This window comes from Nycticebus coucang, chromosome 10 (assembly GCF_027406575.1).
Source record: "Nycticebus coucang isolate mNycCou1 chromosome 10, mNycCou1.pri, whole genome shotgun sequence".
Taxonomy (NCBI): Eukaryota; Metazoa; Chordata; class Mammalia; order Primates; family Lorisidae; genus Nycticebus; species Nycticebus coucang.
In genome coordinates, this window is record NC_069789.1 from 50,410,810 (window position 1) to 50,482,898 (window position 72,089).

The 72,089-nt window shown below is 43.5% G+C and overlaps 1 protein-coding gene and 1 pseudogene across 1 annotated transcript; both read left to right on the plus strand.

Moving 5' to 3' along the window:
• The first annotated feature begins 34,760 nt into the window (after window positions 1-34,760).
• On the plus strand, window positions 34,761-34,902 carry LOC128598033 (uncharacterized; annotated as a pseudogene).
• Window positions 34,903-36,614: 1,712 nt separating this feature from the next.
• Window positions 36,615-44,473, plus strand: SLC30A1 (solute carrier family 30 member 1). The gene is made up of 2 exons (XM_053607314.1): window positions 36,615-37,791; window positions 39,701-44,473. The coding sequence occupies exons 1-2, from the start codon at window positions 37,173-37,175 to the stop codon at window positions 40,603-40,605; spliced, it is 1,524 nt and encodes a 507-aa protein (XP_053463289.1). The 5' UTR covers window positions 36,615-37,172; the 3' UTR covers window positions 40,606-44,473.
• The last annotated feature ends 27,616 nt before the right edge of the window (window positions 44,474-72,089 follow it).

Here is a 72,089-nt window from a genome sequence, read left to right on the forward strand (position 1 = left end):
GCAGAAGAACAGAATCCCTGCTGGGCTCACATAGTGTGGAAGGATCATCCTGGAGTTTGATGTGCCTTGGTACCAAAACAAACGTTTAGCCAAGTGGGTCCCTGGGGGCTCAGCTCAACCCCGCCGACCACACATGGCAGAGGTGAAGAACTCAGCCTCCGGAGTCACAGATTAGGGTTCAATTCCTGGGTCTACAACTCACTGTGCTGTGGGACCTTGGACAAGTCACTTTATCATTATGAGCCTCAGTTTTTTCATCTGTAAAATGAGTGTAATACTATTTACTTCACAGAGGTGTTGTGAGTAGTCCATGTTTGGAAGAATCTGACAGTAGTCCATGTTTGGAAGTCACAACTTGTGAGAACTGTGGCAGGGAGGCCAGGGCGGGCAGGCACTGATACTTTTGTCTCTGAGAGGCTCTGACACTGGGCAGCTGAATTCCCCTTCTTCTTTCCATGACCCACCCCAAACACACTGGCCTGGGGTATCTAAGCTGGAAGGACCTCAGAGACCTCGGAGTGAGAGAGCGAGTGTGTGAGAATGTGAGAGAGGTGTCAGCCAGCTCCTCGGAGGTAGGTCTGAGTTAGAGTCCTGCCCTCCTCACTTATTCTGGCAAATTCTATAGGGGTTAATAGCATAACTTCTGGAGTCCCTCAGATCTGGATTCAAATCCCAGCTCTACCATCAGTCACTTCACCTCGCTAATCCTGTTCTCTTGTCCCTAAAATGAGAATAATACTAGGCCACACCTTGGAGTTATGCTGATCAATGTGGTACTACTAGCCGTGTGTGGCTATTTAAATTTAATTAAAATTAAAATTAAAATTAAGTAAAATTAAAAATTCACTTTCTCAGATGAACTAGCCATGTTTCAGATGCTCAATAGCCACATGTGGCCAGTGGCTACTGTTTTGATAGTACAGACATAGATTGTTTCCATCATTCTAGGAAGTTCTACGTATGAGTGTTATCTCAGAGAGTGGTTGTGAAGACAAAACATAATGATATAGATCAAGTGCTAAACTCAGAGCCCAGCTGTAAATAAACAATGCCACTGTCACTGTTGTCATCACAACCTCACGGGTGGTCCTCATCCTAGCCAAGGGTGGCCTGAAGGCCGGGGCATTCCTTGGGAACATGGCCATGACTGCTGCCTGAAGGCACCACAGTGACACATCTTATTGAGCCACACTCTAAGGCTGGGAACTAATTGTTCAAGCTCTGTACTTTCCCCATGAGGAAATTGGGGCCCAGGGAAGCACAGTGACTTTCCCAAAGTAATCAGACAGAACCAGAGCTAGAGTCTGTTTCCTAACTTCTCATCCAGCGCTCCATTCTGTCTCTCCCATCCGCAGGCACTCAGAGCAGGCCACATCAGGACTGCCTGGTGGCTTCTTAAAAGCCCAGATTTTTAGGACCCACCCCAGATGCAGTGAGGCAGAATTCACAGGCTCAAGAGCTCCAGGCTTGGCACTGTAGTTCAGTGGTTAGGGCGCCAGCCATATACACTGGGGCTGGTGGGTTCAAACCCGGCTAAGGCCTGCTAACAACAATGACAACTACAACAAAAAAATAGACGGGCATTGTGGCGGCTGCCTGTAGTCCCAGCTACTTGGGAGGCTGAAGCAAGAGAATCACTTAAGCCTAAGAGTTTGAGGTTGCCATCAGCTGTGACGCCACAGCACTCTACCGAGGGCGACATAATAGACTCTGTCTCAAAAGAAAAAAAAAAGAAGAGCTCCAGATGCTTTTGATCATTGGCCAGTCTGGGGGCACTAGGCCAGGAGCCCAGGAGCCCAGGGTCTGACCAGCTCAGAACCCTGGTGGAGCAAACAGGGAGGCTCAGGAAGCAGAGGCCTTGCCTACTCCTCAGGGCCCTCTCCTGGTTTCCCCACTGTGCCACTCTTCCACCTTGCTGACCCACATCAGAAATTCTCAGGATGCCTTGGGAAAGGCGAACAAGCTAGGACCTCAGCCTGTCCCTGCTCCAGCTACATGTGATGAGGCAGCTGTTCTTACCAACATGGGCCAGGCTGGGGCCGAGGGGGGCCAAGAAAGCGCTTAGGCTGTAGCATAGTGCTCCCTGAGGGACTGTTTTTTGGCTCAGACACCTTGACTTTGCCTCAAGCAGGTTGGCCCACAATGAGAGAGCCAGTCATTCCAGCCCCGGCTGCCAAGAGCGGCCTGGACAAGATGGCTGCTGGCCAGCCTTCCGCGTTGTTTGGCTCAGGAGGACTGCTCACTCCGACAGGAAGTCTTTAATCTCCACAGCAGTGGTAATCACGAGTTCATAGAGTCTAGCTTCCCACTCCAGGGAGCTCAGTGGGATTGGCCATCCAGTCCTTTATAAGGACAGCCCATTCCGTGTGAGCACACCAAGTGTCTTGTTATCCATGGGACCTGGGAGCAGAGACAACATTGCCAGCGCCTGCCCCTGTGTACATGCAGCTTAGCTGTTGCTCTGGGAACTGATGAACCAGTGGGGCTGGGTGTGGGGTAGGGCTAGGGGAGGGCAGCTGAATGGCCCCCAAACACCATCCAGAAAGTTTTCCTATTCTACACAACTGGCTTCAAACCCTTCCCCATTCCTGTCAGGAAACACTCAAAATGAGGATCCCCTTGGGATGGGTGGGACCTGTTTCCCTAACCTTCTACTCAGAGCTTAACAGTTCTCAACGGGGGCTCATTGCAATTACTAGCCTCCTTCTCTTCCCTCAAAAAGCAGAGCCCAAGGAGACCTCATCTGGCTGGAGCTGAGAGGGGAGCTCACATTCAGAGGACTCAGGATTCCGGCACCCCCTCCTCAGAGCAACAGACATAGGGATATCTACACATGGTTAAATGGCCCTTTGGGCGCATTCACCCTTCACTCATTCACCAAATACAACTCAACCGAGGACGTCTTCTGTGTTCTAGCCTCTGGGGAACCACAGCAAATAGGAGATACAGTCCTCATCCTCGTGGAGCTTACATTCTTGCAGGGGGGCAGGAAGATAGAAAATGAACAAAAAGCAGGTTAATATGTAATTCAATGTGAGTTAGAGAAAAGTGCTATGAGAAAATGAAAGCGAGTAAAGACAGGGAGGGGAAGGGCTATTGTTGATAGTGAACTTGGAGGAAACAGTCTCAAGACTCACCCACCTTTCCCTGGTGTGAAAACATCCTGGACTTCCATTGTCCCGTCCACAGGCAGTGTCATAGAAATCAGAAGGTAGGCTGGCACGGTAGCTCAGCCACTCTAGGAGGCCAAAGTGGGAGGATCAATTAAGGCCAGGCATTCCAGATTAGCCTGAGCAACATAGCTGGATCCTGTCTCTACGGAACGTATAGTTCCAGCTACTCTGGAGGTTAAAGCAGGAAGATCACTTGAGCCCAGGAGTTTGAGGTTTCTGTGAGCTATGATGACACCAAAGCACTCTAGCTGGGCAACAGAGGGAGACCCTGTTTCAAAGAAAGAAAGAAATCAGAGGCTAAAATATCCACTGGAAACCTCTTGTTTGTCCCTTCACTAACTCCTCACACTATGTTCCTGAGAATCAAATATTTCATATCTAAATTTGTCAACCATGAACCGTAGACCTTTTGTGAAATGATAGAAATTAGCAAATAGATAGATGGTCTGTCACCTTTAAGGCCACTTTTAGTCACAACCCACAGCTGAAAGTAAGCTGTGTGCATATTTGGCCATGGGCTTGATCTTGGGGCAGTATCTGTCCCCTGTGGGCCACTCATTTAACTTTTGCTCTCCTGACCTAGGAATCCCATCTGGTGGCCTCAGGTCTACTCAGGCCAGTCTGTCAGTTCTGACAAGCAGCCCTTGGCGGTACAGGGATGGGACCCTCTTCCCTGAGACCAGCTTAGCTAATGAAGAGAAAGTAAGAGAGGGCAAGTGGGAGGAAGGGCCTTCCGGTGTCTTTGCTGCTTTATATTTTGCCTTCAGAATCGGAACTTACAACACTGGTAAAGTACCAGCCTGCCAGATCACCACTCAAAGGAGGTTGCTAGAAAGTGCAGCCTCACAGCTTCCACTCCCCCTGCACAGAGAGGGCTCTTTTTCCCTGGGTTCCCCATGAGCCTTTCCATCTGCTGACTCATCCTCATGCAGCTCCAGCCCAGGAAAGCTTAGTGCTATTAATAGCCTTTTCCTGGGACACTCATCCTGCCTTTTCTAACAGTTTGAGTACCAGCTTGACACCTTGTCCTGCATTCCCACTCCCATGCCACGGGCATTCTCCTCACAGAGCTCCAGGAGTAACAGTGCTGGGCAGGGCTCCAGAGCTTCCATTCCATCACTTCTAGATTTGTCAGCATTGCAAGATGGTAGCCTGTTAATGTTGGCCAGAGAGTAAGGCAGAGGTGATCTTCCTATAGTGTTCCCACAGGGGTCCCTAGGGCCTTACCCAGCCACTGCATAGGAAGCTGTAGTGGTGAAGAGGAGGCTGCAGAACAAGCTCTTGAAAATCTCCCCAGGCCCAGCAGAAACCCAGGTGCCCAGGCTGGAGGCAGGATGCACCAGCATAAGCAAAGTGTGGCTGGGTTTGCACCGGAACAGGCTCTGTAGGCCCTGGGCTTCTGCCCACTGCAGGGCACCAGCAGAGACCAGCTTTGCAAACAGGCTGCAGAAAACAGACAGCACCTGACTGTGTGTGGTTGGGAAGGCATGGTCCCCTCCCACCCAGAATGACCAACTTTGGGAACATCATCTATTTCCACAGTGACAATTCTTGAAGGCTTGAAGAGCTAAGAAGTAGTCCTGGTCCTTGATGACTGCACTGGAGGAATGGCTCGTGCATTCTCTGTGGGGGCCTTTTGCAAGGGTCGATGAAAGAGAGGCAGCTTCGTGTGGTATAAATCACACCAGTATTTCATCTCAGCTTTATCATTAGCTATGTGACCTTGGCCAAAACACACCCCCTCTCTAGGCCTCAGTTAACTCAAGTATTAAAAGATAATGTTGGACAAGGTGAGTTCTAAGGCCCTTCCAGACCTGCCCTGCCTAGTTAACATCACCTGCCTGTTCAGGAAATGATCTGCTCAGGAGATGACAGGAGAGCAGCTGAGAGGTCAGTAGATACGGCAAGAGGTGGCGGCAAAGCAGGGGAAGAAGGAGTAGGGGTTCTCTCTCTCTCCCTCTCCCACGGTGCTGGCACTGCTGCCCAGGAAAGCAGAGTCCATGGCATGGCTTTTCCAGGCCTGAGGCATGCCTTCTGCTGTTAGGCGCTGTCAGCTGAATCTCTGCTTCCTCTTCCACCCCACACCCCACACCCCCAGCTCCTTTATGGTCAGGTCAGGATTCAGAAGGCTCCCAGGGGGTCAGGAGAGTGAGGTGAAGGGAGTCTGGATGCCAAACAGAAAGCTTGGCCTGCAGGGACAAGTGTGTTGGGAAGAGAGGCAGAGAGAGAAACCTTGGAGCTGGGAGAGACCTTGCCAGAGAAGGTAACCTCAATGGTCTGCCCGATAACCACCAAGACCTGTGTGATCCTAAATAAGCCATCTGCCTTCACCTTTCCATCTGTGAAGTGGGCACACCTGCCCTTTCTGCCTCAGAAGAAGGTTGACTAGGAGCCTCTACGGCCCCATCTGACTTGCTACTTTACCAGCCCTGGCAAAGGGCTAGGGGGAGCCTAGCACAGCTGCCTCTGGCACGAGGTGTCACTGGGGACCTGGGAAATTCATGGTTTAACTGCTGGGCTGGGAGAAGCCCAGCCTTCAACTCCAGGATACCTCAACCCCAATGGAGGGGTTGGCACCTCTCCCCTCCTCCTGCACTTGGCATGAAAGAAGATGGGAGCAGCTGAAATGATTTGTTGGCTGGCGCTGCAGCCTGCATGTCTGTCTAGCAATTGCTCATGCCCGCAGAAGCCACCTTGCACGCGGCTCCTGGATCCAGATTTCTGCAAGGCAGTGCCAAGAAAACATGGGAGGGAGGCGGGGCATGTGGCTGATGAGCTTGCTTTGAGCCAAGGAGGAGTATTTCATTCGAAAATGGATTGTCTTTTATTCTGTTGCTATTTCTCTGGCATTAGTTTGCTGACTGTGATAGAGAGGCTTTCAGCCAAAAAGTGTTCATAGAACGAATCGGCCAGTGAGAAAGAGAGAGGGTAGCTTTCCTTTTCAGCTCAGTATTGGTAAGAACAATCAATATGAAAGATCAAGGTGCTAAGAGCACAGATTCTGAGATCAAACTGGCTGGGTTCAAATCACAGCCCTCTGACTAACTGTGACGTGGCCTCAACTTCCTCATCTGGAAGGTGAGGTGACATAGGTGAAACTTACAATGAGGTGTTTTGGGTTTTTTCTTTTCTTTCTGGTAAAGCAGAACTGTACCTGGTATACAGTAAGTGCTCAGTAACCAGTACTTACTGTTGTTATTTTCTTATAGACATTTAGTGCCATTGTTAAGGACACGATCTAGTTGAAGAGATAAGTAACAAAAATGAAAATTTAGGTGATGAACAATATATATTTTTTACCAGCTACATTCACCAGTGGTTTTAGTTAGATGAACAATATTTTAAGTAGCTCAGCAGAGCTGCATATAAGCAGGTGCATGATTGACTGCCGAGTGGGAGGGACGGTGTCCTGAAAGGCCAGGTGGCCTTGCCAAGCCCACAGTCTGCTCATAGGTTGCCAGGCCTCCCCTCCCTTAACCTATACAGAAAGGGGCAGCCCAAAGGAGACTCGACAGCCCATCATCTCTCCACAGGTCTTTGGACCAGGGGCAAACCCTTGACTCAGTATCAGGACAGCCACAGGCTTGGCAGGGACCTGGCAGGGCCTAGTGTAAAAAGATGAGTTGTTCCAATGAGACTGTTCCTAGGAAGTCCGGGTTGGACCCAGAAAGAAAGTGAGGCAATAAACTGGGGAGGAGGAGTTGGAAAGACACCCCACGATAGAGGTGGAGCTGTGGGGGTGGGGGGTGGGGGGCGGGAACCATGTGGAAGAGACATTGACAGGAAACAGCAGTAACCATGACCAAGAACTTGCCTGTCTGCAGAGCTGGGGCCAGAGAAGAGATAACAGAAGACAGCATGGGAAGGCGTCCAAGAGGCTTTGATCAAAGACAGGAAGACGCCATCGGGAGCTGTCTTAGTTCCTGCCTGCTGGCCTTCTGAAGGAACCTGAGTGAGTCTTTGATGCCAGCGACCAAGGAAGCTGGACGTGATGCAGAGAAGGAAGGGGCCCTGGAGAGCTGTAGCCACCCAGGGAGGCTGCACCAGAAAGAGGGAGGGGCTCCTGCCTGGGAGTCTAGGAGGACACGACAGCCAGAGGGGCTCAAGGAAGGAGCAGAAGAGGAGGACGACCATGTGATGGAAAAGTATGCAGAGGACATCAGGAAACGTGTGAAGACTAGTTCGGTTGGGGCCAAGGCTTGGAAGATCAGAATTCAGAAATCTTCAGAAAATACATTGTTGCATGAATTCAGTTTCAGGTAACAGAAAACCAAACCAAACTCAGGCCACCTCTAACAGGAGTGGGCTGGTTTACACATAGGAGAAGTCAGGATGAGTGGCAGGCTTAGTCAAGGCAATCTAAAGTTCAAAGCCACACCAAAGAGGTTGTATATATGCCTTTCCACTCTCCTGAAGAAGGCTTCATCCTAACAGTTAGGACCTAACTCTACTTCCCTGGCTCTGCCAAATAACCAATTTACCAAAAACATGATTTAAGGAATATTTCTTTTCAAAATAGTCAGTGAATGTGCTTATATTTTTAATTTGATTCAGAAATTGGCTTTCAGTGAATTGCTTTCAGTAAATTGTTTTTAGGCAAATTGCCCCACTTCTAGCTATTCTTGAGAACCAAGATGGTTGGCAGCAGCACCTCGGACTATAAGTTTCTTGGCACATGTCCAGGAGAATAAAGGTCGTTTGTGCCCAGTGTTACAAGCAGAAACCCTGAGATTCACTCTGGCGGTTGAGCTGCGCTCACATGCTGTCCCCCGAGCCAGTGACAGCAGCCTAGAGAATGTGCTGGCTGGCTTACACCTAGCTCAGAGCCTGAACTAGTCACTCGGGCTGGGGCGATGGAGCCATGCTGGTGGGCTTACACCACTCAAGCCCCACTCCAGAGGCTAGGGGATGGGTGGAATCACACCCAGGGCACTTGGCTGGCAAACTCCAGTTAGGGAAGGTCACTGAGCCACAGATATGGAGAAAGTAATTAGAAATGTCACTTATAGGTAGCAACAGTCTTACAGCCAAAGGATTTGGACTTTTTTAAATATTTATTTATTTTATTAGTATTAGATCATAGCTGTGTACAGTAATATGATCATGGGGCACCATGCACTGGTTTTATAAACAGTTCGACACTGTTTTCATCACCCTGGTTAACATAGCATTCCTGGCACTTTCTAGTTATTGTGTCAAGACAATCATATTCTGCATTCACTAAGTTTCACATGTACCCTTGCAAGATGCACCGCAGGTGTAATCCCATCAATCACCCTCCCTCCACCCAACCTCCCCCCTCCCTCCCCTCCCTCTCCCCCTTCCCCATATTCTTAGGTCATAACTGGGTTCTAGCTTTCCTATGAAAGCCATACATTAGTTTCATAGTAGGGCTGAGTACATTGGATACTTTTTCTTCCATTCTTGAGATACTTTACTAAGAAGAATATGTTCCAGCTCCATCCATGTAAACATGAAAGAGGTAAAGTCTCCATCTTTCTTTAAGGCTGCATAATATTCCATGGTGTACATATACCATGATTTATTAATCCATTCGTGGATGGTGGGCACTTGGGCTTTTTCCATGACTTAGCAATTGTGAATTGGGCTGCAATAAATATTCTAGTACAAATATCTTTGTTGTAATGTGATTTTTGGTCTTCCGAGTATATACCTAGTAGAGGAATTATAGGATTGAATGGCTGGTGGGAATGCAAATTAATACATTCCTTTTGGAAAGATGTTTGGAGGATTTGACAGCCAAGAGACACTTGAGGGTTTTAGATCTGGGAAAGAAGTTCTTCCAGGTGGCATTTTATGAAGATTAATCTGGGCAAGGGATGGATGAAAGCAGGGGAGAGGCTGGCAAACCAATGTTATTGGGGAACCCAGGAGAGAGGCAATGAGGACTGAAACTACGGAACTAGTGTGAAAAAGGCAAGGGAGGGAGGACTGAGAAGTATTTTGAAAGAAGAAGCAATAAGAGTAACTGTCTTACCACACATGGACATTAGGGAAGTGACGGGATGATAACAGAGGGAGGAGTCAGAAATGGCACCAAGCCCTCTAACCTGCGTGACATTCTGGAGTCTCTGCCCTATACCCTTAATAACTCTTTTCTCTGAGAGCGGTCCCTAACTCACAGGGAAGGGCTCTGTTCCTGTTTGCATAGTGGAAGACGTTGTTTTGGCAGCCTGGCACTCCTTTCTCTCCTTCTAGGGACTGTCCTGCCCTTTCCCCACCTCTCCATGGCTATTGTGGAGGACGCTATTGTAATACGCAACTTCTGTCTAGGGACACCTGACCCAAGCTGAATCAATCAGAACTCTTCCTCCACTCGGGACTATCAGGGAGATAGTGACATCTGTCTGTCTGTCTGTCTCTCTCTCTTTCTGGGAGGATGAAGATGTGATTGGCACAGCCAGTGACCTGCTGTTGGCCTTGTGCTTTCACATGGACCAAGGAGCAGAGGACGCCAGTCTGCAGTGTGGAGGATGAGGGAGAGGCAGGTGTGGCTTCTGAGAGAGCCTAGGAGCTGCCGGCTGGGTACCTGTGAGCTGTCAGTCTGCAGTGTGGAGAATGAGGGAGAGGCAGGGGTGGCTTCTGAGAGAGCCTAGGAGCTGCCGGCTGGGTACCTGTAAGCTGTCAGTCTGCAGTGTGGAGGATGAGGGAGAGGCAGGGGTGGCTTCTGAGAGAGCCTAGGAGCTGCCGGCTGGGTACCTGTGAGCTGTCAGTCTGCAGTGTGGAGAATGAGGGAGAGGCAGGGGTGGCTTCTGAGAGAGCCTAGGAGCTGCCGGCTGGGTACCTGTAAGCTGTCAGTCTGCAGTGTGGAGAATGAGGGAGAGGCAGGGGTGGCTTCTGAGAGAGCCTAGGAGCTGCCGGCTGGGTACCTGTAAGCTGTCAGTCTGCAGTGTGGAGAATGAGGGAGAGGCAGGGGTGGCTTCTGAGAGAGCCTAGGAGCTGCCGGCTGGGTACCTGTAAGCTGTCAGTCTGCAGTGTGGAGAATGAGGGAGAGGCAGGGGTGGCTTCTGAGAGAGCCTAGGAGCTGCCGGCTGGGTACCTGTAAGCTGTCAGTCTGCAGTGTGGAGGATGAGGGAGAGGCAGGGGTGGCTTCTGAGAGAGCCTAGGAGCTGCCAGCTGGGTACCTGTCAGCTGTCAGTCTGCAGTGTGGAGAATGAGGGAGAGGCAGGGGTGGCTTCTGAGAGAGCCTAGGAGCTGCCGGCTGGGTACCTGTAAGCTGTCAGTCTGCAGTGTGGAGGATGAGGGAGAGGCAGGGGTGGCTTCTGAGAGAGCCTAGGAGCTGCCGGCCGGGTACCTGTGAGCTGTCAGTCTGCAGTGTGGAGGATGAGGGAGAGGCAGGGGTGGCTTCTGAGAGAGCCTAGGAGCTGCCGGCCGGGTACCTGTGAGCTGTCAGTCTGCAGTGTGGAGGATGAGGGAGAGGCAGGGGTGGCTTCTGAGAGAGCCTAGGAGCTGCGGGCCGGGTACCTGTGAGCTGTCAGTCTGCAGTGTGGAGGATGAGGGAGAGGCAGGGGTGGCTTCTGAGAGAGCCTAGGAGCTGCGGGCCGGGTACCTGTAAGCTGTCAGTCTGCAGTGTGGAGGATGAGGGAGAGGCAGGGGTGGCTTCTGAGAGAGCCTAGGAGCTGCGGGCCGGGTACCTGTGAGCTGTCAGATCTCCAGATGCACTTCCTGTTCTTGCGTTCCGCAGACACCCTTGGCTTTTTCATATATACTTTAAGCAACTATTTCTAGAGATGTGAAATTAGGAGTAGCAACTGATTCTACAGAGAAACTACATCAATTTGGATTTTATCTGATTACCAGCGAGTTTACTAGAGGTAAGCCAGCTGAACCATCACTTAAAGATGCCATGAATACTTGGTGAGTACATCTTTCAATAGCAAAGGAATAGGTGAGGTCAGACAGAAAGTGGAGAGAAGTTCAGAGGAAGCTTTGGAACAATCACAATTTAGAAACTGGAAGGTGTAAGGAGACCTAGCAGAGAGATAGAAAGGGATATGACAGAGTCTTAGGGGACCTAGGATTGTAATGTCCAAGAATCCACAAGAGGAACAAATGCCAGGATCACGACCAATAAGGAAGTATGAGGTGACATAGGGCAGGCTTTGAGACTGGTTGATTCCGTGGCTTCATGATGTTACTAAGAACCCAGACGCTTTCCACCTCCACGCTCTGCTGCACTTGGCACTGGCTTCATCTGATGGTTGACTCTCTGATGGTTGAGAGATAACTGCATGTTACTGGCACAGTGGAAGAGAAGGGAAGAACACTCTCCCAACTATAGACTCGCTAAGCTTCTCTTTTCAATCTGATTGGGCCACTTCAGATCATGTGTGCACCCTTGTCCCAATAAGATTTACCAGTGAAATGCCATTTAGAGGGGATGGGGAGGGGGGTGGGGGCCTCCACCTGAACATGATCAGGATTATTCTGGGGAGGGGCAGCTGCAGAGGCAATGAACAGTTCCCCCATGCATGTTCTGCAGGCCTGCATGAGCTGGCCCTGCCTGGCCCAGCTCTCACTGTCCCTGCTTTGCAAAGTTCCTAGAACGTACCAGGCCTCTTTGTCCCTCATGGTCTTACATGCTGATCCCTCTGCCAGGAATAGCATCCATCCATTATGTGTTGCCTGTTCTTACATAGGCAGCGGTTCTCAACCTGTGGGTCACTACCCACAGGAACTGTATTAAAGGGTTGCAGCATTAGGAAGGTTGAGAACCACTGCCTTAGAGAGACCTTCTCTATCCTCCCAAACTGAATTAGGTCCCCCCTCTTGGCTTCTGTCCCTATTAAAACCCAGTTCCAGGTTGTAATTATGTTTCCATTATGTTCACTTGTGGCTCTGTGGGCTAGGGGCCATTTTTGCTCTGCTCACCCACAAATCCTCAGAGCTCAGGATACAGCCAATGTTCAAGACACATTTGGTGAATGAATTAGATATTTCACTCCTTTCTTTTTCTAATGTGTATCTATTGTCTTTTTTAAGCATCAGAGACATCTCTGGAGACATCTTTACTATAACAATTTCTTCAAAATAATAACCAATCCAAAACAATAATGACTTTATTCATTTATTTATTAGAGACAGAGTTTCACTTTATCACCCTCAGTAGAGTGTCTTGGCATCACAGCTCACAGCAACCTTCAACTCCTGGGCTTAGGCGATTCTCTTGCCTCAGCCTCCCAAGTAGCTGGGACTTGGGAGGCACCTGCCACAACATCTGGCTACAATAATGACTTTAAATAAAATAATTAATAATAAAAAATGTTTTGAAAGCTCATAAAGTTCCAGCAATGAGGTGGGGAGGTATTTTTTATCATGTCCAAGCATCTTATACTTCATGTCAGTTACTCTAATGTAGATGAAGACAAGACTAGGGCATATTGGTGAGCTAGTTCAACACCATCTTGGCTCCATCTCCTGCCTCACTAGTTAATTACATTAGCAGACCTTTATGAAAGGCTTCCTCTGCACCAGCCCTTGTGCTGTGAGATTTGGCCCTGATTTCAACTCTACTTCTAATAGGGGTCCTACCTCTTCTTCCTCCATTTGTGGCTTTCCTCAATTCAATTCCACAAATATTTATTGAACTCACAGTAGGGTGGAAGAAATGATAAATGAGTGAATCCAGGGCACTTTCTTGTGTTACAATTCACAATGATGGTTGTGAGGTGCTGCGAGATTTTGAATCATGAAAGTTTACATTAGAGTCAGTCTGTCAACTAAACAACAACTGAACTAATACACCTTAAGAACAGGTTTCTACCAGAAAGATTGAAACAAATACATTTTTCTGATTAAGCCTCAAATAATCCAGTGAGGATTCTATTATCAGAACATTCTAATCTGCTAGTTAGAGTTTCTACACAGGAGGGGATTAAGGATTGGCAATCTTTCAGGAAAGGAGGCTGAAGTTTCATCTTGAAGTCATGTTTACACAGCAAGTGTGCTGTTTCTGCTCAGATTGGAGGGCTATTTGAGATGGCTAGAGGTGACGACTGGAAATTATGGAGGAAATTAAATCTTTGCCCCCTCCTAAGCATCTCTTGGAGCTACCACTGACCTAAGTTAACTGAAGCATCATTGTATTTTGTTTATCAGAATCTCAGCTATCCCAGGCTACAAAATCCACCAAGATTTGAAAAAGAAAATTTCAAAGGGAATAAAGCAGCAGTGGTCTGCTCTAATAACTTTTATCAATTTATTTTCCAATTTCCCCATCCTCTTCTCTCAGAGGGAAACATGGGGGAGAATCGGACTCCCAAGGATGATGTCCACAACAGGCTACAAGATAGAGGATATTTGTCTTTTTTTTAAGTTGGTCAGTTTTGGGGGCCTTGAAGAGAAAAATTAAAAACAAAGAAAAACGTGAGAAAGCCAAGTGGCACTATGGAAGCATCTCTCTACCTATTTCACAGGGAGAGCATGGCATCAAAATCAGAGGAATGTGCTGCTCAAATAATATAATTTAATAGTTTCCAAATGACCTTTCTTGTTTTATTATCACTGATCCATTCCTTGCACACCGAACTAGTTTGTATTTACCTTTCTCACTTATGCTGAGTGAACAAAACATTTTGCTCAAGGAAGGCAAACCTAGACAGGTCTGATTTAATTGCACAATCGGATATTAATATAGTGTTTTGAAGATAATTGCTTTATGATCTCAGAATGAATCAGCTCTGAGGTCAAGGAGACATTCAATGCAGCAGGTGGCACACCGGCCGTCCCCTGTATGTGGTGTGGTTGGAGCACAGTGGGACTGAGCTTCAGAGTCACACCACATGTGTACCATACATACAAGCTGGATTGGCAAATGTGTGAACTTGCACTTCATTCTCTTTCTCTTCCCTAGATTCTGCTCAGGAAGTGAGGTTTTGTGATGAGGCAATCCTACTGGGGGAAAGGTCTTGATGATAATGACACTCCTCACAACAGCTAACTTTTACTGTGCACCTAATATAGGCCAGACACCAGGCTATATGCTTCTGTCTTCATTTTTGGAGCCCTCACAACACCTCTATGAGTCATGTCTTATCATCTCTTCATTTTTCTTATCTTGCATGGGAGGACTCTGAGCAGAGAGCAATTGAGTCACTTGCCCAAGAGCACACAGGAGGGATTTAAACCTAAGTGTTTCTGGCTCAAAAGGGGATTTTCTGAGAAACGCATAGTTGAGGTTTTAGAATTATTCACTTATAAGCCCCTTGCAAGGCCCTATACATAATTTTCTATTTATATATTTTTTATTTTTCTTAAAGAGGCCCTCTAAACTGTGTTAGCTGAAGTCCCCACAAAATCTGAATCCGTCTTTGGCATGACTCCAGAGCCTCTGAACCATAGTTTCTAGTCAATCATAAATAACCTTACTGCCAAGGATTGACCTATTTCCCATCTCATAGTAGGTGACTTGTTCATAGTAGGTGCTCAATAAAGGTTAAATGCAAGCACATATGACTGTATAAACAGCCAGCTTGAAAACCATGCCACGGATCGATTACCCCTATATAGTGCAGACCATGGGATGGATTAAATAATGTGAATCCCTAAAAGAAATTGGCCTTTTCCTGATATAGGGTATGAAGCAGCAGTTGAGTTTTTGTCAGGGTAAAAGAGCAGATAGGTATTGTAGATTTTTCTCTGTATTCCTTGCCACTGGTAAGTCCTGGGGAAGGCCACACTGCTGAATTTGTGGTTATGTCCTCTTTGTAGGCCCTTTCATAAGAGACACCTCATTTCACTTAGCTTCTCTAATTAACAAAAGGAGAAAACAAATTAAAAGGAAATCCCTGAGGTAGCTGAGACTCAGAGTGCCTAAGTGTAAACAGCATAATTGGAATTGCCTAACCTTATGAAAGCACCATACTCAGGGCTGGCTTTGAACAAGTTGTTCTTCTAGTTTTGCAAGGGTTTGCTAGTATCATTTCAGAGGAAAGGCCAGGAGGAAATGTATTTAAAATGCAACAAGAGTCCACGTGTGGTAGTTCATGCCTGTAATCCTAACACTTTGGGCAGTGAAGGCAGGTGATCCCTTGAGTACAAGACCAGCCTCAAAAAGAGTGAGACCCCCATCTCTACTAAAAATAGAAAACAAAATTAGCTGGATATTGTGGTGGTCACTTGTAGTCTCAGGTGCTTGGGAGGCTGAGACAGAAGGATTGCCTGAACCCAGGAGTTTGAGGTTGCTGAGAGCAAGGCTGACAGCATGGCACTCTGGCCTGAGCAACAGAGTGAGACTCTGTCTCCAAAGATTAAAACAGTAAAATAAAATAAAATAAAATAAAATGCAACAATAGAGTTTTTGGTTAGACATACAGATAGTACAGATTGAAACATATTTGCAACAAAAAAATAGGCGGGCGTTGTGGTGGGTGCCTGTAGTTCCAGCTACTCGGGAGGCTGAGGCAAGAGAATAGCCTAAACCCAGGAGTTGGAGGTTGCTGTGAGCTGTGATGCCACGGCACTCTACCGAGGCAAATAAAGTGAAACTCTGTCTCTAAAAAAAAAAAGAAAGAAAAAACCATATTTGAAGTAGCTATTGAAAGAAGTTGGTGATGTTCCCTATCTACCAAAAAACGTACTCTTGCCTCTGTGCAAGGACCCTGGGACATTCTCGAGGACCCTTCCAGGCTGGAAATTCCAGCATCCTCATGAGATGTATTTTTCCCACAATTTACACTGAACTATGTGTAAGAACGAGGAGGTTCTGAAGAAAGTGGATCACCCCTGGGAACAATTAGTGTTAGTGTCCAAGGACCACCTATGCATTTCTGATGACCTGATTCCAGGGCCCTCTGCCTACTTTTTTCATGCAGAAGTGTTCATCTGATGCAGAGGAAGTTGACTCACTTGGGTCTTGATACCTTGAGTACAAAAGAAATGATTTGATATTATACAAATCAAAGCTAAAGATGCCTGCCTTTGTCTGTAACAGTGGGACAATTAGTAAAATCACAAATTGTTGATCAGATACCGGGGCCACTCATTGTTTAGTCTGAGGTACTTACTGTCTTGGTGAGCAGTATCATGACTTAAAAATGGTAGCTTTCTACACAAATCAGTTAACAAATTTAATGCAACTCTAGTTGATATCCTAATGGGATAAAAAGGAGAAAGAGAAAGAGAAGGAGAAGCAAAAAAACAAGAAGACTAAGGTCACGAAGCAGCCAGATATAATGTTTATACAGGCCAGGCACGGTGACTCACATCTGTAATCCCAGCACTCTGGGAGGCTGAGGTGGGTGGATCGCTTGAGTTCAGGAGTTTGAGAGCATCCTGAGCAAGAGCGAGACTCCATCTCTTAAAAATAGCCTGGCGTTGTGGCGGGCGCCTGTAGTCCCAGCTACTTGGGAGGTGGAGGCAGGAGGATCGCTTGAGCCCAGGAATTGGAGGTTGCCGTGAGCTGTGATGCCACAGCACTCTACCCAGGGCAACAGCTTGAGGCTCTGTCTCAAAAAAAAAAAAAAAAAGCTCATATATATATATGTGGTAATTAAAAGTGTGACTCTGCAGTCCTGCTCCTAGGTATTTATCCCAACATCCCACAGTTGGTAGAAGAATAAATGAACTGTGGTACGGTCACACTATGGAATACTACTCAGGAATGATAATAATTTTAAAAGAACTATTGATGTGTGCAACAATTGATGGATCTTTATTTTTTTATTTTATTTATTAATATTATATTTTTTAATAGAGACAGAGTCTCACTTTATCACCCTCAGTAGAGTGACATGGCATCACACAGCTCACAGCAACCTTCAGCTCTTGGCCTTAGGTGATTCTCTTGCCTCAGCCTCCTGAATAGCTGGGACTACAGGCGCCCGCCACAACGCCCGGCTGTTTTTTTGTTGCAGTTTGGCCAGGGCCAGGTTTGAACCTGCCACCCTTGGTATATGGGGCTGGCACCCTACCCACTGACCCACAGGTGCTGCCTATTTTACTTTATTTTTGAGACAGAGTCTCACTATGTCACCCTTGGTTGAGTACTGTAGCATCACAGCTCACAGCAACCTGTAAGTCTTGGGCTTAAGCGATTCTCTTGCCTCAGCCTCCCAAATAGCTGGGATTACAGGTGCCCGCCACAATGCCCAGCTATTTTTTTGTTGTTGTAGTTGTCGTTGTTTGGCAGGCCCTGGGCCAGGTTCGAATTTGCCAGCCCTCGTGTATGTGGCCGGCACCCTAGCTGCTGAGCTGTAGGTGCCGAGCCAATTTGATGGCTCTTAAGAGTATTACGCTGAGTAAAAGAAGCCAGACTCAAAGGCTAAACATTGTAGGATTTCATTTATATAATATTCTGGGAAAGGCAAAACAACAGGAATGGAAAACAGATCAGTAGTTCTCAGGGATTAAAGGAGAGGGGAGGACAAAAGAATTGAGTGGGGAAGATGATAATATTGTTTTCTACTGTGACTACGTTGGTTACACAACTCTATGCATTTGACAAAACTCAGAACTATATACCTCAAAGAGTAAATTCTGCATGTAAGTTTGTATGTAAACTAAGAAATAAAATAAACCCATAATTCACTAGTACAAGTATAAACAGGCCAATGGACTATCATAGACAGCTAGAAATGGAATCAAATATAGTTAATTAACTTTGCTAAAGATAGCATTTCAGATCCATGGGGAAATTTCATAGGGCTGGGAAAACTGGGTCTTAGCATTAAAAACAAACAAAGAAACAAAAAACCCTACCTTATAACTTAAAGCAAAATTAATTAAATGAGAATAATACTTAAATGAAAACAAAAATAATAGTATTAGAGGAAAATATGGATTTTGGATGGGGAAGGATATATTTTAATGAACAATTTTGAAAAGTCAGAAACCATAAAGAAAAAAAAGGAAATGATTAATTTTTTTTAACTCAGTAAAACAAACAAAGAATAACCATTAATAAGTTAGCAGACAAATGGCAAACCGGAAAAAATATATGTGACACACACGATAGACAAAGATATCTGTAGTAGATGCTGGAGTGCATCACCCAGATTCCTCCCCAGAATTGAGGTGTTAATCCCCCAGCTGTCAGCCACCATCACCCAGGGGTGTGGCTGACAGCTCATAGCTTAGTTCCTCTCCTGCAACTGTCCGTGGCTGAAGAGAATCACTTTGAAGTTATATCCCTTCCCTGGGGGCGGCCCTCATCCAATGACTAGTCAATAAAGAGGGATAAAGGCCTAGCCCCCTTGCCTCAAGGCCGAACTGTGAAGGGTGATCCCAGCCCCAGGCCTCCTGTGGGGCAGTTTTATCCCTCCTTCTGCCCAGTCTTGCTTTTTTCACTTCTCTTATGTTTTGATGCCAAGAGCATACCCCAGTAAACTGTTACATGGGAATCTTTATCTCAGATTCTGTTTCTGGGGAACTCAGTCTAAGTTAATATCCTTAATATGTAAATAACTTTTACAAATCAACAATGGAAAAATGGGCAAAAGGCTTGGCGCTTGTAGCTCAAGTGGCTAAGGTGCTGGCCACATACACCAGAGCTGGCAGGTTCAAATCCAGCCTGGGCCCGCCAAACAGCAATGACAACTACAACCAAAAAATAGCTGGGTGTTGTGGCAGGCGCCTGTAGTGCCAGCTACTTGGGAGGCGGAGACAAGAGAATCACTTAAGCCCAGGAGTTGGGAGGTTGCTGTGAGCTGTGATGCCATGGCATTCTACCCAGGGCAACAGCTTGAGGCTCTGTCTCAAAAAAAAAGAAAAAGAAAAGAAAAAGAAAAATGGGCAAAAGACACACAGAAGAAGGTAGGCCATGGTTTTTTCCTGTATATGGATACTCTCTCTTGCCAGAGAGGTAGGATTTCTCTCTTCTGTTGACTCTGGCATTCTCTTTTTGGACTTCTCCATTGTCTACCAAGTCAAAAAGACTGCAACCATCACAATTTGGGTGGCCTGGAGTGAATGGTTTGGATCATCTCTGCTTCTGGGAGTGACACAGGTGACCTTTTGGCCTGGCTCCCTGCTTCTTGTACCCTCTTCTTGTTGCCTGGACTTCCTTACCACTGGACATAATCAGATATAGGATTTGGAAATGAACTTAAGAAAAAAGTCAAAGAAAGCAAGCTACCTCATGCCTAAGTCAAAAGAGCTCTGCAGGAGCTCTAGCTTAGAACAATAGGCTCCATTGGAGGTCAGGGCCAATGTCTCAGAGTTAATCGCTGTCAGCCATTGTTCTCTGAGAATGTGCTTTTCCTCAAGGACCTCATGGAGAGAGGCCATTGGCCAGAATATAAGATCTGAGCCTTCCTGGGCTCCCCGGCCAAATGCTACCTTACTTTCACCACAATTCTCCACCCACAAATGTATATGAAACCTTCTAGGGTAAGTGCACAGAATAAGAAAAGAGTTGCAGGGCGAAAGCCTTCTTAACATATCTGGCTCAGCCACATGGATCTCTCAGAAGCTGCTTTTAGAGAATTTTTGAGGTCATAGATTATATCACCAAAAAGGGGGGAAAAGCATCTTCAGCAGATTCCATTAGGATAAGGGTAACACATGAGGTCATGTCTAGTGATTATAGAATTATCTTAATTATTTATTAATATATTCAAGGCTTGAGAACACTGGCATTAGCCTTATACAGTACAAACTTTCAAAATCACATCTAAATACTACCTGGCAAACCACACAAATGAGCAATGAGCCCCAGACCACACTTGAGATTGAGTGCCCTAAGTTGCAATAAGTGATAAACGGTTGACTTTATGAAACCATCTACTGGAGAATCAGGATTCAGTGAAGAGTAAGAGAGTGGAGAATCAGGATTGCAACTTCTTCCAGTGGTTCTTCTCTTGGCAAGCACACCAGAGTTGCCTGGGGGAGATTTTGCAAACTTTGCTTGTCCAGTCTTCACCTCTGGAGACTGGGATTCAGTAGGTCTAAAGCAGAGCTCCAGCATCTGAATAACTACCGGTTAAGGCTAATCCCTAATAGCAGGTGGGGAACTGAGACCCAGAAAGAGAAAGCATTTGTCTAAGGTGACAATTACCATTTGCCAAAAAGCCAGGGCTAGCAGCCAGGTTTCCTGACTGATCCAGTGTCCTTTTTACTATACAAGTAGAAGAACAAAGAAATAATTACTCTTATCCAGCTATCCAGTCATACTCAATTACTCAAGTGTCTACCGCGGAACACAGCTCGGAGACCTGTACCACTGCCACACAAACCTGCCCCAGAGTCACAGCCCAGACATGTCTGTCCTTTACTTTCAAAGACAAGGCCACTTGTCCTGTGTATTCCACTGTAGCAGATAAGACAATGTAGGACTCACGTCTCTCTGGTTCCCATACACCCTTAATGCCCTGTGGTTTGTGGTTGTGGTTGCTTGTTTACAAAACCTGACTCTCCATTTATGCTCTAGCTTCCCAGAGGGGCCTCTCTGCTGCTATCCTTCCCTAGTCTTTTCCCCCAAGGCCACGGAGTTTGATAGTTGCATTGAATGCAGGAGACATATCCCATAACATCAATCAAGAAGTATTTATTGAGAGAGAGAGCACACAGTGTCCTTGTGTCTAATCATACTATAGTTAGAAGGCATTTCAGGGTGTTGGGGGAAAGGAGTATAAGCTACCTCAAAACTCCCTTTTGGAAAAGTAGGCCTCTTATTCACGGGACACCCCAAAAGGACACTAAAATGCATTCTCCTAGAGAAAAATATCCCTTAGCTACTCTGGAAAACTTGTGTTCAATCTATCTACACTCGGCCTGTCTTTATTAGCTAAGCTACATCCCATTATCAACCATCTTAAAAGTGCCATGTTCCTGTGGTCCCAGCTGCTTGGGAGGCTGAGGCAGGAGAATTGCGTAAGCCCAAGAGTTAGAGGTTGCTGTGAGCTGTGTGACGCCACGGCACTCTACCCGAGGGCAGTACAGTGAGACTCTGTCTCTACAAAAAAAAAAAAAAAAAAGTGCCACGTTATGTAGCAGAGATCTGGCAACAGCAAGTTGTACAGCTTCCTGGACATTTGGACTTGTCACCCATTTCAGCCACCTGTGTTTTATAGTTGAGGAAATCTAGCGATTGAGTGTTTAAAGCCCAGCCAAGGTCACTCACATGGAGTTCAGAGTACAACCATAGCAGAAAGGAAACTTGCTGGGTTTCTAGAATCAAAGGACACTATAGCTGGAATGGATTTTAGGAGGTCATTTGGTTCACTTGCTTCTCTGCAGGTGAACAATGAAACCAGCCAAGATTAACAATTGGGGGCAAAGGCTTTGTAGTGCCTCCAACCTCTTGCTTCAAGTCTCACTTCCCCATAATTCTTACTTAAGTCTAACCAAACTCACTCTTGCTGCTACCAGTGTTAATGGAGAGTCAGTGTTTTTCTACTTTGAGGCCTTTCCTGTTCTATTTAAGAGTAGTGTCCAGAAAAAAAAAAAAGAGTAGCATCCAGAGAAGTCTTTCTTTTTTAAGAGTTGGAGTCTTGCTAAGATTGCCCAGGTTGGTCTTGAACTCCTCACCTCAAGCAATCTTCCTGCCTCAGCATCCTAAGTACCTGGAATTAGGTACACAAGCCACCATGCCTGGCTCCAGAGAAGTCTCAGACAATTCACTTGGATAAGCTCTGTCGGGGCTGCAGCAGGCAAAGGCAGAATTTTCTATATTTTGGGCTCTTGTATGCTGAATGCCAAACAGTTGGTGGCATCCGCACTCTCCAGGGATTATTTTCCTTGAAGAGGAGAATGCTGAAAGACGAGTCAATGGAACACAAATACAAAAGATATTGGGCAATGGTATTTACAACCACAGTAAGCTGCAAGGAAAGGGTTTTAGGGCAGGCGGAGGGAAAGGATTTTCTTTTTTATTTGGATAGTTATTGTTTAAATGGATTCTGCTCCAGAGGGAGACCTTGTTGTCTTCTTCCCAGGAGCACTTACAGAGGAGAAAAGTTCTTGTTATAAGGATGGTCTCACTGTGATCCCCAACGAGAAAAGAAAGATGAAGAAATGGTTTTTGAAATCTTTCCAGCTTTATAGTGGCTCTTCATTTGGTCTGAAAAAGCACCAGTTCTAAGTATTTCGAAAGATCGGCATATGTGAGGAAACTAGTAAGCAAACTACAGCGAAATGAGATGCCCTTTGAATTTGGCTCTCACCCTGCATTAAACCAGCATGGACAAGCCTAAAATGAGAAGGTTTTTACGTGGCTCCTCAGGCAAAATTTTGAAAACTAACAACTGACATTTTCTTCTTGATATTTTCCCACCCTACTGCCTCCTTCAATTAGACTATGCAGTGGGAGGAGAAACAGATTTCTAAGATTATTCCCATGTACAGGATTTTATTTTGCTAAGTCTTTGGGTATAAACTATCCATTGGCATTTGCATAGATTGCTCTTGAATTGGTGCCTTCAATATGAAATGCCTCAACGGGAAGAATTTTTCTTAGCCAGTTCTCCTTAAAGGTAAAATAAGATTTTTTCAAACTCTATGCAGAAGAGCTTTAAAGAAAAAAAATATGACAAACCTATAGACTGTTTTTTGCACCAACACTCTTCAGAACATTTTGCACTGATCTCTTCCATTCTACCAACAAGAAGATCCATCAATTAGGAAGCATTTACTGAGCCCAGTCTTAAGCCAGCCAATGTGAGGTTTACCCCAAAATGTAAGGCTTAATTTCTGCCCTCCAGTAGCGTTCAGGTTAGTGAAGATAGAAGACTAAATCACAGGAAATAATCAGAGGTGAATGCAAGGAAATATACATTTAGGTTCTCAGTGGTATGGAGCAGACCTTAAATACAATAGGAATTCCTTGACTGGTGGATTAAACCAGGCAGGCAGTTTTTAGTGAAAGGTATATATATACATATATATATATATATATATATATAGCCCGAGCTATAGAAAGAAAAGATTTTGGAGAGTCAGAGTAAAAACCAAACAAGCAAAAAGAAACAAACAAAAAAGGAGGTAATAAGGGAATTATGAAAATTTAAACTGTCCTTTTAAACCTTTTTAGTATAGATCATTTCAGTCATGTAAAAAGTTTTATATAGGCCCATTTCCTCAACACTCAACTTCAACCTTTATCAACTCATGGCCAATCTTGCTCTATCTATACCCTTAGCCGCTTTCTCCCATCTCCCAGACTATTTTGAACCAAATCCTAAACATCAGGTCATTCCATCTGTAAATATCTCAGTATTTTTCTACCATTTTGATGTAAGCATGATCAAATTACAAGGGTCAGAGTGTGTTTCAAAAGGCGGTACAAAACTGAAAATTTTGGCACAATAAAAAGATCCTACAAGCCTCCTCCAATGGCACATTTATCCCCAGTTCTATTCCCAAATGTTTTTTGGGAAGAGGTTGAAAGAAAATGTATATGTCCAGAAACGCATGCTTCTTGCTATACAGCTCAGACCTTAATGGAATGTGGGAAGCATATGGACAAACACTTGTCCCTGCCCGTCTGCAGCAACTGAAGTGTGTTTCTTTATGCTATTTTCAATGTAGAGCAGAGTGGTATTTCAGGAAGACATGCCTTTCTTAAACCAGAGTCCAACAAAAGTGGCCAGTGGAATCTGAAGGTGGCTGGACAGTCTGGGGCCGGGGAAGAGAGGGAGTGGGTGAGAGTGGGAGGCAGATAGGGCACCAAGGCTCTTGAGGCTCTGGCTGGATGTGAAACTGAGTGGGAGGCAAAGAATGAAAGTAGAACATGTTAATCTTGGAATGAGGATGAGTCATGCAGAAAATGAGATGCTTTCCCACTGATGCTCTGAATAATACCCCTTGACTGGGAAAAGAAACCAAATGAATGTTGCTCTTGATGGCAGTGGAGATAGGATATGGCATATGAAGTGTGTGTTGGGGAAGATTGGCCACCCCTCCTGGCTCTCTTACTCTTCTTGGGTCACCTCCAGCAGGCCATTTATACCTCTCAGGATCTCATACTCTTCGTCCTCCACAAAAGGGCGGGGGTTGGGGGGTAGGAGTATATTTGGGCCCCTTGCGACCAAACAATATTAAACAATTGGGTTAATAGAAATGTTATGGGCTCGGCCCTTGTAGCCCTGTAGCTCAGTGAGTAGGGCGCCAGCCACATACACCGAAGCTGGTAGGTTCGAGCCCAGCCCCGGTCTGCTAAACAACAATGACAACTGCAACCAAAAATAGCTGGGTGTTGTGGTGGGCACCTCCCTACTCGGCAGACTGAGGTAAGAGAATTGCTTAAGCCCAGGAGTTTGAGATTGCTGTGAGCTGTGACACTACAGCACTCTACAGAGGATGACATAGTGAGACTCTGTCTCAAAAAAAAAAAAATGTTATGAAAGGGCAGGTAGGTATGGATGGGGGGTGACTTTCAGATGATGGCTGTTAGCAATAGGAAGCAGCAATAGAGATTGAGATGACCCACACCATGCATAAGCTATAATATGAAAAGGTTGGGGTGGGGGCTCACATCGTTGTAATCCCAGCACTCTGGAAGGCCAAGGCAGGTGGATTGCCTGAGCTCAGGAGCTCAGGAGCTCAAGACCAGCCTGAGCAAGAGCGAGACCCCATCTCTAAACAGCCAGGAATTGTGGTGGGTGCCTGTAGTCCCAGCTATTTGGGAAGCTAAGGCAAAAGGATCGCTTGTGCCAAAGAGTGTGAGGTTGCTCTCAGCTACACCATGGCACTCTACTCTACCTGGGGCGTAGAGAGAGACTCTGTCTCAGAAAACGAAAAAAGAAAAGAAAGAAAAAAGTGTAACATGGGGAAATAAAGCAATAGCACTTGCTCACATGTATTAAGTACTTATGTGTTGGTTACTCTGATGGTCATTTTACATGTATTATCTTATTTATTCCTTATCACAACCCTAAGCAGTGGGTTGTAATATTATCACACTGTTATGATGAAACTGAGGCACAGAGAGGGTAAGCAATCTACCGTAGGAACATTGCTAATAAATAAGAAAGCCAGGATTGAACTAAGATCTACCTCAGTTCCCTTAACCACTGTACTACTTGCATGCCTTTTATGCCTGTGCACATAGAATATCAACATTTTGTATTTTATCATCCAATCAAAACCCAGAAACCTTCATTATCTATCTGATATAATAGTCAGCTTAAAGGGGCTTCAGCTGGCCGAATCTGGAATAAATTCAGCATCAAACTTAAGTACAGTAATGAATTACAAACCACTGAAGAAGGAGGGATTTGTAAATCCTTACCAGTAATAGATAATTAGATGGGGAGAAAGGAGGGCTACCACTTACAGTAGAGTATCAAAAGTTGGCTAGTTTACGTGGAGGAACTGCTGGAGCCAAAAAAAAATCCTCACTTGGCAAACATCACAGTAAAGATGGGATCAGGCAGGAATCATGAATGGATGTGAAATCTAAGGGGGAGATGTTGGTGAACAAGGTATCTGCATGGTCTTAAAAGTATCTCCCCAAAGGCTGCTTATTAGTTCAAGGGAGAAAAAAAATTAATTATACAGCAGAGAAATTGGGCAGGGTGATAAAAACTTATATTACCAGAAAGGGGCGGATGAAAGTTGTGCACCTCCAGCTGTGATACCCTTAGAAAGACAGTATGTTTATTTTGCAACATTCCAGCCAAGCATGCTTATCAAAACATCAGACAAATGCAAAATAGGGGGCGGCTCCTGTGGCTCAGTGCCGGCCCCATATACCGAGGGTGGCGTTCGAACCCGACCCTGGCCAAACCGCAACAAAAAAATAGCTAGGCGTTGTGGTCGGCACCTGTAGTCCCAGCTGCTTGGGAGGCCAAGGCAAGAGAATCCCTTCGGCGCAAGAGCTGGAGGTTGCTGTGATGCCACGGCACTCTACCGAGGGTGACAAAGTAAAACTCTGTCTCTAAAAAAGGAAAATAATGCAAAATAGGAATGTTTCATCAAAAAAAAAAAAAAAAGGTGAGGGAAACTGTATTCTTAAAAAATGTTAACACCGGCTTGGTGCCTGTGGCTCAATCAGCTATGGTGCCAGCCATATACACCTGAGCTGGCGGGTTTGAATCCAGCCTGGGCCCACCAAACAACAATGATGGCTGCAACCAAAAAAAAATAGCCAGGCATTGTGGTGAGCACCTGTAGTCCCAGCTACTTGGGAGGCGGAGGCAGGAGAATCGCTTGAGCCCAGTTGGAGGTTGCTGTGAGCTGTGATGCCACAGCCCTCTACCCAGGGCGACAGCTTGAGGCTCTGCCTCAAAAAAAAAAAAAAAAAAGTTAACACCATAAAAGACAAAGAAAAGCTGTGAAATGTTCCAAATTAAAGGAGGTGAGAGGGACTGACCCCTAAATGCACGCCTGACCCAGGACTCCAAGCTCCACTGGAGAGGAGGGGTGGGCAGTGCTACAGAAGCAACAGACAACACTGGCATATGGACAGTACCAGTGTAAATTTATGAAGTTGATAAATTTACTGTGCTTATGTAAGAGAATAGTCCTATTTTTATGAAATGCATATTAAGATATTTAGAAGTGAAGGATCACAATGTATATAACATACCCTCATATATTCAAAAGAGAGTGCAAAAATGGGGTCAAAATGAGGATGGGGAGAATGACCTGAACTGAACCAAGAGAATGATAGTCATCCAGGAGAAGCTGATGGCTGAGCTGGCTCCCTGCAGGTTAGGGGTTCACCAATCAAGACAAGGAGTTACCCAACTCACAAAGAAAATGGGCTCACAGGTGAACAAATTACAGAGTAATTCCACTGTGAAAAACATCAGGAAAACCATCATCTTTGCATATGTTAGAGAAAGATTTCTAGGCATGGCCTATAACCTAATAATTCAACGTAAGTCCACCTAGCAGAAGAGTTAATCCTGTTCAAGCTCACCTTCCATTTGCTATATATATTTGAAATATACAGGGTGGCCATAAAGTTTGTGTGCAATTTAAAATAGTGTGCAATGAACTTTATGGCTACTTTGTATTATGACTAGAAGTTTTATGAGCAATGGGAAAGGCAGTTGACAAGAAGCAAACTGTTATCATTGACAAGGATACAATACATGTGAGGGCTACAGAATTTAAAACAAATTAGTGGACTTTTTACAACAGGATTCTTATTGTTGCCATGGACTTCAGTCACTACTTAGGCTAGGCCCTGGGGATACTGAAAGTTAAAGGAAACGATCCCAGTCCTCAGGAAGCGGTGGGGAGAGGGAGGGAGACACACACTGGGGATACATTACTGGGCAGTAAGTGAAAAGGGCCAAGTGTGAGTGTTCTTGTCACCATATGTTAGGGTTTATGCAATAGGATAATCAGGAAAAGCTATTGTAGGTGTGTGGCAGCAAGGCAAGTGGTAGGAGCCGGCTTTTCATTCATTCATTCACCCTTCCATTTATTCAATCACTCATTGATTCCATGTTTTTAAAATGCAGGGTGTTATGCAGACACTTATGAGACAAAATATGCTAAGGGGAAAAGAAAAGTATATTTGGGATTCGCTAATAATGACTAAAATTTAGCTATTATTTATTAGCTATAAAACTGCATTAGTTTCTTGTGCCTTCTGTAACAAATTACCACAAACTTGATGGCTTAAAACAACCAAAATTTATTGTCTCATGGTCCTGGGTACTAGAGGTCTAACTAAAATCAAGGTGTTGGCTGGGCTGGGCTCCCTCCAGAGGCCTGCAAGAAAATCCTCTCCCTCTCTCTTTCAACTTCTGGTGGCTGTTTCACTTCAGTTCTCTGCTCTCATCTTCACATGGTCTTCTCTTCTGTCCATCTCACCCCTTTGTATCTCTTATAAGGACACATGTCACTGGATTTAGGGTCCACCTAGATAATCCAGGATAAGCCCTTCATCTCGAGATCCTTCATAACATCTGCAAAAGGTCCTTTTCCCAAATGAGGTAACATTCACAGGTTCCAGAAGTTAGGACATGGACACATCTTTTTGGAGGCCATCATTTAATTCACTTTAGGCCCTTTCCACGTTCCAAGCATTGTCCTAGGCATCTTATATGTATTAACTCATCTGATTCACAACCACCCAATGAGATAGGTTATTATTTTGGTCTCCACTGAGAAAATGGAGACACAGAGCCATTAACTAACTTGGAACCATCACTTTGAATAATTTAACTTGAATAGAGCGCTTGTATTAAGGAGTCATTAGGATAAGTTTGGGTAGACAAGTAAAGATGACATGCAGGATACTTTAAATACCTGGATAAATGTTTTTTATTCTGTGGGTAATGGGCAGCCTCTGGGTGTTTTTGAGCAACAGCAGCATGTGAGTATCGAGGCATGGGAATACTAACCAGAAAGCACTGTGTAAAATAGATTGGAGAAACCTTAATAGGAAATGCTCATGTAATTGCTAAGAATGATGATGTAAGCCTGGACCAGAGGTCTGGCTATAGAAATAGAAAGGAATACATCATAGCTGATACTTCTTTTCATCCCAACATGTGGAGTCAGATTCTTTTTTCCATTAGACTTAGCTCTTCATCTTCCTAAATTGCATAGCAGTCGGCAATTTAGAGATAATCCTCCCATGGCTCCAGGTTAACAAACATTGGGTTTTCCATTAAAAATTGCACTCAAAATTTGGAGGCACTTGCATGAGCAGCACCTACAAACACAGTTCCCCATGGCTCTAACTTCTAAGGCACTTTAGAGACTAAGCAATGTCTCATGTGAGATTAAGAGATGGTCAACTCTGACAATAAGATGGAATCAACTTTGAAGCCAGTGCAAAGCATAAAGTCAGTGTCAAGAGCTCAGGGGAATGGTCTGTAGAGGTAGATATCATGAAGTTAGACATTTGCTCTCCTCCTGGAGAACCAGCAGACACAAGTGTCTATTTGCTCATTTCCCACCTACTCTTCTTAGTGTCTACTATGGTTGCTGTTCCTGGTGAAACCTGAATACTAGGGTGGTGCCTGTGGCTCAGTGAGTAGGGCACCAGCCCCATATACCGAGGGTGGCGGGTTCAAGCCCAGCCCTAGCCAAACTGCAACAAAGAAATAGTCAGGTGTTGCGGCAGGCGCCTGTAGTCCCAGCTGCTCTGGAGGCTGAGACAAGAGAATCGCCTAAGCCCAAGAGCTGGAGGTTGCTGTTAGTCCTGTGACATCATGGCACTCTACCAAGGGTGGTAAAGTGAGACTCTGTCTCTACAAATAATAATAATAATAATAAAAGAAACCTGAATACTAAACACCCTTCATTTATTTGAAGTCTTTTAGGCTACATGTGAGGATTTGCCTGATGGGAAAGACATATCTTGTTGGATAGTGGAAGGTTTGAGTGCAAGTGATCTCCAGTGATACTGTGAGTCCTTAGCCCAGCCTGTTAGGCTTCAGGGGCCATTAATGCTTGTCAGAGTAACAAAATGTTTCCAAAGTCATTATATTTCTCTGACATAGCATAAGCAAAAACTGAAATGCTTATTTGCAACTGGAGTTTAATTTTAAAGAGTACTTTCCCACAAGGTTAAGAAATTTGATTTCATTTAGAAATGTAATATAGAAGTGATACCTGTTCATTTTAAAATCAAATTCAAATACGACAGATGAATATAAAATTAAAAGTAAAATTAATGAATTTGTAAAAGTGAGTATTTTTTTTCTGGGGATATATGTGTGTGTGTATATATATATATATATATATTTTTTTTTTTTTTTTTGAGAGAGAGAGAGAGAGAGTTTCACTCTGTCACCCTGGGTAGAGTGCTGTGGCACTGGGGCTCACAGCAACCTCACACTCTTGGGCTTAAGCAATCCTCTTGCCTCAGCCTCCTGAGTAGCTGGGACAATAGGTGGCCCACCACAATGCCTGGCCAACTTTTCTTTTTTTTTTCTTTTAGTAGAGATGGAGTCTTACTTTTGCTCAGGCTGGTCTCAAATTCCTGAGCTTGGGCAATCCACCTGCCTCGGCCTCCCAGAGCACTATTTTCTGGGAATATCTTACTCCATGTACAATCCTCTTTCCATAGTTAAAAGTGGAATCTTGTAATGTCTGGGAATTAGTGCTGTCTGGGGACCATCCACATTATCATCACCCTGGAGTTTGTTGTAAATGCAGAATTTCAGGTCCCGCTGCAGACCTACTGAATCAGAATCTGCATTTCAACAAGTTTCCTGGGTGATTTGTGTGGATATTAAAATATGAGAGGCAGTGGACTAAGAGACCGAGGGGACACTATTTTCACTAACATTAGCTCTTTGGAGGATATTCAGGTTGTTAAGGAAATTGAAAGTAAGAAATGGATAAAAGGCAGAAAAATTCACAAATTCCTCCAACAGAATTATGTGTGACTAGGACCCAATTTTGGAATAGATCACTAGAGAATCAGAACTTGGAGTGACCTGTTAAAGAAGTGTCATTCACAAGTAGGTCGCCTCCCCTTAGTCCTTGTAGTAATTACAGATTAATAAGAAAATTACAGAACCAGAAACTTCTGGAATTGAGATGAACTACAGAATTTGTAGTAGTTAGTGCATATAGGTCTCAAACCTCAGACTAGGTTTGTTCTCCCCACATTTGGGTGTGGATAAAAATACATATATATTCCCCAGAAAAAAAATCCTCACTCTTACAAATTCATTGATTTTACTTTTTATTTTATATTTACCTGTCATATTTGAATTTGATTTGAAAATGAACAGGTTTCAATTCTATATTACATTTTTAAATGAAATCATGGACAAATGTTGCTAGGACCTCACACTCACAAACCGTGGGATCTTGAGAAAATTTCTTAACTTTTTGGAGTCTCAGTTCATCATCTATAGAAGCTGCCCTGCAAACTTCCTAGGGTCATCATGAAGCTCAAAGAAGAATTCTTAAACTGTATGAGAACCTAGAATGTTATCATGGCAGATTTCAAGGGTGGGTCCCACCCAGTTTCATATAATTAATTTCATCACAACAGAAGGGTGGTAGCCTGCTTAAAGTGAAGAAAAAGGTGAGCTAATTAATAGGAATGTGTCATGATGTTTTCTATACATCCAGTGTAGACAGGACTGTGGGTGTTCAATAAGGATCTGTGGAATGAATGCATGAAATACTGATTTGAGGAAAGAACATTTATCAGCATTCATGTGTTCAACAAATGTTTACTGAGTATACCCCTGCAATGTGCCAAGCTGGCTAGCGATACAGGTGAGCAAAAGCACATACTTGCCCTTGTACCCATGAAGCTTCCAATCTAATCAAATACTCTGTTTAATGTGAAATTGCATTTTTGCTAAGTGCCACAAAAGAGAATGAACCAAGAGAACATGTTTTGGAGTGAACTGGTCAGAGAGATCAGGGAAGACTCCCTGAGGCACTGATCCTTGATCCAAGAGCTGCAGAATGAGCAGGAATCAATATGGGGAAGTGGGAAGGGAAAAGTGTCCTAGGAGCAGGAACAGTGCATAGGCCTTTTGGCAGGAGGGAACATGCAGATTCATGGGGGTCAGAAAGGCCGGTCCTGTTAGGCAGAGTGACATCATGAGGCTGGAGAGGGTGGTGGGGGCCACACTGGGTCTGCCCTAGCCTTGGGCACCCAGGTGGTTCTCTTGTTGAGTACTGGGAGGCCACTGAAGGATCTCAGTTGCAGTGGTGGTAGAGGTGGGATGTGCACTTTGCAATGATCAGAACTAGGTTTTGAAAAGATCATTTTGGTGGTAAAATAGAGTATAATTTAGGAGCTGGAGGGCAGAATAGATGCAGAGACAGGCAGGATATTCTTATAGTCTAGAAGAGAGACTAGAAATGCTCCCCTCCATGGAAGTTCCAGCTCCTGTGGTCTGGTTCTGGCCTTCCCATGAAGCCTTCCTCCTGAGAGGCCCTGCCTCACGAGACAGAGGGAGGGTCTGCATAATGAGCTTACCCCTCAATCCAGTGAAAGTGACCAAACTGGGGATCTGACTGGCAAATGAGCCTTTTTAAGTCTACGTGAATGAGTTTCTCTCAGGTGAAATAATAAAAAAGTAGTTTCTGATGAATTTGCAAGTGGAGAACTCAGCCCTGAATTCACGATGACCCCAAGTACAGGTGGCCTGAAAAGCCCTACCACTAGGCAGCTCTACCTTCTTTTTTCACCTCTTAACTCCAGTTAAGAAGCCATTGAATACAACTCCTCACTGAAGAGATGTGTATAAAGTGATGCCCAGAAAGGTTTAAGAACTTACCCGAAATCACAGAGTAACTTTCCCTGAAATTTCTATCATCTTTATTAGGTGAGTGATTTTTGCAAAATGCTCTACTGGCCAGTATCATCTTTATAGACACATTGTGGATAGAGTGATAAAAACACAGTTTTAAATTAAATTTCACTTTTTAAATACTTTTATACCACCTTTACTAGTTGGAGAATTTCATTCTTTTAAAAACTTCTATACTTTGTACTTGAATTATGATTCTAGCCCCAAGAGTAGAAGGGAATAGACATTCAGCCTAAACCTTAATGTGGAATACCTATAACACTGCGCCCACAAAATTCACAAATGTTTTTAATGAACCTTTCTGTTTAGGTGACAGGCCTTTTATTTCTATTTAATTTCTAGGTATGACTAGATAAAGTTTTTTGTCTCTAAGAAACATTAGTTTCCTTTTGCTGCTAGCTCTCATTTGTCATTCTTTTTTTTTTTTTTTTTTGTAGAGACAGAGTCTCACTTTATGGCCCTCGGGTAGAGTGCTGTGGCCTCACACAGCTCACAGCAACCTCCAACTCCTGGGCTTAAGCGATTCTCTTGCCTCAGCCTCCCGAGTAGCTGGGACTACAGGCGCCCGCCACAACGCCCGGCTATTTTTATTTTTTGTTGCAGTTTGGCCGGGGCTGGGTTTGAACCCGCCACCCTCGGCATATGGGGCCGGCGCCTTACCGACTGAGCCACAGGCGCCGCCCATCATTTGCCATTCTTTAGCTTAAATAACAAATATAAAGAGCTTGGTGACTCCTGGGTCTCTCACTGTACAAGTCTACTCTCCACACTATTCTTGTTTCCCCTTTGCTTCCACGTGCGTTTCCTGCTCTATTTCTTTCATGTGGTTTCCCTTATACCTCTGAGATCTTTTGTGCTATTTCTAGGCTTTATTACTGCATTGTTACTTGTTTATTCTTTCTTCTACTGCCTGTTCCTTTGGGGGCAGCTAAAAAATCAAACCGTGGCCCTCATGTTGCCAGAGATCTCAGTTCATATTTGTAATAATTATTCAAGTATGTTCCAGAAGACAAATATAAAACCACTAAAACCTAACTGCCTCATCATTTTTGCTTTAAGATTGAACATTGGAAGGGATTTACTGTCAACCAAAGTCAAATATAATTTGTTTTTCACATGGTTTGGTTTCTCTGTCTTTCCAAGTAAGATACAGCTTTATATAGTCATTTTCAGGTATGTTTGTCTTTAGCAGTTGCTGCAAGAATCCTACAAGATTCTTTTAAACTTTCACTGAGAGCAAGGCAAGGTCCAAGGGGCTTTGAGATTGCACAGTTTGTGTTTATGCACTTGACTTTTGTTCAAATTAGCAGTCTCTTTCCAGAGGAGCATTATTTTCTGATCTTTAAAGTATGCTGGACTTAGTCAGACTGGATACCAGGCAAGCTATCAGGAGACTTTTCAAACATTAGGAAGAAAAAGCCAAGCCATCTTACTTACCGGGGCTACAACCTCAAAGTTGTAGCATAAACTGTGGTTTCCCTTCATTTTAAACTATTCCTGGTTGTATTAACACTGCACTAGGAAAACCAGCTGCAAAGGGAAAATTTTGAGTAAAGCTACCAAATTCTTTTGCTTATACTAGGGGAGAGAAAGTTGTTTTACAGTTAGGTAAATGGTATTACTCTCTCTGGAGTGCATGATTACAACTTTTCTACAACCTGGAAAATATACTGCCCTCTTTCCACCAAACCCATGCCAGATTATGAGGGAATAAAGCACATCGTCTGGGAAATGGCCTAATTGTGTGCACAAAGTAGTTCTCAAAGTGGTTACCGAGTTGAGCCTAAAAGCCTATTTTTATTTTGAGCTAAACCTCTCCCAATTTAGTTTATTTATTATTATTTTGGGGACAGAGTCTTACTAGTCACCCTCGGTTGTGTGCGGTGGCGTCACAGCTCACAGCAACCTCAAACTCTTGGGCTTAAGAGATTCTCTTGCCTCAGCCTCCCAAGTAGCTAGGACCATAGGCACCCACCACAACCCCGGCTATTTTTTTGTTGTAGTTGTCATTGTTTGGTGGGTCCAGTCTGGGTTTAAACCTGCCAGCTCTGGTGTACATGATTGGCACCCTAGAGCGACAGGCGCCGCGCCTAGTCTGTTTAGTTTTTGAAGGACGGCTACTCTGTGAAGCATTGCTGACTTTAGCATCTCTTTACTGTTTCTTCTTTGGATATCAGATTCTCACATTTGGAGAAATCTATTTTTTTTTTAAATAAAGGGTCACAATAGCCCCCAGAGAAGGCGAAACAGTGTTCCAACTGTTTCCTGGCCATTTCCATCAGGATATCTTAACCATTAAATGGCTCCCCAATTTCTATCTAGGAGAGGCTAGTTGGAAGGAGGTTTGAAGCTGTGTTTACATATAATCAGAATAATGTCATTTGCCATATCAAAGGACAAGACAACATAGAAGTCGTAAAACTTATCAATCCAAATCCTTTCATAGTTCATAAGCATGATGATTGGGTTTTCATGCGCATGCGTGAGATGTGCACCACCACCACCACCACCACCACCACCACCACCACCACCCCTGCCAAATCTTGTTATGAGATAGGCACATTACCCATCTGACATGAAAAAACCAAAACAACACCTTATCGATCCACTTCTTGGCACTGACAAAATCTACATGTCACCTCAAATTAAACACATTTAAAAATAAAACCTTAAAACCAGCTCCTTGCCCCCAACCCCAACTTCCTCACCTGTTTAAGGCGGCATTTTCCTTATCAAGTTGAAAATCTTTGTTCTCCTACTTACCCTTTCCTTCCCAGTATCTAATTACAAAATTCTACCAATTTTTCCTTCATAATATCTTGGAAACTTTATTTTTTTCTTTTCCAGCAAAACAGAAACTGAAGGTGAAGGTCTGCCTCTCCAGTCTAGGGAGAAGTGAAACACACCACATAAAAGAGAAAACAAAAATTATAGGAATAATAAGAATACCAAAACAATGAAAAATAACATAGCTTGAAAGAAGCCTTAGATACAGCTCTTAACAATGGCCGGCACTGCATTTGTCTTGCAGCAATCTAGAACAGTTGGGGTCTTTCTTCCTGTTCAGGGACTGTGGTGAGGCCGTTGGGGTTCAGCTCAGGCCACTCTGATGATTCCCAACCTTAGATCAGAAGCCTTTCCCTTCCAGATCAACTAATCTCCACCCATAGCACAGTGCATTATATATATATTCAATCTAAACTAGTGTTAACACAGTTTATCAAGAGTATTTCATCATAATTTAACAACGTTATAGTTTACCTCCACCTGGACAAAAGCTCACTCCCACTCCCTATAGCAACCAACACAGGATTCCACTGTTCGTAGTCTATAAATAAAATGTTACATCATAGAGCCTTAGAATTTGAGTCAGAAGGAATCTTCTGAGTTTCATTTGTCCAAACCTTTATAAAGAAACAGGTCTAGAGAGATTAGGGGGCTTGCTCAAAGCCACACGGCTGGCTAGCGGCAAGGCAAGGGGCCTGAACCCAGGTTTCTCCTGCTTAAGGTCTGTAACTGAAATTGGCTTTAGATAATCAGTAACAAATACTTGACCTTATACAAGATCTGGGGATGACGGGGATAGGGGTAATTGCTTTACTGAAACATTCACAAAGATTTGTCTAAGCCACGCGCAAGACCTTCTGGAGGACTAACTCCTTAGCTTGGTGTTGAGCAGATTCACAAGTTAACTGCGGCACTGATTTATAAATTTGCCGGCCTAATCTCTGGCTCCTCTGACAGGAGGGCGCACCCACGGGCCCGGCACGCAGGGGCTCTCCCTCTAGATCTGTGACACTGCCTCCGCCTGGCCTGCCCCCACGTGTACTTGGCTCTCAGGATCAAAGTCCGCAGCCTGGCCCCGCAGGTGTGCTGGGGACTAAGATGACCCGCTGCGTGGGAGCCCGGACTCCGCAACGCCAGACAAGCTCCGGGCCTCCCCTCCTCCTCCCGCTGCACGCGGCCCGCGGCCCGCGCCCCCACTACACCCGCCGCTGCACCCGGCCACGGCCCCCCAGCCCACGCCCGGCTTCTGGAGGAAAAGACCCCGCCCCCATCAGTTGGCGCTATGATCCCCCGCCCCGCGCCCCTCCGAGCCTTCATCCAATAGTGAACGCGAAAGGGCGGGATGAGGTGGCTGTCGTGAGGAGGTCCTGGCCAATGAGGAAGCGTGCCGGGCCTGGTGGGCGGGGCATCAAGACCTTGTCATGCTCGGGTCCGTGTGAAAACGGGGGTTCCGAGTGCAAAGCAAAGTTTTTTTGTAAACCGTCTGCAAAGGCGGGGGGGCGAAGAAGGCGCCCGAGACCGGGCCGAGTGCAGCTGCCGTGGCCGCCGCCTTTTTAGCTCCTCAGCCGTCAGCTCCTCTTTCCACCAGCAGCAGAGACCAGCAAGGAGAGCCCGCAGATGCTCGGAGCTTTCTCTGCGCGGAGCTGCCGGTCGCCTTCGCCCGCTGCCCTCCTGCTCCGGCTCTTGGTGCCCCAGCTCCAGGAGCCCCTGCCTCCCGTCGCCGTCGCGCTGGTGTGGGTGTGGGGGCCGCTGGGGCTGAGCTGGGGCTGAGCTGGGCCTCGGCGCCTCCTCGGAGAAGAGACGCCGGAGGAGCTGCGCGTCGCGGCGCCGCCGGCTGGCCGAGGGCGCCCAGAGGCGCGGGGCTCGGCGGCTTGGTCCCGGGCTCGCCCCAGTGCAGCCGCAGGGGCCCTCAGCGGTTTCCCGAGCGGCCTGTCTCGGGCGGTAAGAGCCCCGCGCCGCCCGCCCTCCCCGTCTCGAGGTCGCCGACCCTCTGCGCCTCGCCGCCGCCACCTCCCCCCTAGTCGCCGGGCCGTGCTCGGCGGGCCCCTCAGCCGCAGCCATGGGGTGCTGGGGTCGGAACCGGGGCCGGCTGCTGTGCATGCTGATGCTGACCTTCATGTTCATGGTGCTGGAAGTGGTGGTGAGCCGGGTGACCTCGTCGCTGGCGATGCTCTCCGACTCCTTCCACATGCTGTCGGACGTGCTGGCGCTGGTGGTGGCGCTGGTGGCCGAGCGCTTCGCCCGGCGGACCCACGCCACCCAGAAGAACACGTTCGGCTGGATCCGGGCCGAGGTGATGGGGGCTCTGGTTAACGCCATCTTCCTGACCGGCCTCTGCTTCGCCATCCTGCTGGAAGCCATCGAGCGCTTCATCGAGCCGCACGAGATGCAGCAGCCGCTGGTGGTCCTCGGGGTCGGCGTGGCTGGGCTGCTAGTCAACGTGCTGGGGCTCTGCCTCTTTCACCATCACAGCGGCTTCAGCCAAGACTCCGGCCACGGCCACTCGCACGGGGGGCATGGCCACAGCCACGGCCTCCCCAAGGGGGGCCGCGTCAAGAGCACCCGCACCGGGGGTAGCGACAGCATGGCTCCAGGCGAGCAGGGGCCTGATCAGGAGGAGACCAACACTCTGGTGACCAATACTAGTAATTCTAATGGGCTGAAGCTGGACCCAGCAGGTGAGCAGAGAAAGTCGCCGCAGGTGGTTGGGATTGGGGAGCCCAGACCCTCGCCTGGCCCTGTGCGGGACGGCCCGCGCGCCCCCTGCTGCCAGAGCGGGCCTGAGCCGCTCCGCTTCCTTTCTGGTCCCTCCCGGTCCCGCACATGCTCCGCCACTCCGGGAAATGGAATCCTTCAGCTGGAGTGTAAGGAGCCGGGCGGTGCGGGGTGATGGGATGTATGTAGGTGAGGGCTGTGAATCTGACCCTAGGAAAAGGGTCGAGTGGTGACCGTGATCCCTATGCAGCCCTAGGAGTCTTTCCTGGTGATGGCTAGAATAGTACCAAAAATCCTTCCCAGTTCTAGTCCTGGGCCCCTCTTGGGAAACAGAAAATCCCCCATTTGTCCTTATTTGTTGAGTGTTGGAAAACATTGCTCTGCCAAAGTAGTTCTTACGCCCATTGAATAAGTTTCATAACGTAACATTCACACCGTATAAGCCCTAGTTAAAGGTTTCTTTTATGAACAGCAATGTATATTTCAGCTAATTGACCCCTAATCCCGAAGATCATAGATTTAGGATCTGTCTGGGCAAGTTCAGTACTTACTTCACTTAGGACTTTTCATAATCGTACCGAAATAGAAGTAATGGTAATTTACTCATCTTTTATTTTTAATGGATGCTTTTCATTCTGAATGTCAGTGCTATTGAAGGAAATTTGGAAAATAAATGTGGAAGAGAGATGGGAAAGAATCAACCAACATCCTACTACCCAAGCTCAGTGATGTTAACAATTTGGTGTATTTCCTTCTGTATTTATTTACCATGTTGTATCATACTAGGGAGACAGCTTTCCTTTTCAGGTGCAGGATATGTTAGTGGCATTCACTTGTACATTGAAAAGTTTTAGTAAGTGATTGAATTTCACTCCACCCAACAAAGTGTTAATCCAAAGAAAATTAAGCTGCCCTAGTGTGTGGTTCCTTTAGGACAGTGGTTCTCAACCTGTGGGTCTCTCGACCCCTTTTTAACAATGAAAATACATTGTGGCTTTAGGAAGGTTGAGAACTACTGCTTTAGGAGATCAATACTTTTGCTTCGAAAGCTGGGGCAAGTAGTGATCATTTAATTCCAACTTTTCTGATAGTCTTTGTAATTTTTTTTTTTTGAGTCTCACTTTGTTACCCTTGGTAGAATGCCGGGGCGTCATAGCTCACAGCAATCTTAAATTCTTGGGCTCAATTGATCCTTTTGCCTTAGCCTGCTGAGTAGCTGGGACTACAGGCACCTGCCACAACGCTGGGCTATTTTTTAAAGAGGGGGTTTTGCTGTTGCTTAGGCAGTCCACCTACCTTGGCCTCCCAGCGTGCTAGGATTACAGGCGTGAGCCACCATGCCCGGCCTGTAATTTGTTGGTGTTTAAACCCACACTACCATGAAATTATCTTTTATATTCATGTTGAAATTTTAAAATTTAAAACTGGTTTTATACTCAAGCAGTTAACCTAAGTGACAGAGTAATTGGAGAGAGCCAGTGTCCAGTCAGGCATTTTATATTGGTAGACTTATCCATAACTACATTTAATTTTGGGTGATAGTGTTCCATTTTATGATTTCTTTGGTTTATGACAAAAAACATAGCACAATGTTTACAGGACCCCAGCCCCACAGAAAAGATGTACTCTTTTGGAGGGAGGGTGCTTAGGAGAGTAGAAAAGCAAATTATCATAATGACTTAATTTAATCCTGGCCATTATGTCCTAGCTTGTTCCCAGATTGTCAATTTATATTAAGTTTGCTCTAAGCACATTTTTTATTGTGCTTTATGAAAAAAATGTTGCCTTCTTCACAGCTTAGATGGAATTAGACAAGGATGTTTATGTAAACTCTTTCAATGTAACTGATATAAAATTTTTATTTCTTTGTAGATCCAGAAAAATCTTCAAATAATGATACAGTGGAAGTACAAGTGAATGGAAATCTTATCAGAGAACCTGACAATATGGAATTGGAAGAAGATGATAGGGCTGGACAACTTAACATGCGTGGAGTTTTTCTGCATGTCCTTGGAGATGCCTTGGGTTCAGTGATTGTAGTAGTAAATGCCTTGCTCTTTTACTTTTCTTGGAAAGGTTGTTCTGAAGGGGATTTTTGTGTGAACCCATGTTCCCCTGACCCCTGCAAAGCATTTGTAGAAATAATTAATAGTACTCATGCATCAGTTCATGAGGCTGGTCCTTGCTGGGTGCTATATTTAGATCCAACTCTTTGTATTGTAATGGTTTGTATACTTCTTTACACAACTTATCCATTACTTAAGGAATCTGCTCTTATCCTTCTACAAACTGTTCCTAAACAAATTGACATCAGAAATTTGATAAAAGAACTTCGAAATGTTGAAGGAGTTGAGGAAGTTCATGAATTACATGTTTGGCAGCTTGCTGGGAGCAGAATCATTGCCACTGCTCACATAAAATGTGAAGATCCAGCATCATACATGCAAGTGGCTAAAACCATTAAAGACGTTTTTCATAATCACGGAATTCACGCTACTACCATTCAGCCTGAGTTTGCTAGTGTAGGCTCTAAATCAAGTGTAGTCCCGTGTGAACTTGCCTGCAGAACGCAGTGTGCTTTGAAGCAATGCTGTGGGACACTGCCACAAACCCAATCTGGAAAGGATACAGAAAAGACCCCAACAGTTAGCATTTCTTGTTTAGAACTTAGTGACAATCTAGAGAAGAAGCCCAAGAGGACTAAAGTTGAAAACATCCCAGCTGTTGTGATAGAGATAAAGAAAATGCCAAACAAACAACCTGAATCGTCTTTGTGAGTTTTGAAAAAGATGTGATATATGACTTTTGCTTTAAACTGCAAGAGGAAAAAGAAAAAGACTCCATTGAAATTCTAAGTTTGCCAAGTAGTATAACTGAAGTACTTGTCTGGTCACACAGTTTAATTCTATTTTTGTAAGAACATAATGGGACTACATAACAGAGTTCTATATACATACAACTTTGTGATTATTAGTACAGAGTACAGCTGTGCTATAACAGTTTTGGAAAGCCAGTTTTAACACTATGTTACATTTTTGTTTAACGTAAGTATAAACCTTATATAACATAATGACATTTGATTTCCAGTTTTCCCATATAAAAATTAGGGGGATAAATAAATTAAAATTGTCACTGGAATTTCGCTGCTTTTCTTTTCCCCCAGTGTTATACTTTATTAGAATTATAATTGCTAGAACTCTAAAATCATCAACAATTTATTTGCTTTGGCATTTTAGGTAATATTTACTTTCCTTTTAGGATCATTCCATAGCATAATGGGAGCATATTTTAAGAATGATTCATGGCTATTCCTAGGACATAAGAAAAATTACTATCCTGTATTCTTCTATATTGCTGAATATTAGTCTAATGAACAGAGAGACAATTAAATTGAACTATAGTTTACATACAATAGGGCATATGGGGAGTGAAAGCAGGGATGGAAGTTTACCGAACTAAATATTTAGATTATTGTATATTAATATTCAGACTACATTTCTGAATTATTTTGAGAATTTCAACTCATTTTTATCCTACCAAAGTTAGTCTAAAACATGGACGTGTTCACCAGCATTACTTTGTTTAAAAGGTTGATATAGAAACATTGAGCTGAAAGTTTACTCACAAAATATATAAGTATTTTTAAGGGTGTTAACTAAGCATTTAATACACTTAATTACATGCTAAATGCAAGCTATTAATGTAATCTTTTAAATTGTGGATGTTTCAAAAAAAAAAACTTCAAAGTTAATGTCATTTCATGGTGACCAATCATGAATGGATTTAAACCAGGCTTTTCAAACACAACCAACAACACTTGTGCTTTGCCAAGAGCCACTAACTTGAGAAAAAAATCAGGAGGTAATGCAATTGGATATTAAATTATTAGAAAACAAAATTAATAATTAAAGCATTCTTTAAGTCATATTGATATTGCTTGGATAGTCTAACAGTGGCTTATTTTGCAAGATGCCACGTATCTACACATGAAATTGTTCTTGGCTATTTCATTGTTGCTATAGATTTCAAATCCAACACAAATATTATTTAAGGGTATTTAAGTTATATTTTTCATGAGAGGGTTATGCGTTGTGATGAGAATGTAGACTTTTGTCCTCAAAAAGATGGATATTTAGTATCAGTTATCATGTATAGTTCTATTTTTCTAGAAACAAGGTATTCTGACTACTTCAGTAACTTTTATAGCTAACTACTTTTAGGATTGGCTACCTTTGGGGATTTGAAATAATTCATTGTTTAATGGGTCAGAAGATGAAAGTGTTGGAATTTGACAGTTACTTTTTAAAGGGATGATCTTTTGCAGTTTTTTCCCTAGTACAAGCCTGTTGCTGGCAATGGGCCTATTTAAGAACAGCTGATTTTTCCAATGAGAATGTGGTAATTTTTGGAACATAGTTTGTAAGTTCACATTTACTATAACGGGCCAAAACCATAACCTGCCAGTTTGCAATACATCTTGATCTTTTAATACTCTTTATCTGCTTTTGTGTAACTCTATTCCTAAACTGATAGTTATCTTGAATTTTGCAAAAAGGTGTTTGTTTTTTTTTAACTTAACATCATTTGGGGATCTCGTTATGTGGGTAGACAAGAGAGAAAGCTGTGAATTGTACTTATCATGTACATTCCTGATTTAACACTTTATAGAACATTTTATTAAGATCTGAAAACAATGTTATGTAAACATTTCGGTGATGATACAATAGGTTAACTGGTTAAATACATTCACTGGGGTTTGCTTTACTGGTGATCTATTTGGGGTCTGCTTTAAAGGCAGCATAACACCGAAGTATAAGACATCAACTGAATGAGGGTTTTAAAGTGGTATATAAGCATGAGACAAGGACTGTGGTTTGGTTTTTCAAAAGTGCTTTGAAGATAACAGCCTTTAGGTTTTAGTTATTTCACTTTTCATAAGTTTTAAGTAGCTTATACTATGTGTGTATCAAAGTGGTACCACGGGATTTTCTTTTTTCAGAGGACTTTGTCATAGCAAAATCAGTGGGCACTGACTCACCTTTTGAGTTCTAGTGGACAATTTATTTATTTCTTTACAATGCACTTTCTAACCCATTTTAGCTATATTAGCATTATCTTAAAAAAAAAAAGAAGACATGCTTTTATATTTAAATATTGTTGGGATTTAAGTGTCTTTTCCAAAATAGTTTTTCCCTTTCTGAAAGAAAATTAGGGAAATACCCTAATTTATTAAGACAACTTAAAACCCAATATTTAAATATGCTGTTTTATAACACTGCATCAGTTTTTGGAGTTGCATCTCTCCTGCTGGCTCTTTTATATTTGAGCAAGATCAGTATAGAATATGTGTTTAGAAACTTGTCTGTTATGTCAATTTAGTGAAAAGGAGGTACTGCATGTGCCTGAATTAAACCAACCAGAATTTTTCCCAAGCCGAATGCAGCCTTAGTGATTAGAGATTTAATTCTCCATTGTCACTACTTTTGCTTGGATGATTGTTTAGTTTTTTTCTGAAGGGTACCTGCATTGTGAAAGTTTGGACTAGACCTAAAAAGCAAAATCCTCAAGAACCTTGCTATGTGTGTTTTAATGTTGAGTAACTAAGGTGTATAATTTGAATAGAAAAATTCCATCAAGTGCACCTTGGAAAATCAGTAGGTAGAAGACTATGTTAACATGTCTGTGTCTTGTTAACATCCTCAGTTAATTATGAATTTTTGAAAGTTGTGAGGGAAAAGATCTATGGAACCTAATGTGAAATATTTAGTAGGTTAACTGGTATTGAGTTAAAGATTTTTACTGTTTATATGGAGATATCATTTGAATGATAAAAATGTCATTAACCTGCTGTCTTAAGATGTTCACACAAATAGGAGAGTAATTCTACAATATAAAAATATTTATTTTAATACTGAGTTTCAGTTAAGTCATAAAACAGTGTTAAAATTTAAAACTCTTGGGAAGATAGGGAGGTTTTTTGTTGTTTTTTAAATTGAAACTGTGTCATACAGTGTTTCACCGTCTATGAAATGGGAATTGTAATAGCACTATTTTGATGTAGCTCTACCAATATTATGTGGTAATGCTGTTTTGTTTTACTAACAAGCTCTGGAATATTTAGCAGTCATTTTCACTGGCACAAGAGCCTTTGTATGTTATTCAATTTAAACTTTTAAACCAAAAATTTTATGGTCCAGTGTCTTTGGCAAAAAGATGCTGGAGGGAATGTAACATACAATTAATGTGTGGTTATATATAAAAAAGACACAAATTGCCATGTTATGGTTCTGCCTTGAAACAGCACAATGAAGTGTATCAGTGTATTCTGTGATTCTTTATGAAACTTTCATATTGTGTTGTTTTTGTGTCTGCTGTTGCCTGTCCTTTGGACCAGATGTGGCTCAGTTAAATGCAGTTATCATCTCATTAAATGCAGATGCAGATAAAATGTCTTTAGTGCTGCAACATTTTACCTAACTTTTTGTATGTTTTATGACTGTGTGTTATTTTCCAAAGCTGTTCCTACCTCACCATGAGGCTTTATGGATTGTTATGTATTATAAATGTTCTATATGAGACAGACTACTGTGTTTTCTTCTCATTTATTAAAAGTTAAGTAGAAAAATAAACTAATTTTAATATCTACTTTGTTTGTGCATGTGGCCTCCCCTGGGTTTATGTAGAAGAGGGTTGAATTTGAGGTATTGAAAGAGAGATTGCAGTTTAATACAAATGTTGCTAGTGTGCAGAGTGAAGATTCTTGTGGAAAAAAACAAATGTGGGCAAAAATTATGATAGAAATTAAAAGGGGAACACTACAAAGGCTCTGCAGGACTCTGATTGTAGATCAAAAGACCCTCATTCCAGAGGGGTCCTGCTCTGTACCTTAGAGAAAGGAGTGCTACACAGAGAGGCCAAGGAAGGTATAAGCAGACAGGCCTTGCTGGGTTTAGATCAATCATTTGCTTTTTGTTCGATCACATTTCTACCAGTCATACCTATGTAGTAAAGTCTTCATAAAAACCCCAAAGGACAGGTTGGGGCGCCTCTGGATAGCTAAATACATGAAGGTTCCTGGGGGTGGGAGGGTAATCAGGCCCAGGGAGGGCATAGGAACTCCGGGCCCCTTCCCCTATACCTTGCCCTATGCATCTCTTCATCTATATTCTTTGTAATATCCTTTATAATAAAGGAGTAAATGTGTTTCCCTGAGTACTGTGAGCTGCTCCAGCAAATTAAACCCAAAGATAGTCATGGGACCCCCAACTTGGTTAGACGTTCTGAAGACCTAGACGTGAAACTGGTGTCTGGATGGGAGGGCTGTCATGGGGACTGAGCCTTCTGAAGCTATTCTCCAGGTAGTGTCAGAATTGATTGGAAGATAACCCAGCTGTGTCTGCTGCTTGTTTGTTAGAGAACCACCCCTCCCAATTTGGTCACAAGTCTATAGACGATTGTTGTGGCACAAGAGCAGAGAAAAAAACAGTGTGTTTTTCCCAAATGCTGCTGCTTTTGGTACTTGCTATTTTTTATTTGTAAGCGTAGTTTCTAATGAAGATTATTAAATATTTTACAGCTACAAAAATCGTCTGAAGCTATTAACCCAAGAGTTAGAACATTGGTGTGGTCGGGACTATCACATAAGTAGTTTCTTATATAAAATATATTTTGAACTTGTATTTCTGGCTGGGAGACAACAGTTGAAAACTCAATTGTTAATAAATGACAATAAATAATTAAGGGACCTGATAAATAGATACTCCAAAGAAGGGGTAAAGATCTTTAGAAAGTGCTATGTAGGCCAAAATGGAAAGGAGCAGGTGGTTGAGAGAAAGGGAGTATAGAATAGTAAAGAGTTGGCAGTGGACAGGTCAGATTATAAAACAGAAGGTTAAATGTGCCACACCAACCGGTTGGAATTTGGTTTTATTATTGAGGAGGCTATCAATAATTTTTGAGTGAAAAAAATGAGAAAATGGAAAAGTACTATAAAAGATAGATTTGGAATGGATGTAAGTGAAGTTGAGATAGGAAAACAAAACAGTTTAGCAGATAATTCATTGCTAAGAACTTGGACTAGTTCCCAAATACACATGTCTACCTGTACATATATCAAATTTCAATTGATTCTATACACATTTTTTCATATTTTAACATTTCTGAAATCAGAATGCATAGCTATAATTAGTAGTATCTTCTCGTTGTTATCAAGATGTGTCTAACTCCTCAGGTTATTGAAAAAATTACCTTCCCAGGCACTATGGTCTTTCAAAAAATATTTGCCAACATTTCCAAAAGGGTAATTTCATGTATTTTGCATTGCACGTTTGGGTGAGAGCCGTTTCTTTCTAATTAAATGAAAATATTCTAAGAAAGTCAAGTAACATTTGTTTTTAAAGGAATTTCAAAGACATTTCTGAGCCTTCAGAATTGACCATTTTTGCCCTCACCTCAGCATGTAGCCAATACAGCCTTTTTTCTTTTAAATCAAGTAACTTACGTTACTTTGTTGCTTTTGCTTATTTAAGGACCTATTTCTAGCCAGACTAGGGAGGCTCATACCTGTAATCCCAGCATTCTGGGAGGCTGAGGCTGGAGCTTGAGCTCAGGAGCTCAAATCCAGCTTGAGCAAGAGCAAGACCTCGTCTCTACTAAAAATAGGAAAATTAACCAGGCATCATGGCAGTCACCTGTAATCTCAGCTACTCAGGAGACTGAGGCAGGAGAATCATTTGAACCCAAGAGTCTGAGATTGCTGTGAGCTAGGCTGATACCATGACACTCCACCCCGGGCAAGAGAGTGAGAATCTGTCTCAAAAAATAAATAAATAAATAAATCAGGTGGTGCCTGTGACCTAAGGAGTAGGGCACTGGCCCCATATACCAGGGGTGGCAGGTTCAAACCCGGCCCCAGCCCTGGCCAAAAACTGCAAAAGAATAATAATAATTTAAATAAATAAATAAATAATAGAAATCCACTTCTCTTCCAGATTATGAACTGTGAGATCAGGACTATGTTTTATTCATCTTAATTTCTTCAGCATAGGGACCAGCAGCACATTATAGATATTCAAAGATGTTTGGATGAATAATGAGCATCAAATAGCAGGAGTAGAAAAAGACAACGCAGTAGTAATAATACTTTTGACAGCTAAAATACACTGAGCCCTTATTACATACCAGGCACGTTCATTTAAACCTTACAAACCAGTAAGTGGATTCCATTACTCCCGTTTCACAGACAAACTAAGGTATTAAAGCACCTTACCCACAGTCACATAGCTAGTAAGTGGTGGAGCTGGACCTGGACCTCACTCAGCAAGAGATGTAGGCCACAGCAAGTATTCCTCTTTACTTTGAACTGTTCAACCACCAACTTCATAAGCAAATTCAGAATGAAGAGTTCTGATTTTCATCCAATGAGTAGCAGTAGATGAACAAAGCACATGTACCAGCTACTAGCAAAGCAGGGGCACCAAAAGAGGTAAGAAAAAGCATTTTTAAAGTATTTGGCATTTATTTTAAAAAGCCAAAGTAGTCAGAACTTTCTGATGTAAGTTAGACTTTCTTATATGGATTAGTCCTATGTATTTTGAATTATATAGGGGAGAGGAATTACAATCCTTTTTAGGAATGAGGGCCTCTCGGTTTTAATTCAGCCTCGTGGACAAGTGCCATCTTTACAAACTAGTAGTTTTTCACCTAAACTACCACAGTAGTATTGTTTTCACAGAATTACTGCTGGAAAACTGTGGCTTAAATGTCCTTAGGCTTATGCGGAAAATGGGGTCTTTGGAGATTTGAGGAGCAGAGGTGATTGAAGTAGATGTGGATGGGTAGACACAGGAAAAGATTATCTGCCTTTCAACAGGGGTGTTGTTAGCTTTGGGGTGAGAGGGTTCATCATAGTACAGAGATGTCCCATCCATTTAGAAGTTTAGCATCCTTCCACACAAATGAGAGAGCTACCTTGCTCCACCTCTACCCATTATCAAGACACCCCAACTGTTTCAAATGTCCCCTAGGGAGGCAGTATAGCCCTGTTAGAACCCACAAAAGGCTAAACAGTGTGTTCTCTTCCCCAGGAACAAAGGTGATAAAAGGATTGCTATTGGACAAGGTACCCAAGAGTTCCTCTGATTTTTTAAGAAGATCGTTCTGCCCAAGAAAATTGCAGATGTGGCCTTTTGAATTGGTCACAGAAACCCTCGGCTAGCTGTTTTGAAGTATAAAGTAAAAATGAGTTTCTGGCAATATAAAAGGGATTCAAAATCAATGCCTTTTATTAAAATCCATATTTGAATATTCACATCAAAATTGATAAGGATTGACCCTGATTTTTCTTTGCAATGGTGAAAAATGTCAAGGACAATATTAGACAAAGTTGATTTGGACTTTTTATAGCCTGGAACAGGGTGGCCTTTAATGATACCTACCCTGGGCTCTTGCCTCACGTTTTAGATTCCTCTGGCAGGTCATGGTGATAAGACGGTATTTATTGATAAAGCTATTGGGTCTCAAGTTTCTGTATATTTTTAATAGTTAATGAGCTGGAAAAATTAAGTGGTAGAGAGAATAATATCCCTCCCACCCCGAAGATGTCTATGTCCTAATTTCCTAGAACCTATGAATACCTTACATGATAAGGGACTTAACAGATGTAATTAGGGCTCTCGAGGTGGGGCGATTATCTTGGATAACCTGGATGGACCCAATGTAATCACGAGGGTCCTTATGAAAGGAGGCAGGAGAGTCAGAGAGAAGATGATAACAGGTAAGAAGACAGAGGCAGGGGCTGTGGTTAGGGATTTGGAGATGCTACATTGCTGGCTTTGAAGATGGAGCAACTGGGCATAAGTTAAAAAATATAAGTGTCCACAAGAAGCTGGAAAAGGTGAAGGATTCACTCGAGTGATATTCACCACTGCAGGCTGTTCTTCCTTCTTCTTACATTTCTTTCTTTCTTTTTTTTTTTTTTTTTGGTTCCTCTTAGTGCCTCCAAAAGGAACACAGCTCTGCAGACACTTGCCTTTATTCCATAGAGTCATTTTGGACTTAAGTCTTCCAGAACTGTAAGATAATAAATGTGTTCTTTTTTAAGCCCACAGAAACAGTGATAATTCATCACAGCGGCAATAAGAAATTAATTTACATATATTACGGCATAAATATAATTTAAACATTACATGTTTATATTTACTACTACAAAGACTTTGCTTTCATTGGCATTAAATTATAGACTCGCTTGTAAACAAAATTTTGTCAGAAAAGGATCAGACACTTTAAATGTTGGCACAACTTTTTGTTTCGTGTTTATGCAATAATTTACACTGGATAAGTAAATTCATGATACATTGATCTGTGGTTTTAGGGCAGGAAGGAGAGGTTGAGGTAGAACAGTGACATGAGCAATTTTCTTTAACAATACATGTGGTCTGTCTGTGTGTTAAGATATCAACTTTAAGGAATAAATAATTCCTTAAGGGATTTGGTGGGGATCCAGACCGCCTCGTGTGTTACAATGAGACCCAATCTGAATGAAGGGAGAGCTTGTGGTGAGAATCTACCTCACCTGGACTAGACCGTCGCCTTGTGTAGGGCCCTTCTGAGATCACTATGGAATAACTGTCTCAAGAGCAGGCTCTTCTTTTTCCCCTGTACGTTCCCTCTTTTTGTCTCACTGAAAGGCTGCCTCTTCCCCCTTTCCGCCTTCCTTCTCTCTCTCTTCTCTCCACCCTGCTCTCCCAAGCCCCACCCCTTATTAGGCTTAAGATCTTGGCAGGTTAAATACCTCTTAGACTCTTGGTTTTTAGATCTGTGAAATGGGGACAATGCATCCACTGCAGAGTTCTCATGAGGATTACATGAAACAAAAAACTAAACTTTATCTACCACGTACTATGTTTTAAAACTGTGCTAAATGTTTTAGCCCGTGTAATTCTCACAATCACTCCGTGAACTAAATGCTATTGTTGTCTTCAATTTAGAGATGAGAAGTATCTTTTACCCTCCAATTTAGAAGTTAAAAGAATTGAATGGCTTCTATCTGTGTTCCTAGCTATGACATTGACCCTGTAAAGTATCTAGCACAGTCTCTGATCTACATGGTCAGAAATAAAGCAGAGGGGTCATTCCTGGGTCATAATGCCTGGGTTCCAAACTCAGACTTGCTGAATGCATGATCTAGCATAAGGTACTTAAACTTTCTGCTTCAGTTTCCTTGCCTGAAAAATGAGGATAAGAGTAGTATTTCCAGGTGGTGCCTGTGGCTCAGTGGGTAGGGTGCCGGCCCCATGTACTGAGGGTGGTGGGTTCAAACCCGGCCCCAGCTAAATTGCAACAAAAAATAGCCGGGCATTGTGGTGGGCACCTGTAGTTCCAGCGACTTGGGAGGCTGAGGCAAAAGAATTGCCTAAGCCCAAAAGTTGGAGGTTGCTGTGAGCTGTGACACCACAGGAGTTGGAGGTTTCTGTGGGCTGTGACGCGACAGCACTCTACCAAGGGCGATAGAATAAGACTCCGTCTCTAAAAAAAAAAAAAAGAGTAGTATTTCCCCTAGAGCAGTGTTTTTCAAACTTTTTTTTTTTTTTTTATCTCTTGGCACACTTGAACCTGTGTTTAAAATTTTGCGGCACACTTAAATTATATTAATCCAAAAAATTTTTGAAAAGAATATACTTACTGTGCTGTGAAGGTCTTTCAAAAATAATTTAATTAATGATCTTTAAAAACTGGTTAGAAATCACTGAAGGGTTATCCTATAGATTTAATGAATTGAGGCTGGGGGCAGAAACTTAAACCCATAATTCCCATAATTTAGAAGGCTGAGGTGGGAGGATCACTGGAGGCCATGAGTTCAAGAGTAGCCTGGGCAACATAGCTTCTCTCTACACTGTACTCTGGCCTGGGCAAAAAAACAGGACCCTCTGAAAAAAAAAATTGAATGAATGGATATAGGTAAAGCACTTTGAACAATGCTGCTCCTTATTAAGTGCTTAGTAAATATTAACCAGCTATTTTATTTCCTTTCTATTTCTCACTTTCTCTCTTCTTTCCTTCCTTCTCTTTATTTCTCCTTTTTTCTTTCTTTCTCTCTATCTAAGCCAAATTAATCTTTTTACTCCAGATAATGTCAGTTAACAGACGCTATCTGCCCAAGTGGCGGCTCACATCTGTAAGGAGTTTGAGACCAGCTTAAACAAGAGTAAGATCCCCATCTCTATTATTAATAAAAATAGAAAAATTAGCCAAGTGCAGTGGCTGGTACCTGTAGTCCCAGATACTTGGGAGGCTGAGACAGGAGGATTGCTTAAGCCCAAGAGTTTGAGGTTGCAGAAAGCTATGATGGTAATGCTGTACTCTAGCCAGGGTGACAGAGAGAGACCCTGTCTCAAAGCAAACTAACAAAAAAACCACTATCTGCCTGAGATGGGAATATCTTGAGGGTAAATAAGTGTTTACCTACTGATCTATTACATGATTTGTACTTTTATTGAGGAAAAAATTGGGGGAAGAAAAAGCAGTAGCTTGTTGCCTCTGGAGAAATGGTTGAGGCTCAAAACAAGAAGGACAATTTTGATAATTTGCATGGGCTGCAGAGGGAATGGGTGGTGAGATGTTGTCACCAGTGTTGTTTGGGTGTTTGTCGACTGCCCTCTTGTTGCTGGGAACCGTGGTGGTGATTTCTGACTAGGAGCCAAGTTTGAATCCAATAATCTCTTGAGACCCTTCTGGCTGAGTTGGGGGATTTAATGAGAAGTCCTCTTAAACAGCAGTGGTATGGCACAGGAGAGAGTCCTGGGCTAGGCACCCAGATGCTTGGGTTCTGGTCCTAACTATCCATAACCATGGACAAGTTGGTTTTCCTCTCTGGGATGGTTTACCCTCCTGTAAAATGAGGTGTTAGTCTCATACTTTCCTCCCCTACCCAGAGATTCACCCTGACATACTCTCCCCTCCATCCATCACTCACAGGCACAACCCCTCAAGATGAAACTGGGCAAAACCAAGATGGTGGCTCCTGGGAATCATAGAGAAGGCCTGAGGTTTCTGCAGCCCAGGTCCATACACACTCGTCAGTAGTGTCTCTGAGACACCTCTGACAAGAGGGCATGCTAGGGCACAAAGCACAGGATGGTAGAATCCCCCTCCAATCATGTCCTTCAGGTGCCACCTACTCTGGCTTTCCCCACAGCAGACCCTGAGGCAATAAACAAAATTCTCCAGTGCCTTCCACTGAAATGTCACAAACACTTCCTCATTTCCTTTCCCTTTGGAGAGATGAAGGGAGCCTGTCTCCTATTTGAGTTGTTCTACCACATCCCCAACTTGTAGTCTACACCCCTTTCTTGTGAGTTCAGTTCTCCTCTTTCTTCCCCTTACCTTTCTCCTTCCCTCTCTCTCTTACTTTCTCTCTTCCTTCTTAAAATATTTACCTAGCATACACATTATGCTGCGCACTGGGAATATAACACATAAAACAGACACCATCTCTGCCTTCACAGAGTTTTCAGTCTAGTGGAAATGTCCAGTGGGTAGTGAATCCGACCGTCCTTCAGAGGGACTTCCCATGAGGAGACATGGGAAGCTCACCCTCCCTGCCAGCTCTTCTCCATGGCCCTGCTCCACTTCCCCAACTGCATCCCAGCATGGTGGGCCAATGGAAGACAGGGATGAAGGGAGGGTTTACAAAGAGAAAGGGTGAGCTGGGGAGAGATGTGATTTCCCACTGCAGGCCCTGCCCCATCCACCTATAATTCCAGAGAGACAGTTCCAAAGGAGGCCAAGACATCTACTTTTATTGCCTTTTTTCCTTCTCTCAATTGATGGATTTTCACCAATGCTTTTCTTTAAAATTGAACTGGGTTGGGCTTGAGGTGGCTCACACCTATAATCCTAGCACTCTGGGAGGCAGAGGAGGGAGAATTGCTTGAGGCCAAGAGAGACTTTATTTCTACTAAAAATAAAAAAATCAGCCAGGCATCATAGCAGGTGCCTGTAGCCCCAACTACTTAAGAGGCTAAACCAGGAGGTTCAATTGAACCCAGGAGTTTGAGGTTGCTGTGAGCTATGATGACACCACTGCACTCTAGCCCAGATGACAGAGCTAAATAATAATAATAATAAATCAATTAATTCAAAAAATGAAATTGAGCTGTCTGGACCTTCCAAGTGTGCAAGGAGTGAGCATGCTCTGGGTGGGTGAGCCAGATGAACAATTCTGAGCAAGCAGCTCAGGCGTTTCTGGACACCACTAGCTGCTTGGGCGGACTTTGATTACCTTGAAGTTTTTTTTTTTTCTTTTTTGTTTTTTGTTTTTGTGGTTTTTGGCCAGGGCTGGGTTTGAACCCGCCACCTCCGGCATATGGGACCAGCGCCCTACTCCTTGAGCCACAGGCGCCGCCCTACCTTGGAGTTTTAAACTGTGTTTTCCCTCCCTTAATTACAACTTTGAGACAAATCACATAAAAAACACTTCTTTGAAATATGTTAATGTGTGGCAAAAAATAATGATTCTGCAGATTCGCTTCAGTCTCTGCTTCCCAAGATCTCTGTGTGGCATTCATTTGATAACTATTATTTTGTAGGACATGAAAATGTCTACACTCATTCAAAATCCAATGCACAAAAGAGAAAAGATAGTGCTGATTCAAGCCAATGTGGTTTTCCCTTTGTGGCAGTAAAGACTGTTCTTGCCTGGTGTGGGATTTGTGAAGAAGGGCTTGTGCAAAGCAACCCGAAACCTCTCTTACCTCATCTTCGAAAATAAAACACTAGAATTTCATATTAATTTATTTTTTAAACAAGCTAATTTCATTGAATGTATAAATTAGGTCTTAAAAGCACTTTTTGTCTATTTTTAATATTGAGATACATCGTCAACCTACATTGTTTTTTTTTTTGTTACAGTTTTGGCCGGGGCTGGGTTTGAACCTGCCAACCTAGGTATATGGGGCCAGCGCCCTACCCGCTGAGCTACAGGCGCCACCCCATCTGCCTACATTTTAAAGATATATATGTATGTGTGTATATATATGCATGTGTATACACACATAAATATATGAATCTACAAATATTTTTTTTCTTGCTCAAATAAATAAAAGTCAGTTGAACAACTTTTGCCACTTACTAACATCAAAAAGTTGAGGCTTGGCAAGGTGGCTCATTCCTGTAGATTTGAGAGCCTGAGGAGGGAGGATCCTTGGAGGCCAGGAGTTCAAAACCAGCCTGAGCAACATATTGAGACCTCATCTGTACAAAAATATAGAAAAATTAGCTGAGTGTGGTGACAAAGCACCTGTAGCCCTACCTACTTGGGAGGCTAAAGCAGGAGGATCCCTTGAGCCCAGGAGGTCAAGGCTGCAGTGAGCTATGATCACACCATTGCACTTCAGCCTGGGTGACAGGGTGAGACCCTATCTCTAAAAAAAAAGAGTGAGAAAGAGGGAGGGGGAAAAAAGAAGAGTTGAAGTGTGAGATTTCTTTTAAAAAATAGCTTACAGGATAATTTTAAAAATATATTGATCTAGAGTAAAAATATTGTTTCCTCATAAATCACTTATTTAATGGAAAAGTGACAAGGTACCTGGTCCTGGTGCCAAGTAATATCCTGGGGGAGGGTTGAGGGGATGAGATGCGACCTTAATGGGAAAGGCCACAGCAAGTCACCAGGCTGGGAGGGGCTGGGGCAGCTGGTCATCTTTTGGGCTCCTGGCCATCTCTACTCTTTTTGGTAGAAGCAGCAACTCTGTTGCAGGTTTCAGGAGAAGTAAAGGGACATCTATCGGTAAGACACCAACTCCCCCTCAGGGTCCAGCATAGAACGTACAGAAACTAACTCTACCTCTAGCATGGTGATCAGGGAACTGGTTTGGGGACAGATCAGGGTTGGAGTTCTGCCCTACTTCGTGACTTTGTCCCTTTAAGCTGGGTAAGTCACTTAGGTCTTTTCAGCGGTAATAGCAGTACATGCTACATGGGATTGAGGCCTGGTATTAAATAAATAACAAAAAAAAGAAATTTCTGCTTTGGGAAAAAAAGCTGCTTCACTGTCTAATCAAAAGGGAAGAAATTGTTTCCAGAAACTCAGGCTTTCCTTCAGGGCATCTGCCTCAGTGGCAGAAGCCGGCTGGCTCCCATCCAGGGCCTTAGCCCTGCCAGTTCCTCTGCCTGGAAGGCTCTTTCCTCTCAAATATGAGGAGCTCGCTTCTCCCCCTCCTTAGCTCTCAAATCTTTCTCATTCTTGCTATTACATGTATATCTAAATAACAGCAACCCACCTCACAATCACACACACTCATTTATTCTCCTTCCCTGCTTTCTTTTTCTTCCTTAGAATTTATCTCCTCTTAATTTCGCTTATTAGCTCTGTGCCCTACTAGAATGCACATTTCACGAGGGCAGGGATATGTGTCTGTGTTCACTCCTATAGCACTAAGAACAGAACCTGCTGCCTCATAGGCACTCAGTAAGTATCTGTTAAGTGAATAAATCAATCGACGCCTCAGAGGAGAATAGCAACAACCTGGAAAACCCCCTCAAAGTTTAAGTGTGCCATGAAGGGAAATGTCAAAAGTCTGGAATTACTAGCTATATTCCGCAAGCTCTCATTTTCAGTAATAATCAGTAATAATATTCCTAGGGAAAGGAACCAGAGACTTGGTTGCAGTGCTCGCTCTGGTGTTTATGAGTTGTGCAACCTTGAGCAAGTTATCAGCATGCAAAATGAGAACATTAGCACTTATGTCTTAGGAGATTTGAGTGTGGTTATGGAGAGGATGAGCCTAGGGCAATGCTAGCAACTTCATAGAAACTCAGCAAAATATCACTATGATTATTTTCACTCTCTAAAGCACTCCTGTGCTAGTGGAGCAGCTACTTCACTTCTTGGTCTAATCCTCAGCGAAATTTTGATGAAATTGTGGTCTCTGGACTTACAGAATTGTGACTGAAATGTGCTGTATCACCTCTGTCTGCATCGGAGGAACTAGGTTGGGGGTGGGGGTGGAGACATATCATATAAGCCAGTTAAATTCAATCAACTTTGATTACCTGCCCTGATATAGAAGGGCCTGCATGTCCTTCCCATTGACTTTAGAATGTGCTATTCTCCTTTTGCCATTACTTGGGCAGGTCATCTGAAGACAGATTCTGGTACATGGAAACCTGTTTTAAGTGTGGCACGACAGATCACTATTTCAAGAAAACTTATGTTATGTGTATTTTAAGAACTCAGATCACTATCTCCTAATGGTTTGGTTTGCTAATCCAGATTTTCAGATTTTGCTGTGTGTATTTTCATGTTTGCAAAATCACTTGCTTATTGTTAAATACTTCTGTGGGTATCTATGGAGTCATAGAATCAAAGGATTTTTGCTACAGTTTAACTTTCCCCAGCACATTTGGGGCTAAAGGGGCTGGGAGGATGGTAATAGGCCTGGGATTAAACTTTCACTGGGGCAAAACCACTTGGAGCAGTGAAAGGCACAGAGGCAGTGCTAGTCACAGGTAATTAAAGTCCTGCAGACACTACAAACCTGCACTCTAGATACTTTTCCTTGCCCTGAAGCACCTCTGGTCAGTGTGGCCAGAGCAATCTACTCAGCTCTGGGGTTTGGAGAAATAAATGGGTTTGATGAAACTATTTCTAATTGTATATAAAACCAGCACATTGTACCCAATTATTGCATTAATGTACACAGCTATGATTTAATAAAAAAAAGAAAGAAATGGTTTTTAATTACACAATTTATACTCAGATGCATGTGGAAGCATCGTATGGCTTTCCACCCTGGCTGTAGGATTTACATTTCTACCAGCAGGCTCCTGGGTTCTGGTTTCTCTGCATCTTCTCCCACATTTGCTATTTCCCAGGGTTTTGATGATTGCTACCCTAATGGGTGTGTATGAGGGGTATCCCAGTGTAGTTTTGATTTGAAGCTCCCTAGTGACTTGAGATGTTGAGCATCTTCTCACCTGCTTATTGGCCATTTGTATATCTTCTTTGGAGAAATATACATTCAAGTCCTTTGCCTATTTTTGGATTGCATTGTTGAGGTTTTTCTGTTGTTAAGTTTTAGAAATTCCTTCTATGTTTTGGTCATTAACTTGTTATCAGATATATGATTTGCAAATATTTTCTCCCATTTATTTTAAGGCAATTAAATCATTAAATGTCTTTATGTTACATTAATGTGAACTGAAACAAGACCCTGGTGCTTCAGTTTAGCACAAGTGAGATGTGATTTCCATGAACTTTGAGCCTTCATTCACTATTACATCCAACCCTCACAGATGTACCAGTAAACTAAAAATGCCATTTCTGGGCTTTGTACTCATTCTGTGGCTGTCCATGTTCTGACCCAACTTTCCACCCCCATACCCCTCTTCTCTGCCCAACAGCATGTGTCATACTCAAGAGATAGGGGGGCCGTCATTGGGGTACCCTCTTGTTGCCTCCATGTGCTGTCCTTGGCTGTGCCCTTGCCTAGAATGCCCGTCAGCCTGCTTCAACCCAGCAAAGTCATTGGCTTGCTGCTCTGTGCTGACTCCTGATATCACCATTCCCATTGTCGTCTTAGAGGTGAAGGCTTGAGCCTGGGCTCCAGTACTGAGCTCCCTGAGGGTACCCTGATGCTGGCACATTGAAAACCAGATACCGTCCGATGGTAAGGAAGACAGGCCTGCGGCTTTAATGCAAACTGGATATGTTCTTCTAGTATGTGTCTTACCAATTAATGGGTCTTGTAGTTTCCCGTGACCTCCAGGATCACTCTGAGCCTGTCATGGGTATTACCCTGTCTTCTGAAGAGCCACTGGAGCCACATAGATCAGCTCTGGAGCCCTTTGAACCTGTGGAACTGTAACCATATCCATCCCGGGTTTTGACTAAAGCCTCCTTGATTACTCTCTTCCCTTGACAATGTAGACTTTTGCTGCTGCAGCTCTGAATGCATGACAGAAATGCCCCCCCCCCCGCCGCCCCGCCCCACTTCAGCTGACCAGCAGTGTCAGGGGCTCCATCCCTCTGACTGGTAGAATCTTCAATTTCATTGAAGAGAGGCAGGAGTATGGTAAAGGGGTGCTTACCACGGGACGTGAAGGCTGGCAGGTCAGCAGCCTGGACCAGGCCTTTTAGTAGTGATAGAATGCCGCAGAGGGTATAAAGATCATCTGCTCCAGCTGAAAGAGCTTCAGGTTCAGAACTGTGATTTACGATAGGTGTCTATTCAGAAATCAGAACCAAATTAGACTGCCTTACGTGGGCAAGGAACTAATGCAGAAAGACATTATAGGTAAGCCGGGGGGCTGCCCTAGCTGAACTGACTTACCCATAATGATTCATCCCTAACAGAACTAATTCTAATTCTTCTTCTACTTTTGTGCCCAGATCCCAGAGGCAAGATCCTCAAGGTCTGAGTACAGGTTCTGCTTCAGAAGCGCTGCTGCACAGCAGAGCCCCTTGCAGGACCCTTGTCAGCCCACAGGTGAAGATTCCCTGGCCTATCAGGTAGAGGTTGGGGATGGGGCTCTGGGCCCTTATGGAGGCCATCGCACAAGGATGCAGGCAGCCCAGGTTGTGGTCAGCCCCACAGCCGGCCCCTCAGGGAGCTGCCACATGGAAGTTGTTGGTGGGTGGGGAATCCTACAGTCACACTCTCCCCTTCCCTTCCAGCTGCAGGAACAGCTTCATGAGCAGGCCACTGACATAGAGCCATCCACAAAGGAGTCTCTCGTGGTCTCACAGTCACTGCCCTGTTTTCCCTGTGGCTCTGCTTGCTACCCCTCAAACCACTCAGTTGGTGCTGGGCACAATCATTGCAGACCAGTCCGGGAACCCATCCTCCTGAGTCAGGTCCTTGGCGTATGGGGAAGCAAGAAGAGAAGGGGGATGTGTTCTGCAGCCTTTCCCCTGAGCATGGAGACGTAGCACTCCAGCACCTGGTCCAGATCCTGTCGGAGAAAGCATTGTAGTTGGTGCACGACCAAGGTCCTCCTTGGTGCCTCATAGGCAGGTGAAATCAGGGAACATGCTCAGGCTAGGTATTTTCTCCCATATTGTAGGTTGTCTTTCACTTTCTTGATATTTCCTATCTTAGTCTGTTGCACTGTTATAACAAAGCACCTAAAACTAGGTAATTTATAAAGAGCAGAAATTTGTTTTCTTATAGTTCTAGAGGCCAGAAAGTCCAAGACTAGGGCTTTGGCAGTTAGGTTGTCTGGAGAGGGCTGTACTCTGCTTCCAAGATGGCACCTTGTTACTACATCCTTTGGAGGGGACAATCACACTGTGTCTCTATGTGGTGGAAGGGCATACAAGCCACGTTCTGTGCAAAGCCTCTTTTGTAAGGTCTTTAATCCATTCACAAGAAAGAAGCCTCAAGACTTGATTACCTTTTGAAGGCCCCATCTCTTAACATCAGCAACAGCTGAATTTTGGAGGGGGACACACTTAAACCCTAGCAGTGTTTTTTTTATGTTAATGTTTATTATTATTATTATTCTTTTTTTTTTGCAGTTTTGGCCAGGGCCGGGCTTGAACACATCATCCCCGGTATATGGGCTGGCACCCTACTCCTTGAGCCACAGGCGCCACCCTCTAGCAATGTTTTTTGATGTACAAGTTTTATTTCTGATGAAGTCCAGGTTATCTATTTTTAATTTGGTGCCTGTGATTTTGGTGTCATAGTTAAGAAAGCATTGCCAAATTCATTATCACAAAGGTATTTCACTATTTTTTCTTCTAAGTGTTTTACAATTTTAGTTTGTACATGTGGGTCCTTGATCCATTTTGAGTTAATTCTTGTATATGGCGTAAGGTAAGGAATCCAACTTCATTCTTTTGCCTGTAAATATCTTGTTGGCGAGATGTCCTTTCCCCCATTAAAAGGTATTATGGGCCAAATTTTATCTCCCCCAAACTTATATGTTGAAGTCTCAATACCCAGTACCTCAGACTATAACCATATTTGTAACCTTTAACAATGTAGTAGAGGCTCGGCGCTCATAGCTCAGTAGTTAGGGTTCCAACCACATACACCGAGCCAGATGGGCTCGAACCCAGCCTGGGCCTGCTAAACAACAATGACAACTGCAACAAACAATAGCGGGGCATTGTGGTGGGGTCTGTAGTCCCAGCTACGTGGGAGGCTGAGGCAAGAGAATCACTTAAGCCCAAGAGTTGGAGGTTGCTATGAGCTGTGACGCCATGGCACTATACCAAGGGCAACATAGTGAGACTTTGTCTCAAAAAAAAAAAAAAATGTAGTTAAGATTAAATTAGGTCATTTGGTCCTATGGGTAGGCCCTAATCCACCTGACTATATTTGGGGATAGAGCCTTCACACCTTCACAGAGGTGACCAAGTTAAAATGAAGCTGATGGAGTGAGATCCTCATCCAATATGACCAGTGTGCTTACAAGAAGAGAAAGAGACATCAGGGAGTCACAGGCATAGAGAAGAGGCCACACGAGAACACAGTGAGAGACCAGCCATCTGGAGCAATGGGAGAGGCCTCAGGAAAACTCAAACCAAATTTTTAAATATTAAGTTTTCCAATTAATGAACACAGACACTTTTCTATTTCATCCATGTTGATATTACCAAGAATAATTACCAAATTTACCAAAGATTTGGTTCTGGGAGTTTTTGTTTGGTTTGGTTTTGTTCTTTACAGTATACATCTGTAGACACCTACACCTAGATAACAGTAGAAAATGTATACATACAACAAATGCACATACAAATAGAATACCCTTTAGTGTGTGTACACACACACATTATTTCACTTCTCTGCTTCTTAAAACTCACTTATTCTCCCACAAATTCATTTTTCTATTATTGGGATCCATTTCATTTCAGGAAGGGTCTAGTTCGGCTGGACATGAAATTCTAGATTCTATTATTTCCTCTTAACATTTAGAAAAGTATTCTTTCAAAAATGTTTAATTAAAATTTTTTTATAGAGATGGGGGGTTTTGCTATGATATTCAGAGCAGAGTGGAGTGGTAAATCATAGGCACCATCATTGTGTGCTATAGCCTTGAATTTCTGGGCTCAAGCAATCCTCTAGTCTCAGCCTCCTGAGTATCTAGGACTACAAGTGTGCACCACCACGCTTGGCTCTCATAACCAATGGTGGCTCATCTCAATCTGAGTTTCTTTCCTTTGTAAAAAAAAAAAAAAATCCATACTTATATCCCCAGGAAGACTACCCCAGGGAAGTCTCTATCCCCAAATTTAGAATTTTCTCTTTGGTGTTCTAGAATTTTGCTACCATGTGTTTAGATAGGGATGGGCTAAGAGAGGAGAAGTAGCCGAGAGGATATGTGGGGGCTCAAGCCTTCAGCTGCTTTCACTATCTATCTCCTCTGAGAATGGAGCCCAGAGGGACTTTCTTTACAATCCCATATACTTTCTTCCTTCCAGGGACCTCACACAATTTTATGACCCTGTAGGGGTTTCTCTTTTTGTTTTGAGCTTGATTGTGGATTTATTTTATTTTTAAATTATATCTTCAAATATTAGAGCCAAAGCTATGAAACATTTGAAGAAAAAAAAATCTTTACTATCTTAGGGTAAGCAAAGATTTCTTGCAAAAACCATGAACCATAAAGAAAAAAAATTGATAAATTTGGCTTCATTAAAATGCAAATCTGTTCTTGAGAAGACACTGTCAAGAAAATGAAAAGATAATCTACACACTGAGAGGGGATATTTGCAAAACATGTATCTGATAAAGGACTTGGAAGAAGAAGATGTTTTTAAAAACCTCAAATGCAATAATTAGAACCAAAGAATCTAATTTTCGAAATAAGGAAAAGATTTGAACAGAGTTCTTTATTGAAAAAAGGGTGTACATGGCAAATGAGCACAGGAGAAGATTTGTCATTAGGGAAATTCAAATTAAAGCCAGAATGAGACACTACTACTCAACTCCTGGAATGGCTAAAATTAAGAAGTGCTGGTGAGGAGCCAGGGCAGCTAAAACTCTCATTCTTTGGCAATGAGAATGGAAAATCATACAGTCACTTTGCAAAACAGTTCCCCCCCCCCCCCAGAGTCTCACTATGTTGCCCAGGGTAGTATAGAACTCTTGGGCTCGAAGGATCCTTTTACCTCAGCCTCTGACGTAGCTACCACACCCTGCCAGTTTAGGGGCTTTTAACAAAGTAAAATATACTCTTATTTTATAACCCAGCAATATAACTCCTAGGCATTTACCCAGAAAAAGTGAAAAAATTAATGGACCTAAACAGAGGTCTGTTTATAAATGCTTATAGGTATTTTATTTATGATCACCCCAAACTGGAAGCAACCCACATACCCATCAACTGGTGAATGGATGGACAAATCATGACACTTTCACACAATGGAATACTGAGTAGGAAAAAAGAGAGCTTCTGATACAGACAGTGTAGATAAATCTCACAAGTGTTATGCTAAATGAAAGAAGCTGGACTCAAAAAAGTTGGCATTACATGATTCCTACCAAATAACATTTTGAAAAAGGCAAAATGTAAGTCTAGAAATCAGATTTGTGGCGGCCGGCAGCTGAGAGTTGGGGGGAGAAAATAAATTCTAAAGGGGCACAAGAGAACTTTTGGAGGCAATGAAAATGTTTTATATCTACTGTAGTGATTATATGATTATGTATTTGTCAAAAGCTATAAGCTGTACACTTATAAAAGGACTGAAATTCTTATATGTAAGTTATGCCTCAATAAATTTAGACATTAAAAAATGTGTTTTTCGGAATGAAGAGACAAGATGGCTGACTGAAGCCAGCTTTCCACAGAAGCTCCCATCCAGAAGGAGAGTTAAAGGACAGAAATTTAGCAAGAAACCTGGTGGATTAGAGCTGCACCAAGAGAGAAGGTTGAAGAATGCACATCAACGCCACTGAGGCGAGCCATGACCCCAAAGATACAAACAAAAGGTACAAAATCCATCACCAAGCAGATGGGAGTCCCCTCCCCCATGAGAATGGCTTGGAGTGCCCCACAAACAAATGACCAGAGTTCAAAGGTCCTCCCACTACACTCCACGGGACAGACCCTCTAAAAACTGGACCTACTTCCCCTACTAGGGTGCCACGGTGTTCTCCTGCCAGGCATAAAACTGTATAAAACTGTATATATTCTCTACCTGCAACTCTGAGCTCCTAGCACTCCCCTCCACTTTCCCTCTGAGGTCTGAAGGCCTGTCCCCCAGGAGTCCAGATTCTTGGGTGATTTCTTGAGGGGTGTGGACAGGGCCTAAACTGCAGCTGGTCAGTGCTGACTCTGGGGCACGGGAATGAGGAGAGGGCGGTCGGCTGAGAGGGAACCACACCGGAGCGGCGGTGCCCCGAGGCGCAGAGCAGCAGCCGTCTTTTGGCAATAACAGAGTTCACTCCAGGATATTCTGAAGCCACACCCCTGTCTCCCTGGGCAACCAGAGGAGGCCCAGCATCTACTCAGGTGGCAACCACCACGGAACATATCTGGGACAGAAACGCAGGCCCTGTGAGTAAAGGGTTTGCCTGAGGCGGAGTGCAGGAACTAGAAATGCAGGCGCAGAGTTGGGAAGTTCCCAGGCAGGGACACCCCGAGGACCGCTTCACTGAACCTAAGATGCACTCAGCCCTCAGGGGATTGTCAGCCTATAGACAAAGGAAGAAAGGAGGCTAGAACTGACAGGTAACCGAATACAAACCTGCATTAGCAAAGACAGGGCCTGAGGCGCAGGCTCTGGGAACTCAAAACAGTTTCTCTTCTGCAGGGGAATTTAGCAGGGACAGAAACAAATTCCCACAAAGTTGTTCTGTTCTGTTCTGTCAGTAACATCAATCAGGGGCAGGGCTGGAACTGAGTGAACACCACGCAGCCTCCATCAAGTGCCCAAGGTTGTCAGGCCTCACCTCCCCCTGCTAGATAGAGGCAGAGCGCAGTGGCCTGGCTGAGCAGAAATGGATTTCCTTGTGATTCAGGCAGATGCAAACCCCTGCAGTATCTGTTCACTACAGGTAACTGGGTCAAAGCCCCACGAGACTATTAGGGACTGGGTGTGACAGAAGTGCAAGGTGGGGAAGGAGGCATCGACCTTCCCAGACTGATCTATTTGCTGGGTGGGTCCTCCTGACTCCACGGAGCACTGGAGCAAGCCATATCTGAGTAGTCACCAGACCCCTGCAATCCAGTTGCCACAGACCTTTTAAACTCCCCCACCTGAGACAAATGCTGATGGAGACAATTGATTTGGACTTTTCGAACTGAGCCAATCGCCCGAGGACTATTCAGGTGGGGCCCTGGGTGTATGGTTGTAGGAATGTTTGATTTTCCTTTTCCAATTGTTGCCTGTGGGGGGTGGGGTGACTTAATTGCTGGTTTTTCTACACAGCTGAGACTTCAACCCAGAGTAACTGTTTCACTAGGGTTGAACAGAGACCAGCTGAAAAGAAGAAAGAACCACTTAGCCCCACCACACCAAACAGGTCCCCAGTTTCTCAGGCCATAGCACGGTACAGGTCCTTGACAAAGCTCCAGGGGAAAAATCAAACGGTCTAAAACAACCATGGGGTGGAATCAGCAGAAAAACATTGGTAACATGAATAACCAGAATAGATCAACCCCCCCCCAAGGAAAGAAATGGCAGATGTAACTGAAGATCCCATTCATAAACACCTGGCTGAGATGTCAGAAATAGAATTCAGAATTTGGATTGCAAACAAGATTAATAAAATGGAGGAAAATTTGGAATTAGAAATTTGAGCAGCAATTCAAAAGTTGGAATTAGAAATTCCAGGAAAAATTCAAAAGTTTTCTCAAGAATTTAACGATCTTAAAGACAAAACCACCAAAAATTTTGACTGAAGCAAGAATTGGTAGCCCTCAAAGATCTGAAAAATACAGTAGAATCCCTCAGTAACAGAGTGGAGCAAGCAGAAGAAAGGATTTCTGACATTGAAAACAAAGCCATTGAACTCTCCCAAACTCTCAAAGAGGAAGAGAAATGGAGAACAAAAATGGATCATTCTCTCATAGAGCTCTGGGATAATTCAAAGAAGGCTAATATCTGCCTCATGGGAATCCCTGAAAGTGATGAAGCGGCCCGGCAAAGCACAGAGGCTCTTCTCCTTTGGCAGTGTTGGATCGATCCTCCAATAAGAAGCTGAGCAAAGAAATTTTAAATTTAAACCTAACCATCCAACATTTGGATTTAGCAGACATCTACAGAACATTTCATCCCAACAAAACTGAATACACATACTTCTCATCAGCCCACGGAACATACTCCAAAATCCATCACATCTTAGGTCACAAGTCTAACCTCAGTAAATTTAAAGGAATAGAAATTACTCTTTGCATCTTCTCCATCCACCATGGAATAAAAGTTGAACTCAGTAACAACAGGAATCTGCATACTCATACAAAAACATGGAAGTTAAATAACCTTATGCTAAATGATAGCTGGGTCAGAGATGAGATTAAGAAGAAAATTGCCAAATTTTTGGAACAAAACAACAATGAAGACACGAATTATCAGAACCTCTGTGATACCGCAAAGGCATTCCTAATAGGGATATTTATAGCACTGCAAGCCTTCCTCAAGAGATCAGAAAGACAGGAAGTGAATGACTTAATGGGACATCTCAAGCAACTGGAAAAGGAAGAACATTCCAACCCCAAACCCAGTAGAAGAAAAGAAATAACCAAAATTAGAGCAGAGTTAAATGAAATTGAGAACAAAAGAATTATACAACAGATCAATAAATCAAAAAGTTGGTTTATTGTAAAGGTCAATAAAATAGATAAACCTTTGGCTAACCTAACCAGGAAAAAAAGAGTAAAATCTCTAATCTCATCAATCAGAAACGACAAAGATGAAATAACTACAGACTCCTCAGAAATTCAAAAAATCCTTAATGAATATTACAGGAAATTTTATTCTCAGAAATATGAAAATCTGAAGGAAATTGACTGATACTTGGAAGCACGACACCTTCCAAGACTTAGCCAGAATCAAGTGGAAATGTTGAACAGGCCCATATCAAGTTCTGAAATAGCATCAACCATACAAAATCTCCCTAAAAATAAAAGCCCAGGACCAGATGGCTTCACGTCAGAATTCTACCAAACCTTTAAAGAGGAATTAGTACCTATATTACTCAACCTGTTCCAAAATGTAGAAAAAGAAGGAAGACTACCCAACACGTTCTATGAAGCAAACATCACCCTGATCCCCAAACCAGGAAAAGACCTAACAAGAAAAGAAAATTATAGACCAATATCAGTAATGAATATAGATGCAAAAATATTCAACAAGATCCTAACAAACAGAATCCAGCAACACATCAAACAAATTATACATCATGACCAAGTCGGTTTTATCCCAGGGTCTCAAGGCTGGTTCAATATACGTAAATCTAGAAATGTAATTCAGCACATAAACAAATTAAAAAACAAAGACCATAATGATTCTCTCAATTGATGCAGAAAAAGCTTTTGATAATATCCAGCATCCCTTCATGATCAGAACACTTAAGAAAATTGGTATAGAAGGGACATTTCTTAAACTAATAGAGGCCATCTACAGCAAACCCACAGCCAATATCATATTGAATGGAGTTAAATTGAAATCATTTCCACTGAGATCAGGAACCAGACAAGGCTGCCCATTGTCTCCACTGCTCTTTAACATTGTAAAGGAAGTTTTAGCCACCGCAATTAGGGAAGAAAAGGCAATCAAGGGTGTCCATTTAGGGTCAGAAGAGATCAAACTTTCACTCTTCGCAGATGATATGATTGTATATCTGGAAAACATCAGAGCTTCTACTACAAAACTCTTAGAAGTGATCAAGGAATACAGCAGCATCTCAGGTTACAAAATCAACATTCATAAATCAGTAGCCTGTATATATACCAACAATAGTCAAGCTGAAAAAACAGTTAAGGACTCTATTCCATTCATAGTAGTGCCAAAGAAGATGAAATATTTGGGAGTTTATCTAACAAAGGACGTGAAAGATCTCTATAAAGAGAACTATGAAACTCTAAGAAAAGAAATAGCTGAAAATGTTAACAAATGGAAAAACATACAATGCTCATGGCTGGGAAGAATCAACATTGTTAAAATGTCCATACTACCCAAAGCAATATACAATTTTAATGCAATCCCAATTAAAGCTCCACTGTCATACTTTAAAGATCTTGAAAAAATAATACTTCGTTTTATATGGAATCAGAAAAAACCTCGAATAGCCAAGACATTACTCAGAAACAAAAACAAAGCAGGAGGAATCACGCTACCAGACCTCAGACTATACTACAAATCGATAGTGATCAAAACAGCATGGTATTGGCACAAAAACAGAGAAGTAGATGTCTGGAACAGAATAGAGAACCAAGAGATGAATCCAGTTCCTTACCATTATTTAATCTTTGACAAGCCAATTAAAAACATTCAGTGGGGAAAAGATTCCCTATTTAACAAATGATGCTGGATGAACTGGCTTGCAACCTGTAGAAGACTGAAACTGGACCCACACCTTTCACCATTAACTAAGATAGACTCTCACTGGATTAAAGATTTAAACTTAAGACATGAAACTATAAAAATACTAGAAGAGAGTGCAGGGAAAACCCTTGAAGAAATTGATCTGGGTGAGTATTTTATGAGGAAGACCCCACCCAGGCAATTTAAGCAGCTTCAAAAATACACTACTGGGACCTGATCAAACTAAAAAGCTTCTGCAGAGCCAAGAACACGGTAAGTAAAGCAAGCAAACAGCCCTCAGAATGGGAGAAGATATTTGCAGGTTATGTATCCAACAAAGGTATAATAACCAGAATCCACAGAGAACTCAAACGTATTAGCAAGAAAAGAACGAGTGATCCCATCGCTGGCTGGGCAAGGGAGTTGAAGAGAAACTTCTCTGAAGAAGACAGGTGCATGGCCTATAGACATATGAAAAAATGCTCATCATCTTTAATCATCAGAGAAATGGAAATCGAAAACACTTTGAGATATCTTCTAACTCCAGTAAGATTAGCCCATATCACAAAATCCCAAGACCAGAGATGTTAGCGTGGATGTGGAGAAAGGGAACACTTCTACACTGCTGGTGGGAATGCAAATTAATACATTCCTTTTGGAAACATGTTTGGAGAACACTTAGAGATCTAAAAATAGATCTGCCATTCAATCCTATAATTCCTCTACTAGGTATATACACAGAAGACCAAAAATCACATCATAACAAAGATATTTGTACCAGAATGTTTATTGCAGCCCAATTCATAATTGCTAAGTCATGGAAAAAGCCCAAGTGCCCATCGATCCATGAATGGATTAATAAATTGTGGTATATGTACACCATGGAATATTAAGCAGCCTTAAATAAAGATGGAGACTTTACCTCTTTCATGTTTACATGGATGGAGCTGGAATATATTCTTCTTAGTAAAGTGTCCCAAGAATGGAAGAAAAAGTATCCAATGTACTCAGCCCTACTATGAAACTGATTTATGGCTTTCACGTGAAAGCTATAACCCAGTTATAACCTAAGAATAGGGGGATGGGGAAAAGGGAGGGGAGGGAGGAGGGAGGTGGGCCGAAGGAGGGTGATTCGTGGGATTACACCTGCGGTGCATCTTACAAGGGTATATGTGAAACTTAGTAAATGTAGAGTGTAAATGTCTTAACACAATGACTAAGAAAATGCCAGGAAGGCTATGTTAACCAGTGTGATGAAAGTGTGTCAAACAGTCTATAAAACCAGTGTATGGTGCCCCATGATCGCATTAATGTACACAGCTATGATTTAATAAAAAAAAAAATGTGTTTTTCCCCACTGTGATCTGTACGACTTGAGCTAAAATAGAGAGCTCTAGCTTGCACTCAGTTGGTCATCTTGAAATGGCCCTGAGCCCGAGATTTTTAACAACACGTACAGGTGTAAGCATTAGTTCCATTTTCAGAAGACCCTTCTCAGAGAACTTGTGTCAGGCTTGCTTTCCCAGTAAGACTGTGAACTCTGCGGATATAAGGAGTAGGGTGACCACCTATGTGGTTTGCTTGGGCCTGGAAGTGAGGGTTCCTGAGACTCTCAGTGGTAAAACTGAGGAAGTCCTGGACAACGTGGGATGAGCTGGTCACACTAGCCCAGGACTGTTTCCAACTCCATTTTAAATCCTCCTACAGTATCTATCCAAGGAATGGACACAGACTTGTTGACTGATGACTCGTTGAAGACAGGCTCAACCTGCTAGTAAGTAGGATTGCTAGTAACCAAATTGTGTTGCCCAAAGGTCACCAAGGGTCAAGACTCACTGTGGCCAACTCCAAATTCCTGCATATTGCTGGAGAATCATCCCCACAGGGCTCAGCTTGGGGCAGGCAGCAGCCCTTATTCATTCCCTCTGTTGGCATAATGTACTTTCACCTCTTTGCGGGTCAGTTTCATCATGGATTAGATTGAAAATCACGACCTCTCCCTTTTGATGAAGAGGAGGAAGCTGATATAATTAAGGGTTTACTACCAAGATTGTAAAAGTTCAGTTTGCCTGAATCTTATTTAGTCTTTGCAGAGGCCCTTGAAGGAAGGAACTATTATCCGTGCATTACAGATGTAGCTACAGAGGCTTGAGAAGCTCTGTGGCTTCCCCAAAGCCACACAGTCAAGACAAGGAAAACTGGGATTCAAACTCAAGTCCCTCTCATTCCAAGCTCAGATATGGGGACATTTTCTAAAACAATAGGCTAACTAGGAAAGTGGATAGAAGGAACTGAAAGTTGAGTTTCTTTCTACCCTGTCATCTTCTTCTCTTCTCCAAGAATGAAGAGAAATTTTTCTACTCATAGGTGAATCTATCAGCCAGTGAATCAAGTTCACTATGCAGTAGTAGGACCTCCTTAGCTGACCACCTCCCTACATTGACCACCTCCTTAAGCTGACCTGATTTTCATAGACCGGGCAGTCACCCCCTGTATCATACAGTAGGGCTCGTTCTTTATGTTGACCACTTTGTTACAGTCCCTTCAGTGGTCACCTTACAGAAGGTCTGGTGCATTTAGGTTTTCATGAATAAGAATGTGGAAAAAAGAAACTTTTCTTTGTTCCAGAGAGAGTGGAAAGGGTGGATTGACATGATTGCTGGGCTAGGAGCAGAGACACAAGGGGCCAGTAAGGGAAAACTTTCTGTCTGAATTACTGATTCTCTCTTCGGGACCGTGATCTTTCTGGGAGCTCCCTCCTATTTGGTCTCCTCTGTCACAGTAGCCCTGCACTTGGAAGATGCCCTTCCTGGAATTGCCTGGTAACTCGTGGTTGGTGATAGCCCAGCTGCCCCAGCCCAGGCAGGCCCTGCAGTCTCATGAGGTGGTGTGTGCCTGGCAAGGTCACTGGAGCAGGTCCTGGAAGGTCAGCCACTGGCAGGAATCCCACAGCCAGCACGTGAGAAGGTAGGAAAGAATTCTGAAACCCTGAGTGCCTGAGAGTAGAACACTCTGCTTTGGGAGCTGTGATTTTCCAAACCCTGCTCCCCCTCGCTTGGAAAAAGCTAAATAATTAGGTGCATCTCAGCAGCAAAGTCAAAATTAATTTTGCTTTCCTCTGCAATGAAAGTTTGGCTGAGTTGGGAAAGGAGGGGCCCTTGAAAGGTATTTCCACCTTGGCTTGACTTATTAGGTTGGTAGAAATGAACTTCTTGTTCTTACTGGTAGGTTATTAAAAAACCCTCAAGGAATGTGCAGAAGGCAAATTTAGTCTGAGGAGCCCAGAAGGCCAAGGAGACACTGAATAAACAATCTAGTGGTTTGGAAAGCTGGAGCATTGTGAGAGGGAGCTTTTGACAGAGCGCTGCCCCCAAAGTTGCTCCTTGTGGTTCCTGGCAGCCCCATCCCAAGAGGATCTGCAGGCATCCTCTGCTTTCTACAGGCTCAGCTCCAACCCCTGCCTGTGCCTGGGTGGCTCCTCTCTTACTGTCTAGGGGCCTGAGAAGCTCAGCTGGCTTCATGCCCTATGGACTTGACTTTAGTTGAAGTCTCTTCAGGTTGAGGAGTGCAGGAGGAAGAGAAGGGATGAGCCAGGGTGACACAGAGGTGAGGGAATGCCGCATCTGTCATGTATTAAAGCCTTTGAGGAGGGTGGGCTCAGCTGGGCAGAGCAGGCTCCCAGCAGCCGTGTGGAGGAGGAAGAGCTGTAACATGTCACTATAAAGGGCTTCATTGAGCTGTGGATCCCAAAGCTCAGGGCTGATCGCTTGTAATTGTAGCCCCATGTGGTAGTGAGTCTTGTCTCAATGCAGAGACCTTTTTAGTCCCAGACCTCCTCCTCTGTGTCCCTTGTAAGTGTGAGAGGTCTTTCCAGAAAACAAATCTTCAAACCTCGCCACATTCCACCCAACAAAGGCAAAAATCACCTTTCAGAAGAGGTGTTCAGCCTCCTAGAGCCTGGGGAGCTTTCTCAAACACAATCACCATCATTAGCAACCCTCTTCCAGATCTTTAGCAAGACCTATGAGCCTGCTGGTCTGGCTCCTGCCTGCCTCTCAGGCTCATGTCCCACCTGGGACCTCCACACCTAGTCCCCGAATCAACACGACACACAGTACTGAATACCTGCCCTGGGCATGGAGGATAGGCCAGTGAACCAGATAAAGTCCCCACCCTTCTGACATTTACATCTGGCAGGGGCAGATGGGTAAAATTCATAATAAGTCAGGGTGCAGTCAGTGTTAAGGAGAAAAATGAAACAGGGAGAAGAGAAAGGATTCTTATTGAGACGAGCAAAGAAAGCCTCATGGACCATGGTGGCATGCCATTTGAACAAAAACTTAAAAGAAGCCACACATCTGGGGGTGGTGTACGCCAGGCAGCAAGACCTGGGAAGGTCTTTTGTGTGATCAGGAGCAACAGGAGGCCAGTGTGGCCAAAATGGAGTGGGGGATGAAGATGTGATTGAGGAAGTACCAGGGTGGTTTGCACCTTGGCTTTTATTCTGAACAAGATGGAGAGTTTGAACTGAATTATAATCTAATCCAAATGTTTTAAATGGACCTTCTGGTAGCTTTATTGAGGACAGAATGAAGCAGGGTAAGAGTAAGGTCAGAGAGCCCTTGCAATGAAGGGAGAGGCACCACAGAGGTTCAGACCGGACTTGGTGGGGGAGGTGGTGAGAAGTGGCCAACAAAGCTGGGAGAGCTGTCAGGATTTTCTGACATATTGGATGTGGGTATGAGAGAAACTGAGTCAGAGATGAATGCAAGCTTTTTGGCAGGA

What these genes read in the sequence shown, in the direction of transcription:
- SLC30A1 (XM_053607314.1), top strand. Translation starts at nt 37,173, where the DNA reads ATGGGGTGCTGGGGTCGGAACCGGGGCCGGCTGCTGTGCATGCTGATG. An exon ending in GCTGAAGCTGGACCCAGCAG is followed by an intron (nt 37,792 to 39,700) that starts GTGAGCAGAGAA and finishes ATTTCTTTGTAG; the next exon opens with ATCCAGAAAAATCTTCAAAT.